The 70,749-nt window shown below is 52.8% G+C and overlaps 4 protein-coding genes across 7 annotated transcripts in view; 3 read left to right on the top strand and 1 right to left on the bottom strand.

Moving 5' to 3' along the window:
* LOC119091401 (glycine receptor subunit alpha-4) overlaps positions 1-13,502 on the bottom strand; it is a 162,803-nt gene extending 149,301 nt beyond the window's left edge. The window contains exon 1 of the mRNA XM_037214180.1: positions 13,476-13,502. The gene's annotated coding sequence lies outside the window, so the exon portion shown is untranslated. The remainder of the gene's footprint in view (positions 1-13,475) is intronic.
* A 10,349-nt stretch (positions 13,503-23,851) lies between these two features.
* LOC119091640 (guanine nucleotide exchange factor for Rab-3A) lies at positions 23,852-28,921 on the top strand (the record flags this gene model as incomplete). Its single annotated transcript, XM_037214446.1, has 7 exons — position 23,852; positions 23,902-24,068; positions 24,656-24,845; positions 25,650-25,783; positions 26,223-26,440; positions 27,466-27,580; positions 28,269-28,921. Coding segments are annotated over 7 exons (966 nt in total), but the record flags the coding sequence as incomplete, so codon positions are not given.
* Positions 28,922-35,166: 6,245 nt separating this feature from the next.
* Positions 35,167-57,933, top strand: LOC119091459 (phospholipid phosphatase 3). Of its 4 annotated transcripts, none has more exons than XM_037214257.1 (8): positions 35,167-35,297; positions 35,929-36,061; positions 46,691-46,842; positions 52,636-52,792; positions 54,070-54,211; positions 54,761-54,818; positions 56,404-56,580; positions 57,426-57,933. In XM_037214257.1, the coding sequence occupies exons 2-8, from the start codon at positions 35,998-36,000 to the stop codon at positions 57,522-57,524; spliced, it is 849 nt and encodes a 282-aa protein (XP_037070152.1). In that variant the 5' UTR covers positions 35,167-35,297; positions 35,929-35,997; the 3' UTR covers positions 57,525-57,933. The 4 variants fall into 4 exon arrangements, with proteins under 4 accessions (XP_037070152.1, XP_037070154.1, XP_037070153.1 ...); XM_037214259.1 differs by lacking the exon at positions 46,691-46,842 and adding an exon at positions 43,259-43,410; XM_037214258.1 differs by lacking the exon at positions 46,691-46,842 and adding an exon at positions 41,814-41,965.
* A 10,411-nt stretch (positions 57,934-68,344) lies between these two features.
* LOC119091751 (dynamin) overlaps positions 68,345-70,749 on the top strand; it is a gene marked incomplete at its 3' end in the record, with an annotated part of 2,799 nt that continues 394 nt past the window's right edge. Inside the window, exon 1 of the mRNA XM_037214615.1 lies at positions 68,345-70,749. This exon is cut by the window's right edge and continues 394 nt beyond it. Coding sequence (XP_037070510.1) covers positions 68,720-70,749 — 2,030 coding nt within the window.

Here is a 70,749-nt window from a genome sequence, read left to right as displayed (position 1 = left end):
CAACGATCCATGCGTGAACTGAATACTACATTTGTACTGCTTATTGTAACACCGAAGAGGTTCCGGATGGTCAGACATGATGCATACATTTAAAGACGGCGGTGTGATTGTATCTGAGTTTTGTGAACAGCATTTCTTGGCAGCATGAGTCGGGAGCTCTTATCTGACCTTTCGATCAGCCAGGAAGTGCTACTTAGCGATGTTAGCAACCAAGCATGTGCAATATTCACAAAACTCGACCTTTCAAGCTGTGCTTATGGCCACGAGCACTCGTAGCCGTAGGCACAGCTTGCTTACGCATTAACGTAACTCATAATACTTATTTTAAGTTTCAAGCATCAGAACCATTTTTAATCCATCATTTGTTGATAAACGGAAGGAGATCAGGGACGTCTTGTACACAGGCTGTCGAAGCCTTTGAAACAGTGTGCAGGCCCTGCGTGTTTACCAAAATGTGTGTTACTTGTGCTATGAATGACTAAAATTACACAGAACGCAATCTGGCATGCAATCAGGGCAGCATTCAGTCACGCGCAAGCTTAACTGCTCTCAGGCTAACACTTTTTCGGGATAACATAAACTTTGCTCAAACCATTCCAAACAAAATATTTTTCGACTGCTCTGTTTCTACTGGTTCCTCCGCCCCTCCCCACACTCGCCGAGGCGTTTCGTCCCTGCCCGCCGCCCCACGTCAGGTAGGCCGCGACCCTGGCCTGTCCGTCGCTGCGCTAATCGCCGCCTCGTTTCTTCGCCGTACTAGGCTCTTCCGCCGACCGGCTGATTGTCCCGGGACGGGACAGCGGACACCAGCGTCGCGCTGCCGACGGTATCATCCATCAGGCGGCGGACCGGCGCGCGCGCCGCGCGGGCTGCGGGTGACAGGGCGCTGGCGGGCCGCGCCGGGGCCGCCGGCAGTCACCGGAGCACGCGCCGGGCAGAGGTCACGCCCCGCAGCGGAGGGTGTGCAGAGCGGCGTCTTTGATTGGCGGGCTGCGCAAAACCTGCACGCAATTGTTTTGTTGCGTGACGTCGGAGGCGTCACGGAAGCGGAGGTTACATGGCCCGCCGCGTCTCTGGAAAAACATGACAGCAACCCAAGCGTTGCGTGCAAAGAAATGAGGCCAAAATTCGTTTGGCGCCACAACCATTTCCTTGTACGCATTCACGGGTACCATGTGACACATGCCAAACATGCGGCGGTAGCGATTTCTATAAGAGAGGGGCAGATGCGAGGGCTCTACTATGCATTGCTAGAAACTGGTGTGATGATGAATGCGCTGAATTCTGCAGGCACCAGACGACCAAAATAAAGCAGGAGGGCGATGTCGGACGCATCTTTCCAATAGATTTCGCATGAAAATGCCGGGACACATCCGCTTAGACTATCTCGTGACCTTCAGTGTTTTGACCTTAAGTGACCTCACTGTTTCCCTAGATGTGATTTTAGTCTTTTAAGTTGCAAGCGTTTCTGGCGTTGTAAACATAACAGACTAAGACGACGTTATCGTTGTAGTCCAACCCTGAACTGCCACTATCTAGTAACTCTCTTATCTTGTGCCAGCTTCACTCCACGCTCCTTTCACACTCCGCTCCGTTCCTGTGCGCCTATCGTATTCGGCTTTGCCGTTTTCATCTTGAAATGCTGCGTTCTTTAACCCTCCTGATTTACCGCCTGGCCGCGCGCCCCGGAGGAAAAAACGCCAGGTCCTGCTAGAGCCCCCCCCCCCCCCCCTCCGGCCCCCTGCGCGAGGCCGCGTACACGGGTCCGCTCAGGCCGGCCGACGCAACACCCCGCCGCCGCCGCCGCACGGACGCGTCCCGCCGCCTGATGTGATGCATGACGACATCCATCAACGTCGACTTTCGCGGCGGACACTTTCCGGGGTGTCTCCCTGCCGTCCCAGATACAGCACGGGCTATCTTCCAGAGCACACCCACGGTGTCTCCTCCCACCGCATAGGCAGCGGCATGTCCTCTCACTCCCTCAGTAGACACGGCGTCTCTGCGGGACAAATACCTCCCTGTGGGAAGGAAAACAGGCCGGCACTGAGTGTCACCGGCCAACCTCCAAACGTCTGGATTGCCGCGGCCGAAGCGATTAATGAGACATACACTACGTTGCGCTGACACATCCCAGCACGACGTAATTGTTTACCTTCAGGTATAGACAACCTCTCACCTGATATGGGAATTATGATAAGGAAAGTCCTTGCAACTACGCCATAACCAGCTGAAAAAGTGCCGGTGGCTGGAGTGTGCCGCGGACTGACTGCTAGGGGGTCGGTGGCTGGGGTGTGCCGCGGACCGGCTGGTAGGGGGCTGGTGGCTGGAGTGTGCCGTGGACCGGCTGGTAGGGCGCCGTTGGCTGGAGTGTGCCGCGGACCGGGTGCTAGGGCGCCGGTGGCAGGAGTGTGCCGCGGACCGGCTGCTAGGGGGCTGGTGGTTGGAGCGTGCCGCGGACCGGCTGCTAAGGTGCCGTTGGCTGGAGTGTGCTGCGGACCGGCTGGTAGGGCACCGGTGGTTGGAGTGTGCCGCGGACCGGGTGCTAGGGCGCCGGTGGCTGGAGTGTGCCGCGGACAGGCTGCTGGGGGGCTGGTGGTTGGAGTGTGCCGCGGACCGGCTGCTAAGGTGTCGTTGGCTGGAGTGTGCTGCGGACCGGCTGGTAGGGCACCGGTGGCTGGAGTGTGCCGCGGACCGGGTGCTAGGGCGCCGGTGGCTGGAGTGTGCCGCGGACCGGCTGGTGGGGTCCCGGCGGCTAAAGTGTGCCGCGGACCGACTGCTAGGGGGTCGGTGGCTGGAGTGTGCCGCGGACCGGCTGGTAGGGCGCCGGTGGCTGGAGTGTGCCGCGGACCGGCTGGTAGGGTGCCGGTGGCTAAAGTGTGCCGCGGACCGACTGCTAGGGAGTCGGTGGCTGGAGTGTGCCGCGGACCGGCTGGTAGAGCGCCGGTGGCTGGAGTGTGCCGGGGACCGGCTGCTAGGGCGCCGTTGGCTGGAGTGTGCCGTGGCCCGGCTGGTAGGGGGCTGGAGGCTGGAGTGTGCCACGGACCGGCTGGTAGGGCGCCAGTGGCTGGAGTGCGTCGCCAGCAGACCGACGCCGCTGCTGGATTCGCGTTCATCGACAGCCGTCACAGAGCAGCTGGCGGTGGGCAGTGATGGTGGCAGGTGACGCCGATAGAGCGCTGGTAATACTATCGGTGAACAACGTCAGATATTGTAGGCTCTCAGAGCTCTGGTGCCGCGCGAAATCGGGCGGAACGCCGCAGGTCACGCCGCATCTCAGGGGATTATACTTTATCGCAAATGGCATGAACAGGGACACTAGCCGCCAAATTGTTTCCGATAAATGTGTCGGGTTTGTTGTAAAAAAGGAACTTGTAATCAGCTTACAAATCGTACATGCTGTACGCCCATGAAGCTTCTACTACACTTGCCCTGCAAGACACCAAACGTCGTTTTAGTTATATCAGACCCGTATGGGCTACAGGATAAAGGCAGGCACATCTAGTTTTCATCTAGTACATAACTTGTCAAAACTACACTTTCTTGAAGGTGACCTTGCATTGTTTACGCTAGCACAAATTCGTCACTATAGACTCCATGGTATTTTGAAATGATGAAAAAGCGGAACCGTAGGCATTCATCTAATTTGCTGGTTCACGTTCATGTGTGCTAGGGCAGTTTTTTCAGGACACCACGTCATTCAAAACACGATAAAAAAAACAGCTGCAACGCAAAAGAAGCGCAAGATGCCAGACACACGCGAAACGATACCAAGAAAACGGACAATTTATTTTAAAGTTAAGAAAATAAGAAATAAGACAGATCAACAAAGATCGTAGCATAGGTTATCCGCAGGCGGACCACCGCCCTGAGCTCACAACCACTGGACGTGACCTGTGCCTCACCGAGCAGCCCACCCCGCTCCGACGCGGCTCGATGTACGGAGCCTCGCTGGCTCTCGGTCGGTAGATGGAGCCCCTCTGTGTACGACAGGCGTGTGTCTCGCACAGATAGCTCACATCAACGAGTAAACAACATGGCCTGAACGACGGTTGGGGCATTAACATTGCGGTGAGCGCTGTACATCTCCAGGTACTGGCACTTCGTGGCAGACTCGCCGATCTTCGAACGGTGAACCGAGAGGGTGAGATGTGATCGCGGGGCCGCACGCCGGCCACTATCCGAGCAGGTGAGATGTGATCGCGGGGCCGCATGCTGGTCACTATCCAAGCAGGTGAGATGTGATCGCGGGGCCGTGCGCCGATCACTATCCGAACAGTTGAGATATGATCGCGGGGCCGTACGCCGGTCAATATCCGAGCAGGTGAGATGTGATCGCGGGGCCGCACGCCCGTCACTACCCGAGCAGGGGCCGCGCGCCAGTTACTACCTGAGCAGGTGAGATGTGATCGCGGGGCCGCACGCCGGTCACTACCCGAGCAGATGAGATGTGATCGCGGGGCCGCACGTCGGTCACTATCCAAGCAGGTGAGATGTGATTGCGGGGCTGTGCGCTGGTCATTACCCGAGTAGCAAAGTTAGTCACTTTTTGGCTGCAGTTTAGTTGACAATCATCCGCTCCATCCCAGACGAGCAAGCAGTAAACTAAGGGAGACAAAAAGGGCCTGAATCATCACGATGGGATCTTTTGTGGTGCGTGGCGTCAAACTGCATTCAATGAGGTGAGGATGCCGTAGCATCGGCGCACAATCACGAAAACGTGCGTGTTCCAGGTCAGCGACTGGTCCACGGTCATTCCTAACATTTCGATCGTGTTCGGAGACTGAAATGATAACCCCCTCAAAAAACTAAATGAAAGCCCCCCCCAAAAAAGTTTGAATAAACGCTGGCTGCCTTTTGCAAGCACTGTTTACTGTCAAGTTAAGTCGATTTTTATCGCATTCATCGTCAGAGCTGTTTTCGAACTAGTTGTGCACTACTGACATTAACTTCTCTGACCTAACTTTGAGCTAACGGAAGCCATCGTTGTCAGGCGGGAAGCTGTCGAAGGGGTGTGTGTCACCTGCATACTACAGCAGACGGCTGTGGAAAAGAGAGCTGAAGATGTTTCGATAATGCTGGAGAAAAACGTCTGACAACAGACCCTCGTGGGACGCCACTGTCCACGGGACGGACCTCAGAACCATCCTGAGCCTTCTGCTCTCCGACATTGAGATAAAGATAGCCTGGTTTCATATGTTTATGGAATCAATAAGTTTGAGTGACACACCAAGCCAGTTTCCACAGGAGGGCGTCTTTATCCGCGCAGTCAAAAGCCTTCCCTAAATCTGTCGTCAGTATCGACGCAAACAGGTCACCATCGACTTGCCGACTGTCCACGAGACAGCGCCGAGCAAGATGTTCTCCGCTGAATGACCGAGACAATGCGCGTACTGACATCTGTTGAGCAGGAAGTTGGCTGCCAGATATCCAGCTAACTGGCCGCAAACGGAGCGCTCTGCGATTGGGGATATCACTGAGGATGGTGAGATGGATCCGGTAATTAATCGCCAGGCCGCGGTCACCGTTCTTGTACAAATAAGTCACTTTTGAGAATGCACTCAGAGAATCCATTCGGAACGCTGGATGGGTTCCTTCCCAATGGTACAACCTGTCTAACTGGGGTAAGTGGCGCCACCTGTGGTAGGCAAGATCAAGTAGTTCGTTCATGGAGTAAGCCGCATCGCACGTAATTTCAGTGTGCTATGGCATCGGGAAAAAACTTGTCTATGTTGCCTCGTATTTTGTTGTGATTGTGGTATAAGAAAATTGTGGCCTCTTTACTAATTTGGCGTTTCAGTTACTGCTACTCCGATATCGTTTCCTGATGTGGCAATTATCGACCAACGCGGGCAGCATAAACAGAAGCCTGTTGTCCGGATGACACTTATTGACACCATTTTCGGTGCATTGCATCGCTGATACAACATTCCCCACACACAGCTGCCACAGCATGTATCGCCTGACATTTTGGAAGAATGTTGCCACTGCTCCGAAATGTTTGACTGCCAGACGCGAGGTGAGCTGCGGTATATGCGGCACGCGTACTTGCTCACCGCTGTGCATATCATTCAGATCAGTCCGGTAACACTGTGAGACCTCGAACGCACATTTTCAACGACGGCAAAAGCTTACAAATGTCTGTCGTGCTCGCCCCAAGACGCACATGCGCATGCAGCCGGAACAACACTAAAACATAAAAGGTGCTAATATGTGTAACCCGAGTGATTCAAGACTGTCATTCGTCGCTTAGATTCAGGGCAAATATGCTTGATACTAGTACTTGGTTATGACATCTCAAAACGCTCTTCCATAGCCGAATGGGTCCTCGAATGAGCTTCATCCTTTTAGCCAGATCAGACCCTATCCACATGCCTCAGGTTTCATCGCAAGCACAAACGGCTTCATAATTTGTAAGCATGTCACGAGCCATCGAATCAGGCAACATACGTATGGCTATTTATACCAGAAATATATCTTTAAATTATGTCAATTCCTGGCTTCCATGCAACCCCACACTTTCGTCCAAACTAAGAATAGATCAAAGCCAGCAATTTCCTTGGGGAAAGGTCGTGGAAGGTAGGGGAAAGTTTCAGAACCTCAAGCTTCCCCAACCGTCTTGGAAAATGCTTCTGATTTTCCAAGCCTCTCCCGATCAATCCCTACCATCGGCTACCGCCTTGGAAAACTTGGGATTCGCCCGAGCCTCCTCGGCCGTCAGATGTGGGATTTGCTTAAGGAAGTCGTTTTTCGTACGCAATCCCCACAGGCAGATCGGAGAACGTTCGTGATTCCGTGACAGGCTGTTTGGGAAAGGTCGGCAGATTCCAATCCGGACTGGACATTTTTCAGTGCGTAATTGTCATCGGTAGCTCGAGGAACACCTCGGACACCCTGCTTACGGAAATATTGGGAAACGATTCGAAAAAGGATCGAAATCACAACCCGAATGCATCACTTTCTTAGTTGTTCCCAGGCATTCCCCAGCCGGAAAGTTGGCGAACGGCCTTGATATCCCGGTTGGGGTCCGACCGAAATTGCGAGCTGGGTTGGTACGATTCCAGCCGGTCTCTTGCATACACGTAAGAACAAAGCTACACTTCCTCCGCATAAAAAGGATTGCAAGAATGAAAAGGGAGTGCTTGCTCACCGTGTGAGCACTCACACGATCCGCGTGTGCTTGCTCACCAACGCAAGCCACACGCGGCACCGCTGGCCTCCCACGGTTCGGAGGTTCTTGTACACTCTGCCGTGAGTGTGATCTAGTGCCCGCTTCAGTTCTTGTGCAGCATCTGGGGTTACTCGTCGCGAGTTTCGAGATTTCCACCGACAAGAACCAGAAATGCAGGGGTGACCGGCCCGGGCTGCGAGCGGGTCATGGGTGAGGCGCAGGGCGGCTGGTGGCACGGCCGCCGGACCTCCCTGGCGGCCGGGACGGGATGAGATCGCCACCGACGGGAACCGGAAGTGCAGGGATGACCGGCCCGGGCTGCGAGACGGCACGAGACGGCACAGTCGCACCGATCGATGGAATAAGAGCTGTCGCCGTACAGTAAGCGCGCATTCCAGGCAGGAGCTCGCTCCGGAGAAACAGACGGCATGTCTGACCAGTGAACGGCTCGTCTCTGCACAGCCAGGTTATGAGTCAGTCCTCCTCAACACTGGCCCCACTCCCGGCCTTTTCCCAGCCATGAGCCCTGCATTCGGCACTGATCCGTCAGACTGGGTTGGCTGGGTCCCCAATATCGCTCATTTTGCTTGAATTGTGCTTGAAGACAGAATCCTTCATCATCAGTCCAAATTACATTCTCTTCGGATCCATCCGGGAGGCCGGGGGGCCGCTGGCAGAAAGTGACGCGGCCCGAAGAGTGGCTGGGAGGATCCATCTGGAAGGCCGGGAGGCCTCTGGCAGAAAGTGACGCGGCCCGACGAGTGGGTGGGAGGATCCATCCGGAAGGCCCGGGGGCCTCTGGCAGAAAGTGACGCGGCCTGACGAGTGGCTGGGAGGATCCATCCGGAAGGCCGGGAGGCCTCTGGCAGAAAGTGACGCGGCCCGACCAGTGGCTGGGAGTAATAGGCACGACAGTGTGTGGTTTGAACAAGAACCATCCCAGTTTCGTTTGTGGCACTCCGCACCGTTGCAATGGAGGTGTTAAGCGGCCCGGTTCTGATGACGGGGACACGTGCTCCCCTCTTTTCTGGAATGGTTTGATAAACTTCCGCACCCTGTCAGCCAAGTCAGCAGCACGCTTCACCTGCGGCCGCGTATGACATGCTGTTTCAACAAATCGGTCAAAAAGGCTTTTGAAGGCATCCAGCTTTAGCGCTTGCGTTGGAGATAATCCGTACTGTGTAAAGAATCTCCTTCGAGCAGTGGTAGCGTTTCAGAGCACACTATGCACAGGTAGTCTAGAATCATCCAGGCCTCCTGGTCGGCCTAAAAGACGGCCTTTTCGATTTTATTCTTGATTAAACTGTTTACTGCCTGCTGTTTACACAAACTGTCCTCAATCTTCGACTCCGCCGTTCCCCAACTTCGCCGAAACGCGTAGTATTCAACCGGCCACCTTAACAAGTGTTAAGGTAAGTCCATTTTCCGCCAAATACTATCCTGCAAATATCTGACATTTTAGTAATGCCAACTCCCTTGTTGGTATGCCAGTCTAATAATATGACAGATTTTCATGAGATAACCAAACTGGATGGATTAGGAAAAATTGGAAAAATTGACCGTAAGACGCAGCGGATTAAAAAAAAACAGTGTGGTTAAGATACAAAGTTAAACAGCATTTCTTTGAACAGGGGGAAAGGTATTTGTCAAAAACAAACGTTACTGTGGTGGTATCAAACGTCCGTTCAATGGCAAAACACGAGCAGCGCCAGGTGTAGTCATCAGCGATTTCACACCCGGCAAAGCCTGATGCACCGGAGGGAGCCCCAGAAGTCCAAGCTGCACAACAGCTGAACATGCTACAGGTGGTCGATTGTCGGCCAGTCTTGTCGGCGGTGATGCCTTCCCTCACAAGTCTGAAGGCGGCTTCCAGCTCTTGAAGGTCTGCTGGGTTGTCCGAGTGGACGTGGATCTTGAGCTCACCCCACACCCACAGCATGAAGCCCAGGCAGAATTTTGCGTGCGAAAGCATACCATGCCACAATGCCCGGTGCGGTGCTGAGGTCACCTGCCTTCTGAGGTCACCTGCCTTCTGAGGTCACCTGGCCGTTAGCGTGGCTGCTGTCACCGGCTTCAGGCCTTCCCAGTCAGTGACATACAGCCAGCACCTAAAGCGACTCAAACGCAACCCGCCACGGTGGGTGAATTATCGGATCTTAAATATCATGACAGTGCTGGGGATATGACGCTCTCAAGAAAGCTGTTTGTGGTGTGACATCACATTATGAAGTCACTAGAAACTGCCAACAGTAAATTGAAAAGGGTCAAAGGGAAAAGTCACATTCGTGTTCTCAGAGTGAAAGAACACAAGCTGGTGTCATTTCAGCGCATTGGGAAAGTGGGGGGCAAAAATCGCTATTCACTGGATGAGTTGACATGTTACATCCCCCGTATTGTAGTGAGCATCAGAAACAGTCGCCGCGGAGTAGCCAACATCAAAGGCATCGACGGCGAGTTTCTGCTCAGTCATGCATAGTCCATGGTCTGTCTAGACGCATTCCTGCCCAGCCAACATAGTTCACTGAGTGCGCGTGTTGCAAATTCTACGAGAAATGAAACTAATGCTCCCAAAACGCGGTCCGTACAACTGATGTGCCAACAGTGTATAGGATTCGTCCATATATTGCCTGAAATATAACAAAAAATGAAAAATAAAAAATGATGAAAAGCTGACTCTGTTACGCTTAGGAATTCAACCTCAGCGCGACAAGGAGAAGAAGGAAGGTGGTTGATGGCTTGGTAGCGAAATATAGTGGTCAGGCGTAGTTGCAAATAATGCCTCGTGTTGTCATGTTTTAACCCCTAAAGCTAGATGTCGTTGTTGATGCATATGTTGTTATTGTTGGCTTTCCCTCTTAACAAGTAATATGTTGCTTTTAAACTTTAATCCCGTCTAATCCAGACCGGCTCTCCAAAATTGAATTTTTCACTATTTTTTTCCAGCTTTGTCCGGTCCGATCCAGCCGAGTTACTAAGTATGCCTTTGTTCACAAAAATCGGTGCCAGCCAGTGTTCATTTTTGTAGTCATAAACCGACAAATATGGTACAGCTCAGACTATTTGCTTGTTTCCCTTTAACAAGTTCCATTCCATTACATAGTTCAATATAAGTAGTCTGGTTGGCTGCAGTTAATTGCTCAGTTTGAAACATTATGACTGGCTGCAATAATCGGCTGATACTTAATAATAAGCAGGTCGTGTCTCGCTCTTTGCCAATGCAATGCCTGGGGTCCTGAGGATGTTCCCAGTCGTGGGAACTGGAGGTATCTAACCCCCCACTCACACTGCCCTGCTTAAGGCATCTGAAGAGTGCTGGGCGGGCATTTGCGCGGCAGCCTGATCCGCGCAGAAGCCTTTCAAGCAGTGAGTGTCTCACCTCAGTTTGGAGGGGGAGGGGCGGCAATCGAGGACCCATTGACCTAACCTCTCCAAATGTGTGTTTCTCTTAGGGGCTAGTCGCTTCGTTTCGACGTCCACCAATATACGACAGCCATGCCATTTATATTTTGCATTTTGTGATTTTTAGAGTCGATCAAAAACCCTTCACTTGAGCGGCATAGTAGAAATTACCTGTAATTAACGTCCAAGGAAGATTGAGTTTGGATCAGTCGGCTTTTCACCTCTTTTTTTGTTCCTGTAATATTACAGTCACCAATCTTGGGAGAGCCCGGGCGAACATGGGAAGCAATTATACATTGGAGGGCCAGCGCTCTCACAAAAAAACACAACTCGACATCCCTGATAACGCCTGCAAAATACATGGCATTCGCGGTTCATGTGCAAAGCACATCAGTGAGTTCCCATACTTCAGCGCGCATGGGTCACTGAAGAAGTGGCGCTACATTTGAACCCTGATTGCCAGATTCATCTAGGTTCTCCCTACCAGCGTACTTATCATAGACACACGTAGGTAGCCGAGTATCTATAACACTTCGGTGCATCTATAATGCTTTGCGCATTTTATTCGTTTTGGCAATATTGCTGAATTGCATTATTACTAAAATTAATACAATAAAAACTCTTTGCCCTTCCACAAAATAACGCAGGCTTTGTGCTATATCCTTGCCACCCTGAACAAACTTGCGATTTTGGAACGTGTCAGGGAGCAAACAGAAGAACTGGACTGGTAGCAACTCTTGAATCGAACAATCTTGAGCTACTCGTGGTCTCCACCAGCAAAAAAAAAAATTATTTAATATGTCAATTCACATCCCTTCAGCAACATAATACTATCCTACCAAATCGCTCTCGTTCTTAGCTCACTGCATTCACCGTAAGACCAGTAACGACTATCGTCGCACCGAATTTTTGTTATCGGCGTTGTTGGATTTACTGGGGGCTCCAACAAAATAGATTATCCATCATAACATGGGTGTAGATCATCCCACCTTTCAGAGCTCATCCGTCAACGGTAGAAAAGCAGTGCGACGAGAGACGAAAGTAGCTCTCTCCCGATCGCTGTGTTTTAAGATAACGCTCCAGGTAAGTATTCCACGTATTTATCGCCACAATGAGACCTTGGCACGCATCTTGGTGCGAGTTTTGTCGAGGACGGTATCAGATAAATTTATATAACGGCATTAATAGGACGTGCGCTCGGAAAATGCTACCGCACATGACATGCCTATACCTCTGTGACAGGCCTACGCTTCTGAGTATACACCTCTGATTACGTGACATGCATACACCTCTGTGATATGCCTACACTTCTGAGGATACACCTCTGAGTACGTAACATGCCTACACATCTGGGGCGTTAAAAAGCTCGAGGTTTTTTGCAGTTCTGAGGTGGGGGTAGCCTGCACGTATTTTAATTTTTCTTCATGTCTTGCATAGCATCCAATTGAAGCTACTCAACAGTATCGAAAAATATCATGGATATCATCTTTCATATTTATTTTGTCTTTTACGCTATGTGTTTTAGGTACCTGGATAGCAGTCAGCTTTGGTTTACCCCGGCAGCGTAGGCTCTGCAAACGGTTTTACAACTAAAACCCAGGGTTCCAGTATTGTCTGAATTGGGTCCGTAATATGTTTCTGCATATCTTCGTAACAACATATTATCAACTCCATGCAAGCTGCATAACTGAGACAATCCTGGTCACAATGCCGAATATTGCGGCTTGATGCAACCCAACATACAATTGTAGCTGGTACGCGTTGCGTTTTGTGTGTGTGTGTGTGTGTGTGTGTGTGTGTGTGTGTGTGTGTGTATGTGTGTGTGTGTGTGTGTGTGTGTGTGTGTGTGTGTGTGTGTGTGTGTGTGTGTGTGTGTGTGTGTGTGTGTGTGTGTGTGTGTGTGTGTGTGTGTGTGTGTGTGTGTGTGTGTGTGTGTGTGTGTGTGTGTGTGTGTGTGTGTGTGTGTGTGTGTGTGTGTGTGTGCTCAGTGCTGTCAGACGACCCGTCCAGTTAACAAACAGCTCCCTCCTGAGCTTCCCGATCCGGTCCGTGGCCTCGCACCTTCAGAGGGTGTAAATGGTGGCTCTATCCCACCAACGCGAACAGCCCGATCCCTAGAGACGCGCTAAGCACTGTATACTGCCCTTCCTAGACGAGCCGAGGCTGCTTCTGGTTGGCATATTCGGCCGCCATCGATTGCTATAACGTTTCCGGAAGCGCAAGGTACAATCCGAGGCGTATTCACTGACACCAGGGTCGGTGTGCCTGAGCAACAGCAGTGCCCCAAATGAGCGGAACCGTTAACTCGGGCCGGTACCAATGCCATGTAAAGAAGGCATTGCGGCGTTGGTCATGGCGGGGATATGGGGCATCAATATTTGTTGCAGTGCAGATTAAATCGTAAAGGAACATCTGCCACCCAGTTTTTGATGGCTTACGCCGATAAGCAGCGGCAGGACGCGGCAACGCGTTCGCGAACGCGCACACAGATGTCACACGATACGAGGCACGTCACTCCCAGTCACGCTCGTCGATACTCACTGGCTTAGTCAGAGGGAGCTACGCAGACGCTTAATTTCGATCACATCCAAAAATACGCTCGCAATAAAGATGTCAGGTTTGGGACAACTGTGCCCGCACAGCTTGGTGAATCAGCACCTCCGAATGTGTGCAGTCGGTATCGGAGCACTGTTGACTTGAACTGAATACATGGAGAGCCTGTAGCAGTGATGATACCAGCCGGATCCTGCCGAGTCTACCGCGACGCCCATGAATCTGGAATGCCGTCGGCGCGCGCGGTACAATATTTCCAAAAAAACATTCCCTCTCTTTTGAGCGATCCTCGGCCGCAGCCCCAGTTTCGCCCGCCTGGCGTTTGTCGGGGGTGCCCTGGCCACAGCCTCACCTGTGGCCGACCCACCGCCGCCGAGCGCGTGGCCGCGGCGCGCGCCGCGCCGTCGTCCCGGCGTCGCTCGAGCGCCCGCTCCAACTCCCTCCAGCCGCACCTCGCTCGCAAGACTGGAGCGCGCGCGTCGGCGGCGGCGCGCCGTCGGCACCGCGTGACGGCGTCGGTGCGCCGTCGGCGTCGCCGTTTAGCGCGTGGGTGGGGCCGGACCCGGGGGAGCGGCGGCGCCAGCACTGAAAGCCGCGGGCTGGAGAGGCAGAGTGGCTGGCGGACACACGGCATCCGCGGCGTCTCCGTCACCAGGTGGTGCGGCTCGATGCGAACGACGGGCGTCATGCGTGCTTAGATTACATGTTGTGGCTGGGGTACCGTCATGCGATTTTAATAGCCTGTCTTTTTTGTATGCCGCCATTGCAGTGTAATATTTGCTTTGTAGCCGAGGCCTCTTTTTCATTCCAGCTACCTTTGCTTTGGTGTTGAGTTAACGAGCGCTCGTCAGATAAACCCAAACGCTCATGTCAAGCGAATGAAAGGCTAATCATTCGCCGCGATGCATAGTTTGACTATGGGTGCCTGAGGTACTGACCACGTGATGTTCCTACAATGTGCGCGGACGAGTGAGAAACGCCACAGTGGAAATGTGTTGCTAGCGCAATTGAATGCCGTACGCGCAGCGTATTTCCTTGCCCAAGTCACGACATCGGCATGGATTACGTTGTGGGGGCGTAGTCCCACCTACGAACAACGTGCATGAGACTTGACGAAGCCAAAATGGGGTGTGTTCGTCGTCATTATGGTGTGCTGCGTTATTTGGGCTCCTCACTTCTTAAGGTCCCGATTAGATTCCATACTTTTGGAACTCCAGAAATTCCCCAAAGTCAGGCTGGAAATTGGCCGGACAAGAAATACGGTCTTGAATTTGTTTAGAAAGCCCATGTTATTCTGTCGTGTCGCGAACTGGCATGCACCTCCACATATTCAATGCTGTTCATTTTCAAAATAACTTGATTCTGAAGCATGAACAAATCGATAACAGAGCACACTAGAAATCACTGTCTATTGAAGCATGAAACAGGACCCTCATCATGTGCGCCGTCATATATGCCTCAGGCCGTACTTATCAGCCGAGATGGGAAGGCGAGCACTAATTATCACAACATTTACAGTTCGCACAACTGCTAGATCCCCGTTTTACAGCAGCCGCCTTTGCCGCCATATTCTCATTGAGCAGCTTCAGTCTGAAATGCACTCTAAAATTGTGTTCCCGGAAGAACGTGATGCACATTGTTTAACCACGATTATTTTCTTTCTTACTCTCGATTCGAATGAGGGAATCCAGCGACGCGAGCAGTGACCAGGATGATCGGCTATAGGAAGTAGTTATTTGATAGAACTTTCAGAAATTGTCCTCTCTGGTCACCACCAGTTTTATTTGAGGTATGCTTTCCCACACATGTGCCTGATAACCAAGAAAAGAAGCAGAATCCCAGAATCCGTTGGTGCCTTGGTTGTCTGTTTCCTACCACGCACTTTGGGCGGATATTTCGCCCCGTCCTGTCCTCACTATGACACGTTTCGCGAGCCACTCGGCCATGCAGATGTGATTTCATTGGCCTCCGGTTTTCCAGCCTGTTTCGGTGGCTTTCGCCTTCCATTACAGCACAAATTTTGTATGGTCATGCCAGCAGGCCTTGGCGTGATTCATACACATTAGTTTCTGATTGTGCGTAAACGCGAGGCCTAATCACGCAAGTACACTCGTAATGACTTTGCACTGGCGCACACCATATCACATTGCCCTATATTGCGACTGCGATGGCAAAATGGGCAGCAATATGGATATATATATATATATATATATATATATATATATATATATATGTGTGTGTGTGTGTGTGTGTATATGTAGCGGCGTGCAACAGCAAGCTGCGTGATACCTATCCTTGAAAAAACAAGCACGCAATCGTGAACGTACCTGCGATAATCGAAAGAGAGGGAGTCAGACGGCAAAATCCCCTTTTGGAAAGAAAATGCGTAGGTAACCATTTTGTTTTTGTACGGAGACGTGCAAAAAGAGAATTTTGCCGTCTGATTCATCTCCTCTTTCATCTCTGATTCCTCCTCGATGCTTACTGTTCAAGAAATAAATGCGTTGAGCAGCGTGACACCTGGCATTAAAAAGAAACTAATTGTCATCATACATGTGATAAAGGGAAGGAGGCGGCAAAATTCCGTTTTTAGCCGTCTCGTACGCAAGGAAGGTGGTCGCCTACACACGTCAGCACACCGAACGTCTGTGGTCTGGGCACGATTTAGTTCATTTTGGGTGCCGACAGTGTCATCGTTAACTCGTCTGCGTTAACCACTGCGCGTCTGGGAAACCAAGGCACGAGGTTCGATTTCCCGCGGTGCCTGCTCTTCCTGCCAGGGTGAGAAGCAAGCGGCGCCGTGCGGCCCAGCAGCTGAGCGGATCGTGAAGCCCCAATGACGACGGCGACGAGCTATTTCAGTTTTATTTCAGAATCACCCATGCTTTGTGCCTTTGGACGGAGATTCGTAGAGCATCGGCACCATCTCGGCTCCATTTATCAATTCTTTCATGCTGAGCCTAGAGGCCTGAAAAGGCATTTCGGAAGCAGTGGCTTGCCATTAGGAGTTGTCTTTTTCTTCATTTAGAGGTGACTTCACTCTATGTATCTGCCGTTGTCCAGGCCCTTAGAAGTGACGAACTTCAAAAAGTATTTGGCTCTGCCGCATTTTAGCTCAGTCACTGAGAGTCTAACTTTGCATAGCTGTGGAAAATTAAATAGCGGAGCTTTATATGCAGAGAAATTGATGTACCTTGTAAGGTCGCTGGCCTATCGCAGACCAAAGTCAGGCCATGGCTGATAGCAAAAGACATTCCTAAGGAATCGCTCAATGTGATGCAACAATGGAGTTTTGGCCAAAGGCATACATACATGCATGTATATATATATATATATATATATATATATATATATATGTATATATATATCCGAGATAGATGGATGGATAGATCAGTTAAAACTGGATGTGGTCAATTCAACACTCATCATTAATATTATACTGAACTATGGCAAAATCATCTGCATCCGATTTCTACTAACATGGCACAGGTATTTGCCATTTGCCATGGTCTATACATTCCCAACCAGCTTGGGTGATAGGCGGGAGCTCAAGGCGGTACATAAGCCATTTAACCATTCCCGCCAGGGCAAAAACTCAACCGAAGGCTTGCAGTCTACCTTTATAGGGAGTGTCCCACCTTTGGAACATATTCTATATATATATATATATATATATATATATATATATATATATATATATATACATATAATATATATACATAGATTTTAGCGTAACCTCAAGACTATAATTTTAATGTCTAATAATGACACTGGGCAGTACCACTACAGCGCCGTCAAGACATGATAGGGAAATCAGTTTAGATTATTTTCAAGTTCAAATTACGCTGTCGACGGTTTATAACAGCATTACACCTCTTCCCTGAAGGCACGGCCACCGTCGTCGTGACAGCGACCGTGCGCACCCCTACTGGTGCGAATAAAAGAGTTAAAAATTGACACAGCGGACATCGGCCTGTGGACCGAAAAGCGCAATTGTTAAATTTGGAACCAGTGCGCCACTTTGGACCATCTGATATTCCCATTCCCAAAGACAAAGTGCGCCTCGACAAGAACCAGTGTGGTTAACGTCACCGGGGAGAAATCAAGGCCATAGCATAACGTTTCGTTGAACTCGTGGAATAATAGTTTCATGTTTGCCTAGCTTTATGTATGGAGTGTTTCAAGCCTACGTAGCATTTATTGCACGAACATTTTCATACATTGGAGTGTTGCAAACAGTACCGAAGACATACGTTGGAAAAAGCAAGGCAAATGAAATGCATTACTTTCATAGTGCCAAGCATCGAGTCGCATGAAATGTGTCCCGCAGGGTCGCCTACTTCAAATCGAAATGCTGTGCTATTCAGAAAGGTCTCGAAAAAAGCTGGCATTCCTGATCAAATCGTGCGCGTCTGATGTAACCATAATTGAGAAGTACAAAAAGGCGGGATGCTCCATTTTAGTAAGTTGATTGACATGTTTCCAATCATACTTTCCCCTGCCCCGACCCTTGTCACGGTCTTTGTTCGCCACACAGTGGGGAGTCGGTCCTGCACAGTCGGTACTAACGTGACTTTTCTCGGCATTTTCCACCATGATTTTACTAATTGCCATTACACTATGGCGATTAGTAAAATCATGACGACTCAACACATCGATATATTGGATCACCACATCTCACCTTTCCAACCACCTCCATTCCTGATTTTCGCCCGGTCATGACAAGTTAGTGTCCGGTCACGGTCCGACATATCAGTGCTTACATAAACGGGCGCGCGCGCGCACGTGTGTGTGTGTGTGTGTGTGTGTGTGTGTGTGTGTGTGTGTGTGTGTGTGTGTGTGTGTGTGTGTGTGTGTGTGTGCGTGTGTGTGTGTGTGTGTGTGTGTGTGTGTGTGTGTGTGTGCGTGTGCATTCGCGTGTACGCGACATGTGCACGTGTGCTCGAATGCACAGGTGTGTTTTGTACCTCACTGTTATACATTGCTCACACTTTGTAACAATTTGTCTAGATCGAGCAGTACTGATATGTTTGAAAGTATCAGTGATAAAAGTGCGTATGTATGGTGGCAAAAGCTTCGCAGGGTGATATTTCAAGTACGTTTACCCCGCAGCTATACTATGGGGTGAACGCCCGGAGCGTGTTTTGTTTGCTTTTGAAAAACCGAAAGCAGAGTAAATCTGGACATTTATGACGGTGCTGATCACAGATTCCCAACGAAACTCTGCTCGAGGATCGCAGAGTGCACATACTCCTTACAAGTTCGCATCAGCAACGTCCATGGTGCGGCCCTAAGCACAGCCAACGTTCTCTAACGTGAGGCATTTAACCTGATGAAGGCGACTGCGGTATGATCTAGATCCACTCGATCCAGACGAAGGCCGTGCACGTGACACACTTCTGTTGATTTGATCCTCATCTGCGTCACTATTAAACAAAGCAAGTTTTCAGTTCCCGCCGTGCGCTGAAACTGCATTCACCTATGCCTGAACTGGCATGCTGGTCATGAGAACATCAAGTTTGATGACGTCTAGGATGGGCTACTGCGCGTTGTAAAATCTGTGAAACGTAAAAATATAAAAATCTGCAGTGTGAAATGTAAAATCTCCTCCGAAATCCTGCGAGTTTGGGCCAAACGTTGTTTTGTTTTTATGTTCATACTTTTGTTAATAAAATTGATATAATTGTTTCTATTTCAATACCTTCGATGTAAGGACCGTCCCAATAGCTCTCTTGATTACAGCCAGGGTGGCAGCCAAGGGAAGGCCTGGGCCTCCCTTGGACCTGGATTTTTCGTTTTTCACCATGCACGGCTCCCGACAGGTTTAAAAGCAGTAAACTAGAATACAGACCTCGTTCGGGTCACGTGCGCTGCCTGAGCGAATGCGGACCTCGTGACCCATCGACCGGGACGTGACGTGACACCCCCACAGTGGCAACGGCGATTTCACTTTACCAATCCAATCCAGGCAACAGGCAATCCAATTACCAATTAGGCAACGACTCAAACACTCAACAACGTCAACAACGACTCAAACACTCACACGCACCTAACCAAGCGCTTCGCCACGTTCAGACAGGTACAGATCTTCGTCTCCGTTGGTCTTATTGCACGTGGACGAAAACAGAGCGCCGACATAACGAAGACATCGACAGTAGCAAGGGGCCCGCCCATACTCAGTCGCGCTCTGCCTGTCGCACCAGCTACAGCATGGTGTCGGCGTCCTCGGTTGCAGCATGGTCCACTTTGCTGGCTTCTTCTAGTTCGTCTCTGCAGACAACGACGGAGCCCTGCTGACGGCAACGGGATTGGACGCGATGAAGTGGAAGATGGTGCCGAACACCAAATCCAACGTCGACATCAACGTAGACGGCGATCATGGGACCATCAGCACCGCTAGCGCCATTCATACAAGAGGCGTGAGTTTTACTGGGTCAGCCACATCAGTTCACCAGGCAAGGTGGCAAGGCGGTGACGGGAACGGTCACCAATGAGGGTAACAAGCTGCTCGAGACGCGGAAACACGAGCAAGACGCAAACCTGGAGATCACGCGCAAGTTCACCGACTCGCAGATGATCATCACCAACAAGGTCGGCGACGTCGTGTCCGTGAGGATGAATGAGAGGAAGTGAGTGGGCAGCGGCAGCCGTCGCTACCGATGCCAGTTGGGCGCAGCAGCGGAGAAGACCGCCTGTAACCACAGCAATACATCATGCAAAATGGACAGCACCCGTTATGAGCGCCATATAACTATCGTAGTCGGTGCGTCCGAAAAGCCCAAATCATCATCATCGGACAGCACCCGTTATCTATAGTTTCATTCCGAATGAATCTATGTCTGTTAAACTCCCAATCTGCCATTTCTCTTTTTGGCCCAGGAACTTCCTTGGTTTTGACTGTGCTATTGTTATGCCTGTTTCATCAACATTGAATGTTCTGTGCGGATCGGTGATGCCACCGCGTTCCTGTCCCATCAAATGGAAGAACTTGTGAAGGGCACCATGCTCAATCCGCGCACACGTGCCGCAGACGTAGCTGTCGTTGTTTGTGATACTCCACAATGAAGGTGCTGTGGCGCTTCTTTTGTGAGGGGGGGTCTATCCAGAATTTGGTCAGTATGAAAAGCAAAGAAATCGTGGTGTCCCTTAAGATGAAGGTTTCGGGGCCTTTTCAGTAGGCGGCACTGGACTTATTGCCTCTAGTGTATAGATGTTTTGATGGTGCGAAATGAGGTTTTGGTGTCCCTTAGCCAAATGGGTCGCCCTGAAATTTGTTGTCATCGAATATACAGGTCTAGGAACGTTTCAGGTACCCCTGGAATTAAGCGTCTGGAGAAAATGCAGGTTACGGATCCCCAAAATTAGAAATTCACATTGGTGACAATTTACCGAACTTCGAAGAACGGGCCGATCAGGAATTTTGTCGCAGTGAAGCGTACAAAGATCCTCTTGAAAATGAAGGTCATGGCGCCCAAAAATAGAAGTTTTGCTGAACATCGCGCTCAGAAAATATTCCAGGATTTGTTTCGGCGTGTAAGGCACAACATTGTAGCGTTTCTTGATAATGGAGGCTTGCGGCCCTTCGGGATGTTCTCCGGAATTTAGTGCCTGTTGAAAATAAAGATTATAGTGTGGAGATATTGGTTTTAGTACTTTTTTACCGAATGCACCAATCCAGGATTTTGTCAAACGGACAACGCACATATCTTGTATTGCCCCTGGAATTCGATACCTCCCGCAAATGAAAATTCGGGATCTTTTGCGGTGTTCCAGGAACTTGGTGCCTCTTTGAAATAAAGGCTATGTGGTTCCGGAATAAAGGTCTTGGTATTCCTTCACCATGAGTTTTGAGTGGTTTAAGGGGTCGGGTACCATAGCTCATGCCTTCTCCCACCCATCCTCAGGATACGCTCCTATCTGTATTTTCGATTACAAGCAGAATGGGACCATCGCATTTAGACAGCCCTGGAGCATTGCCATCACGTCATTCAATGCAGGATCTTCTTTAGCACTAGTGACTGATAATGCCGGCAGGAGCCCAGCAGTCATTTAAAATCACAAGGCTCCACACAGCACACAGCACAAAAAAATCACAAACCGGTACCTCCTTATACATCGAAGGTCGTTTACCCAACGCGAGGACTTTGAGCTCATAATGCCGAAAAACCAGAAGCTAAAGGGCTTTCTTTATGGCCGCAGAGTAAGTGAACAAAACTCGCGGAGATATGTGTCTCGGATACAGAATGGTCAATCTTTATGGATTCGCCCCCGCCCCTCATGTAAAACGCAAAGCACCACCTCCGGCTGAGACATCAGAAAAGTAAAAAAAGATGTTCCAACCAGCTCTTGCATTGTTGACTGGTCCTAATGCGCTTGATCTAATTCCCCCACTGGAGTCGATCTCTTTACCTTCTGGCTCGTTGCCTTCCGTAAATGTTACAGGGGCTTCCGGAACATCAAATTCGTTACATCTTAGGCACGTTTCGGTATATTTCTGAACATACATGTGCCTGGATCCACAATGGATCCTGGGTCCTATAGGATTTTATAATTCCGGAATCTTGGATCAGATACCGATATTTTTCACGTCCAGACATGCACATTCTAGGCACAGACAATAACCCCTCATTACATGGGCCAGGCCGAAGTTGGAAGTCGAGAATTTCTATTCCTCTTATGGCGCCGCTAGAATTATCTCTGGATTAAGAGGTAATAGTGAAATATAACGCAAATATCTCTAGGGTCGTATTACCTGGCATCACTTTCTGGGGCGAAAGTGACGCGCACACTCGCGTGAACCAAAACAATAGATACGCCTCGATCGGCATTGAGTATCACGGTCCGATGGATATCGTGGTTTCCGGGGACTTGTCGTTCAAGGGCAAGGGGAAACACGGCCCACCGTCGGCTAACTAGGTAGGTTGGTGTCTTCTACGATCGTCGTGTGACTGCCCTGTGACCTAGACAACGAAGTGAGCACTCACATCGCGTGCAGCGTCAAAAGTCTGCTCTGTGCGAACAAGGACGCGTGATCAGTTGTATGGCTTGCGTAGACAACGTAGGCTGTTGCCTTCGTCCCCCCCCCCCCGAAAAAAATGTTGTTTCGCTTGAGTATGTCCAGGGAAGATGATAGTTGGTCCTGAAAAGCTGTTGGAGGTTGGTTTAGATTGATATGGCCAGGTCATATGGGCTTTCACTAAAGTGAAAGCTTAGTGCAAACATATGTATGTTGTCCTAAGAGAAGTTAATGGAAGTTTTGATGCTTTTTCTTGAATACCCAATTATGGATGCTGATCCTGGATTTAGGCATAGTTATTTAAAGTTTATTTTCATTGTAGACCCACATGATAAGGATGATCACCTGGTGCTCAAACCATGTAAGGATCATTCCCTGCGCCCCTAGCTTCTCAGAAGGGGGGGGGGGTGCTTAGTTGTTTTTCCATGGTCACTAGTCCTGGGGGACATTGTGTCTCATATTTAAAATCGCATTGATATTTTTAACCACATACATTTTTCAGCCTGGGCTTTGTTGTTATTGTGATTAGCCATAAAAGGGTACTTATGTCTGATTATTACTATGCAAGCACTTAAATGATAAGTTTGTTTGTTTAGCCTCTTGCACTTAAGATATCATGTGAATTTTTAACATAATGCCATTTGATTTGCTTTGTTTTGAAAACTGGGTTGTTTCTCAATAGTTGTGGGTCCCGATTTTGCTCAAGGAAATAACCATCCCAGGCTCTGGTCAAGGGATAGACATTTTTTAATGAAGTGGAAACTCCTTACAGTCAAAACATTTCTGATGTGAGCAAAGTCTGTTGAGTCTTAAGTCAAAGTCCATGTGACTTCATTATTCATTGATTGTATTACTCTTTACTGGGGATTTAGGTATTTGGTCTTCAATCATGTTTGTATGAAAAATAAGCTGTATTTAAAGCAATATGAAGACTGGACTACTGTGACAGTGGATTTAGAGGGATTGGGCATGCCCTAAATAGTCTTAACCAACGTTCTAGAGAAATGAAGTAATGAAGGTTATGACTGTAAAAGATAACTTCAATTCCAAGAAGCATAAAACAACATGATTAGGCCACTCTTGTGCTTTCTTGTGCCTTTGATCATGGGCAAAGCACTGCTCAGCAGGAACTCTGGAAAATCATGCATGCAAAAGACATGGTCATATCTCCCATTGTCAGGGGTTAAGGTCTGTTCAAAGCAGTCTAAGTTGTTTGTCATAGCACACAACCAAACTTCTTGCCAAAGAAACAGGTTTTCACCTACCAACAATAAATGCAAAACAATATATTTATTGTCACTGTTACACATCTGTAAGTGCAATATATTCATTGAATTGGAATGTGTCTCCCACATTGCATGTGGTTTAGGCATAAACATTATATTTTGCAAGAACTCTGGTTCTGAGCCATGCATCTTAAACATATGACCATGGGAATTATTTTTCAAAACTTGTTTCATGCTGGCAAGGTACCAGAGTCTCCCAACCAAAACTTTAATGTGTGTGTACCTCTGCCCACAGGCCATGCCAGGCCCTGAGGACGTGGCGCCGCCGCCGTCGGCGCACGCGGTGGCCGAGCTGGGTGAGGGCGCGTGCGACGCCGACTGGTCGGACGAGGCGGACGGCCGGCGCGGTCGTGTGGCGCCGCTGACGCTGGCCGCCTGCCACGTCTCACTGCTCGAGCTCAGCCTGGAGGAGCCGGAGCGGCGCGCGGCTAGCGGCGGCGGCGATGGCGGCGCGCCGCCCGACGCGCCGTCGCCGCGCGAGCCGCCGCGCGTGCGCGGCCTCGACAAGCTGGAGCAGCTGGAGAAGGAGCTGGGCGCCGCGCAGCAGGAGCTCAAGCTCAAGGACGAGGAGGTGGCCAAGCTGAACCGCATCCGGAACGAGATCGAGGCCGAGATGGAAGAGCTGACGGCCAGTCTTTTCCAGGTGGGCTGGAGCTGCCATGGTGGGCTGTGGGGGGAGGGGGTGTGGGCCATTTGTGGATGGGGTATATCAGACCATTTGCAAAGGTTGGAGTGTCGCCCGTGATGTCACTCAGACAAATAGTTGGCAATCAGAGATTTTCATCTGGGGAAATAGTTGTAGAAGTGTATGCTACTGGACTTTGTGCCTGCTAAATTATGTACTGTTTATGTTACAGCACCACTTTGTGTGTGCATCTATTGGAAGTGTAGGCAGTACCTTGACTGCTGCAAGGTTCATCATAATAGCCCTGATGTCATCATACTGAGTGTCAAGCATCAATGTTGCTGCAATCCTCACTGCCCTGCTAAGCTTCCTTGGTGTGTTTGCTCGCTGTCTCCACCTCTGTGATTGGAAATAACCATACATGTTTTAGTGATTTCAGTCTATTTCATTCAGTGTTTCTACTTTGGCTTCCACTCTCCCAGAATTGTGTCAGATGAGGTTTGACCCTGTCCACGTCCGTCCACTGTTTTACATGGATGGAGACACTCAAAGTGCTGTGAAGGGTGTGGCATTGTCCGTGACTAACCATCCGCCTCCGTCGGCAGGAAGCACACAAGATGGTGCTGGCGGCGAACGAGAAGCAGGCCGCGGCCGAGAAGGCGCTTCAGGAGGCCACCATGAAAATCGACGTGCTGCAGGCTGAGGTGGCCGCGCTCAAGACGCTGGTCATTACGTCCACGCCCAGCCGACCCAACGCCCACCTGCATCCACAGATTGACCTGGGCAAGTCAAATGGTAAGGCTGGAGCCGACCCTGGCCTGGCGGCAGCCACGGCCAGCCGGGCGTGCCGACGTTGGACTAGTGTTTTATTGTTTGTGAAGGTTCATGGTCTGGCATGATTCAGATTCAGATCCCAATACTCAAATTTTGCAATGATTAACTCAATCATGTTTCAAGACATCGCGTACCGAAACCTTCCCTGGTGAGGATGCCATCTGCACTCATCCACCATTGTGGCTGAGCTGCCAATGTAACGCCCCCCCCCCCCCCCCCCCTCCCCCGTCAATGTGGCTAGACTCCCCACCATTGTGGCTGAGCTCACCACCACTAGACATGAGATTCCCACCATTGTGACTGAGCTCCCCACCATGGTGGCTGAGCTCGCCATCATTGTACCTGAGATTCCCGCTATTGTGGCTGAGCTCCCCACCATTATGGCTGTGCTCCCCTCATTGTAACTGAGCTCTGCACCATGGTGACTGAGTTCCCCACCATTGTGACTGAGCTCCCCACCATTATGGTTGTGCACCACCCATTGTGACTGAGCTCCGCAACATTGTGGCTGAGCTTCCCACCACGGTGACTGGGTGCTGCGAGTCTGCTCTCCGGGCGCGCTGGAGGTGTAAAGTCTTCAGCAAGACCGGCCGGTATCTCTGCCGTTGCTGGCGTGCTGCCCGCACTCATCTGCTCATCACGGCTCATCTGCCCATCATGGCGCATCTGCCCATCATGGCGCACATTATCACCCATCATAGCGCTGCCCGCCATTGTCACCGGCCGTCGCGTGTCCGTCGCTCACTCTCGGCGGCTGCTCCACAGGCATCAAGATATTCAAGAAGGGCCACCACCGTTCGCCGTCGAACCAGGAGCTGACGCGGCCGGACGCGTCGCCGCCCGACTCGCCGGCCCGCTCGCCGCCACACCACCCGGCCGCACCCGAACACATTGACGAGGTCAGCGACCGGCCCGGGGTTGTGTCACGCCCGTCTGCCGCCGCCTGCGGCCAGTGCTGCCACCTGGGGGTCCCGTACCACAATTTGTTACGGGAGCCAGTCTACGGATGGAGCTCCGTCTGCCTTGTCGCTGATTCAGTCAGCCGCAAAGCCGAGGGATGTCGCCCTTGTCTTGGTTGTCTGCGGACGGTGAGCCGTGCGCGTCACGTTCCGGAGCGTGTTTGGTACGACACTGATCCCGCCGCTCATTTGCTGTCTGCGTCCTGGCAGTTAGCGGAGCACTTCTCGTGCGTGTCATGCTGTCACACCTGGAACTAGTGCTCTGTCTGTAACTGGTGAACACGTGTCACTGATGGTCGCGGCGCGGTGCTGAGCGATGCAGCACGTCTGTGACCGGAGCCGGTGCGGCGCTGAGGCTGCTGCGTGCTGCGTGCGCCAGGTGGACCCGCGCCTCCTCTCTGACGTGTCGGCGTGGCGCGAGAGGCCTTCGCTGGAGCTGACGGCGCCCTTCCTCTCGGACGTCTACCGCGAGGACATCGAGCCGTGCCTGCGGTTCGCCAGCGACCTGCTGACCGAGCAGGTCACCAGCGCTGTCCTCCAGAACTCGGTGTGCATCGAGGACGTATCCACGGGCATCCGCGGGCCCAACTTTCCCAGGTAGGCACGGCGCGCTTCTGGCCTGGGGGCGCGCTCCGCGTGGCGGGTACGAAACGCTCAGCCATCTCATGACATGCCACACCAGAATACCGTACTACCGGAGCGAGCTTGGGATGAATGGCCCGTCATGCTGTGTGGTAAGGATAACTTGTGCAGCAGCCTATGATGGAAGCATGGCATAGCGCATGTTTCATTGTTGCTGCGTTTCGCTGGGCTGCCTGCTTTTCTCGGACCTGTGCTCTACGCCATGTTGAGTTCTGGTATATTCTTGGGTTGTATCCTCCAAAAATGACGGAACCGTTATTCATGGGGAGCGTCAGCATGGAATAATTTCGTGCTGAACGAAATATGAATGCTATAAATGATACGATATGGTTGGTACGCTCGCAGTTATGCGTTCGTTCGTTTACGCGTAAGTAATCCGTTCGTTTTACGTGCATTTATTTTTTTCATGACGCATGCTGCAATCGGCCCGCAATCGGGAGTTAGTTCCGCTGAGTTCTACTCTGCGAAGTTTCGTGATCAGCACTCTTAAGAAGATAATCTATGCTAGCATGATATCGTAGGACTGATTCGGGACGGGAATTACTTGACTCTGCTTCCATGTGAGGGGTCTAGGGCGTGCCTAAGTGTTCGCCTTTCCGAGGCATGACTCCTCCGCAATTCACAGCGGGGCACAGCAGCGCCGAAGCACGCCGCTTTGTACCGCCGCACGTGCATCCGTGCGCCCGTTCGGGCCGTGTCACCGCCTGAACGTCTCAGATGTTGATGTTTTCACCGCGACTGGCAGTTTGATTGTTGTGAACGTGCCACGCCGGCTGCCGCTGCCGAGCGTCGGCGGCGCCGCCGCCCGTGTGCTGCTGCGTGTTCGTGCCTGATGAGTGTTCGCGCCTGCCTGGGCATGGCGCCGGCCCGGCTCCCGTCGCTGCGAGCGTCGGCGTCGCCTCGGTGTCGAGCTCGGCTGCCGGGCCGGCCGGCCGCCGCGATGCGCCGCTCCCGGCGGTGACGCCCGCCTCTGTGCTCAGCAGTGACGATTCCAGGCGGTGCGCCCTGCTCAACGTGCACAGGACGTGCCGCTACCGCATGAAGCTGCCGTGCCGGCCCGACTGGATGGACATCTCGCAGATCTGCCGCAACCGGGTCAGTGGTGGAACGGTCCGAACCTATGGCAGAGACTGGCGGATGGAGTAACCCGAGAGAAAATTGTGGACAAGACGTGAACGAGCTGCATGTGAAGTTTAACCTACATGACCTTGACATATGAAGGGTTGAATATCAGTAATCTCTTTGCTGCACAAATTGTATTTTCAATATGTTAACTATGCCGTGGGCTGTCAAAAAAGGCATGTTGTAAACCCTTGATGCTGCCAACTTGCCTTGGTGTTGGCAGGTTCATACTATACATGATTTGACGTGCCGTTAGCGGGAAAGATTTGCACCAAAACAAGAAAAGATCTGAAACAGCTATGAGCTTAGTGATATGTCCCGGCTATCTTTTTGTGCCACGTTCTGCCCTAGCGTCTGTGTGCCAAAACCATTTGGTGGCACTTGATGCTGCTGAGACCTGTCACATTGCTGCGATCCCTGCGTCTTGTGAAATGTAGCCCAGCCAGCTAGGCCTCATTCTGAGAGCAGTTGTGGTGCTGCGAAGCATTGGAGTTTTCACTCCCAGCCTCAGCCCGCGAGATCCCTGTATGTGTTTTCATGAATGTTTGCGCCGACGTGTGGCTCTCCGGCACGAGGCTGCTGCCCGGCCGGCGGCATGGCGACGCCCGAATGTCGGCGCCGCCGCCGCCGCCTGCCGCTGATATTTCTCATCCTCGGGCAGATCACGGCCGTGTGCGACTTCCTCAACTACCTGCGCTACATCCAGCAGGGCATGGTCAAAGGCTCCGTGATAGACATCTACCGCGAGATCATGCGTCTGCGTCGCAACATGGCCGTGGCGCGGCTCGGCTTCACCACCTGAGCGCCGCCCGCTCCGGGGCACGCTCGGGCGCGACCTGACCTGGCTCGCGGCCCTCCCGGCCCTCCCGGCCGGGCCCCGCAGTGTGACCCGGCCTCGACGCACTGCTTGACCTTGCCCGCCTCGCCGTCGTTTGCCGCCGGCGCCGCGTGAGACCGCACTGCGTGACCGCGGCTGCCGGCGTCCGCTAGGTGTAACTTGCAAGAGGGCGGCTGTCGACGGCTGGTGACGGACAGACGGGTGGCGTCGCTCGCCAGCGCTGCGAGCAGTGGAGGCGGGGTGGCCGGCGTGCTCGGGTCTGGCAGCGGCGGGCGGCGGAGGCGGGATGGCCGGCGTACCCAGGCCTGGCAGCGGCGGGCGGCCCGGCGTGCCCAGGCCTGGCAGCGGCGGACGGTGCTGTTACCCCTCTAGGGTCGTCAGGAGGCTGTCGCTCAGTCGTATCGAGCCACGCTTGGTCACCCGGCGCGTTTCCTCTTGGCCTGCTGGGGCGTGTGCGGCGGGACTCATGCCTCTGGCGCCTAACGGACGTCAGTCGCGCAGTCTCCCGACACGTGGCGGGCCGCGGCAGGGTCGCTCTCGGCTGGCCTCCTTCTCCCGCCGGCTGGTCCGACGCCGGTGGGCGGCCGACGCCGTCTGCGATCGCTGCTCGCAGCTTCCCCGCAAGAGGTCGTGGGGTCCAGCGAGTCTCCACCCGTGCGGAGAATCTCAGACCCCAGCTCCTGCCGCGCGTGGGGGAGAGGTCGTTCCACGGCGCTACCAACCGGTGGTCGTGGGTCCGGGCTAGGGGCGGATGCACAGCCGACCTCTCCCGAGGTCAGAGCATGCAGAATGGCTGTTCACTTTCGGTCACAATGGCCGTGGTGCTTGGTGGTGTATGGTGCAGTAGCTGGTGATAGAGGACGTGGCCACACACGTCCATTCGGTTGATTGTACTATGATGTTATAACGAACGCCGCTTTAAGATGTCTCGCAGCGGTCTATTTTTGGTGTTGCCTTGTACGATGTGCGGGGCAGCAGACGTCACGTAACGGCCGTATTGCGCCTGAGGCTGGTGTTCTCCGCCTGTTCAGAGGAAACAAAACCGGCTGGTCGTTCAGGCGGCCGGCGTACGCCACTCGCGGGTTGTTGGCGTTATCTGCGGCCTGTTTTGACCGGTCCAGACCCGTCGCAGCCGGTGGAGGTCTCGGGTGACTGGATAGTGGACCACTGACACGGTCACAGTCACCGGCCGAGGCTCCGTTCCCTCGTCTCATTCCTGCAGCGGCCGAGGAGCGCGGCGCGCTTCCCTATACTCAGGCGCTGTTGTTCCGGAGCGTGGCCACTCATTCGCGAGGCGCCACTGAAGCCCTGCATTGTTGGTTTGTTGCCCGGGCCGGACTCAGTTGCAGTTCAACTGTGAATCCATATGATTTTGCCGACAGGTTTGGCGTTGTTTATTGCATTTGTGTTTTCCCCACGGTACCTGCGGAACTGCGAGACGGCCGAGACGACGCCCCAGAAAGCGGATGGGACGAGCGCCGATAGGTCAATGATTGACGGCATGTAGTGGTCAGGCGTAGTAGAATCTAGTGGTTTATCTGATGTCTATGCTCATTCGATGGTCGTGGGGTGTTTGGGATGTACGTATCAGGGGTGCATAGGCGCGCTGCCCCGTTTGATCTGAATGTCGAATTGGCTTTATTCCGAAACGGCGTTTCAGTTTTCGGTCTTGCCTGGAACACCTGTGAAAGAGATTGTGCCAAAGCCAAACCGAACTTGCCAGCCGAGTCTTCCAAAACAAACTGCGTTCGTTGATCGTGGTGGAGTCGGTGAGGTCTATTGGTTTTTGCGTACGCCATGTTCGATTGGAGCGCAATCTCTTATGATATTTGTTATTTGCCTATGCTATTACGATCGTAGAGCACATTAGAGCTGTCACGCGATGATACACCATGTATAGCGTAAGTAATGCACCGTTCAATCCACACTGATAACGTCGTGTGAACGAGCTACATTCGGTGAATAAACGAGTCACTCAGCAGAATTTTTGTGTCGCCTCCAGCGTGTACAGCCTGATCGCTCACAGTCAGTCCTACATTTTACCAGCGTCGTTCCACTGCAGCCGCCGCATTGCATTGATATACTGCGACGTTCTCTGGCTCAAGGAATTTGTTTGCTTTCCAACTTTCCATATAAAAGCTCATTTCAGAGGTAAATCTCGGAATAAACTACGCCAAGCTGAGGCTGAGGTCGCCATTTCACGGGCGTCCTCCACCGGGCGCCCGTAAGATGGCGTGCTGAATTTCGCAAAAATGTCATGAATTTTGCTCCTATGTCGGCGAAGCATCCTTCCATCCTCCCCGTGGCAGAACCAATGGTTGGAGCCGCGGCCGTAGGAACGGGGTGTCCGTGGGTACCATCGCATCCCCATTTTCCGTGTATGCTGAACATTTATCCTGGCGATATGACAAAAATCCACATCGAAACTCGATTTGGCACCTCTTTCTTCTGAGACATTCCTTCGCTGATGACTGGAGCTCTAATAGACACGAATGTCTGGTTGGTTTGCAGCTTGCGCTTCAAAGTATCAGAAGGTGATGACACACGCCCTGGACATCGGGAATGAGGTCCGAGGCTCTCTAGACATCCAACAGATGCCATTCTAAGAGGGTGTTCTACGGAAATGGGCGATATCTTCAAGAGTCGTCTGGGGTGTACTTGATGAAATGCTACACCTTTTCATCATCTACAACAAGGACTGGAAAATGCAAGTGGTTTGGTACAACCAGGCACGCAGCCAGTCTTGGCAAGGGAGAGGCGCATGACTGACAAAGAGCTCTTGTCAGTAAGAGCCCCTCGCCTACTCCCAAAAAAGAAGCCAAATTGCCGAATATGGCCCATTTGTTAATGAGACAATGGTTTTCTTTTATATTTCTTTTCATTTTTATCTTCTAAAACTGGAACAGAAGTCATGAGTTGCCGTGCGATCGATTCTGCCTGAATTTTATAGCCAATCAACTGAAGAAATCGTGCGTTAAACAACTGCATGAAATAAATCACCAGCGCTCTTCGTTTTATGATGGTCTAGTGGATTTTTCTCCAAACTGATAAAGCTCAGAAGCTTTACCAGATTCTTACCTGGGCTTTACATAGACTCCAACAACCCCGCAAATGCAGATCGGAATGGGTTAGCGATTTGTATCGACATGGCCAAGCCATGCTTGCCTGGAGACGTTCAACATTCGGTCAGAAATGATTTAGTGATACGAATTATGTAACGTAGTTCTAAGCATGCGTCGTCGCTTTGCAACAAAAACCTAGGTGTCAGGCGCTGTAGCCTCGGCAGGTCCCGCAGGTCGGCCCAGCTGCTAACACTGAGATGAGGCCATAGGGTGGACGGAAATGATGGCGCATCTGGCAGATATACCTTTGAACATCAAACCGTTCTTTTAAAGGTAGTTGATGTACGTTTCACCTGTGTGATTTCAGATCGATGAAATGACGAATTAGCCTTTACAGCACCGCGAAGCGATGCTGCAATATGGTGGTAGAACTGGGGAACAAAAGAAGAGCCTCTATTTTTGGTGTTGCTGCAGCTGTTGATCGGCCCAGAGCACAACCTCAAAGTTGAAAAAGATATGCCCAGCCTAATTCTGAATGGTACGAATTGAACTTTAAGATATTGGGAAGCATTATTCCACGACGGTCGTTGACACGCACACGGCACCTGCCGCCTCACGTTACTTGCAGTGGCCGACGTCGTTCGGTTTTACGGAAACTGCGACTCAGGCCATCGCTGTCCTTGCTTCCGAGATGCAGTCGCGCAGGCTCAGACCCTTCGATTTCTTGTTTGGCTAGTTGATTCTGTGACAAAAGTTATCGGACAAACATGGGATGGCCTCGTGCGTGTCTGCATTAATTTCGACTCACTCAGATCCTTTATTTATTTCCAGGGAAGAGCCCCCTTGAGTAGGACACTAGGGGACACATTGTTGCTTCCTGCCAAGGGCTGAAGAGCCGTTAGGAAGATACCCACCACGGAGTGTCTTCCGGTTGTCATTCTGACGACACGAGGCGGGATCCCCTGGTCGATCCGGAGGCCCCCAGAGGAATGCATCATATCACATTGATCCTCCCTGACGTGGGAAGCATTTTGATCCGTGCAGATTGCGGTAGACATTGGATCGATGCAGGAAGCCTCTTAAGAGTGCCAATAGTGCAGTGGTGAACGCGCCTGTAGTAACCATTGCACGTCTGGGAAATCAGAGGGTTTGATTCTCGCGGTGCCCGCCCTTCCCGCTAGGGCAATAGGCAAGCGACGCCATATAACCCCAGCAGCTGAGTGCGTCGTTAAGACCCAATGACCAGGTACCCTCATTGACGCAACAACATTCCTGCTCGCCGCAGGTGGTCCAATAATCGGTACATATACTCTAGTTCGACTTAAAGGGCCCATGCCGGAATTGGGTTGGAGGGCCACCTTTCGGCACAGGGAGCCCTGATTGGCATATAACCCTTCCACGGCATCAATGTGAGCAATCATCGTAACCTGTCAAGTTTCCTTTCATAGTCAGAGCCCCGACCAACGCGAGAGACCCTCTGTCACTCGGGGTCCCGTCCACATCCCTCATGAACAAATTTCCCCTGACTGACTCGAGGCCCCTTGTTGACAACGAATACTGTTAGGCATTGTGGACCCCTGAACGATTCAGGGACCCCGCATTGTTGGAGGGGCCCGACCAATGTCAACCGCGGGCCCGGCCGCGACCCTGCTTGAGAAATGGGGCCCCAGAGCCCAGACCGACAGCGAGCCAACTGTTCCATGTTGGTGATCTCTGGCCGAAACAGAGGAGCGCGCTGTCTCAGGGGTTCCCCATCGGTGCGAGAAACGCTCCAACTGACATTTGAGATCATGAGATCCTGACATACGAGGGGGATTCCTAAAGGTAACCTACAGGCTTCCAATCTGGTCTTTGATCTTTAGTGTCAAGAGACCCTTGAGCACCTCTTCGGACCCCCTCAAACACCGCTCCTGGCCGACTCGAACCATTCACCGCCACAAGACCCCTGTTAGGCACTGGGGCCCCTGGGCGACACAGAGGCCCCTCATTGTGTTAGGGACCCCAAACATTGCAAATCACGGGCCCCAGCCCCTTTTCTTCTCGGTAAATGGGTCTCAAAGGCTCAGACGGACATGGAGCCGACTGTCTGGCTCACTGTCGAGGCCCTGTGTGAAATGGATATACCCATAATAAGAGGGCCGTGATAGAAGCACTCAGACTGACATTTCAGGTCACAGTACTGCGCGTGGGAGGCCGGACCCGAGTCTAATCGGGCCATTGATCTGAAGTCCCGAGAGGCTCTTCGACCTCTCTTCGTACCTCCTCAAAAAAGCCCGCGACCTACTGGGGGTCACTAGCCGAGATATGACCCTCTGTCATGCACTGTAGGCCTCTGACCGACACAGGGACGTCAACCACTGTTCCAAATACCCGGACCAATGCAAATCGTAACCCCCGGCCTCCGCCTGGCCCTTGCTTGGCAAATGAGCCCCCAGGGGTCAGACTGGCAGGGAGCCAACTGTTCAGTGTTTGTGGGCTTTGACCGACTTGAATACCCGCGTTGTCTCAGTGGTCCTCAAATGATAAAGAAGGGCTTCTCAATGATACTTTAGGTCACGAACCTACGGGCCGTGATTCTATATGTGACCTACAGCCGGTCCTTCAATCTGCGTTCCAACGGGTCCTCTGATAATCGGTACCGTTGGGCCGCACGGGCCACTCTTCGGGCCTCACTGAACACTGCCGTTGGTCGGCTCGGGACCTCTTGCGAGCACAACCGTCTGTAAGGCGCTGTGGGCCCCTGAAAGATACAGGGGCCTGAACAGCGCAAAACGCTGGCCCCTGCTGTGTCGCTGATTTGGAAGTGGGCCCTTAGGCCCATGTCCATGCGGAGCGGACTGTGCGGCACTGGTGGTGCTTGACCGACATATACATCCGTATCGGCTCGGTGGGCTCTGATTGGCGCAAAGGGCTCTCTGACTGTTTTTTTAGCTTCATTCCCCGCGGACCAGGCCCCTGAATAAGAATCCGACCAGCCCTTCGTGCTCGTAGACCCTCCAATCGAGCCCTTGATCGTCGGACATGGTGAGCCCTCCAATCTCTTCGGGTCTCCTCAAACACTGCCTCTAGCCAACTTGGTACCCTTTACCCAGACAGGGCCCATGTTAGGCGTTGTGTTGCCCCGACTAGTGTAAACCGCTGGCTCCGGCTTTGTCCTTGCTTGAGAAGTGGGCCCTCGGGGCCATGCCGCTGAGGAGCCGACTGTGCGTTATTGGTGGCGTCTGGCCGAAATAAAGGCACTTGTCGACTCAGGGGCCCCTGATCAGTGCATAGGGCCCTCTGGCTGGCATTGGATTACCCGCTCCTACGGGCCGGACCCTCGAATACGACCTCTGGCCGGCCTTTCGAGCCCCCAAATCGGGCCCCAAATCGTAGGTCCCGAGCGACCCTTTGGGTCCCTCTGAGCCTAAGGGGCACGTGTCCCCTGTGCCCCTTCCCCCTGCCTGCACTACGAAGTGCGATATATGAGGGATGAGTTGAAGGTGGACAGGATAGAGAATGGGAACAGGCCTGGGAATTGAACCTCTTATGACGTCATATTCTATCATCGGCTGATATCCTATCTGAGTTACGTATCGTGGCGCACCAGGCACAGTTGAAGCCTGAGATGGACGCGATTGAGCGCTGCGAGTCCGTGCATTTTTGGGTGGAGGCTGCTGGATTGTGGGCTGGGTTCGGCGGGGTCCCGATTCCCGCTTCATGTGCCAGGGATTGTTGGCCTCGGTCCATTTATTTGCCTGCGTTGAGCGAGTGGTCGCAGCAGGAGTTTTCAGCATCATCTGGTGACCAGGTAAAGGAACGTGGGCATTATTCGTGGTTGCCTCTAGACTCTGTGTATTGAATCGGTGCAATGTGTTTGCCGCCCGCGCCCATCTGAAAGGGAAGTAAAACCTGTCTTGACACCTATCGGGTTAAAGGGTCATGATGTGAACTCCGTGGTGAACTACAACCACAACAGGGTCAACCCTGTTGTAGTTCATCTCATGTTGACATTCAGTTCAGGCATGTTAGACATTTACATCTGCTATGGGATGTGACTAAATAGGAATAAATTGGGATGTGTTCCCTGCTGTTGAAACCCTTTCACCAGAGAGAGTTTGTTTAAATTCATGCTTTATTTCCTCATGAATATGGCATCATAATTGCTTATGCTGGCCAATTTATATGGCAGTTGACTAAGGCCCAGTTTATTTTGGTGCCTGCATTGCATCTTATCAAAGAGTTCAGTTGCAAGATAAGAATAAGTGCCTAGAACTGCAGGGGCTTTTAACATTAGTAAGTTATAGCTTTAAATATGCAAGGTCAATGAGGTCAATCAAACCTTGAAATACAAATAGCACTTAGACCATGGTTTCACTGACTGTGCAATGGCATGTTTTTTTAGCAGTTTGAATTGAAAATTTGCTTGTATGTATTTTCAGGTTCAGTAACCAGGTGCTCTTGAACCAAGAGTCCAAGACAGTCCATCAAGACTAGCCCTAGCAGAAGACATGCCAAAGAGCAATAAGGAATGGGCATGGCGCATCACTTTTGATGTTGCATGTCTGCTCATAGGTAAGTACTTGAGATAAGATAGCAGATTAATATCTTCAGTTTGCACAGTGTTATAAGGTTTACTTAGACACTATGTCAGGGTTGTCCTGATTGTGTTGTGACCATGCATATACTTGTGAAGAAGCTGTGCCAAGTTTTGAAGACATGTCATGCCATTTGTTGTCTAGAGGTAGAAGCCAGCTGTTTTCAGTTTACTTATTCTGGTTGTGTTATGGATTGCATAATGTGAGTCCTGTATTGATGTGAGCTATTAAGTGTCAGTAGTGCCATAGGAAGAGCAACACAAACCGTATTTAGTCTATATTATGAGTTGCATCATGTGGGTTTGGCATTGATGTGTTGATCATCATGAGCAAGATCATAGGTTGCATTAGTTAATGCCCAAACATTGAGAAAATGCTCAAATATGGCTTCTCATCACAAGTTACACTCACCACTGATCACAGATTTGTGAGGTCTTAAGTGCCAGGAAGTGTGGTTCTTTTAAAGTTGTGATGTATAAGTTAAGAGTTATTTGCATTCAAACATTTGTACCACACGTGATCTCATTGCGCCACTACAATGCAGATTAATAAAGTCTCGATTAGTTGATTTAGATTGAAATTGTACCATGTGTTGGTTCTGACCAGGCTGTGCAACATGGTCTGAACTGGACACAGATATGACTTGGATACCAGAGCAGCACAAGGCAAACACCATTTGGTGGATGGGGAAATGGGAGGGGGGGGGGGGGCTGTTGCTGGCAAAAGTGCACAGGTGTGCAGCTGGTGTATGTGTGTGTGCAATCCATAGATCCACCATTTTGTTGTTTCTGTGTTTTCAATGGGTGATGTCAGATCTCAACCAGGACAGGTGCAGATGTAAGGCACAAAACATGACACTGTGTAGGTGAGTGCACCACATACAAATCACTGGTGGATCTCAGTGCTGCCCAACATAAACAGTTGCATGAATTGGGAAGTGGCTGGTGTCATCTGTCTGGAAACTGGTCCTGATTGCAATGTGGTGTGGCCCAAACAGCAACAAACAGGGCCATGCAAACTACGCAGGCATGGACAGTCACACATGATCAGTGGGCAGAAATTCTTGATCCACTGTAACTGGGGGATGTTACAGAGCATTGCAGATGACAGATTTAATTTTTGGCCATGGTGCCAAGATCAATGGTCATCTGATGCAATCAGTGACAGAAATGCTCAGGTGGTTCCTGAAGCAATCAACAAACAGCAAAGCAGCCAGAAGGCTCGGAGCATGCTGTGTAAAGCTCTAAGTTGATACTAGTGACTGGAGGAAGTCGAGATCGAGAAACGCCCGATGTGGTGTGAAGGAAACCAGATCCATTCGGACCATGAAGCCCGAATGAATCATAGATTACAAGATGACCGAGAGGTCACGAACACGGGGTGGGAACACGAACACGAACAAGTCCCGATGTGGATATCAGTAGGCTTGCAACGAGAAACCATCTTCGGAGATGATCGGTGGTAGGGGTGAGACGGTCTGCGGTGCCGAGAAAGACTCGCAGGGCTGATGAGATGCGGTGAGATGAGCTCTTAGCACGAGAAGGTCGAAAGGTCGATGTTCCCAGCCAGTTAGGGCCGTTCATGATCATCGGGAGAGAGACCGAGACGGTCACGGGTGGTCCAGAAGGACCTCGCTTAGCGTTGGCTAGAGGCTAGAGTAATCCAGTAATAGAAACGTCGACGGTCCTTCGATTCTTGCCAACTGCAAAAACCTTCATGAGTCATAGAACGGCCAACTCTGGTGGTTCGTGGGACCCCGAATGAGCTTGGTATGGTATGTCGGTTTAATGTTACAAATTGAGCACAGTTAGCTTTGTTGTAAGCGTAATTTTGAGCATTGAATGCCAGTGGCCGTGATCCCAAGCAGCGAAATATATAAATAAGGGAGGTGTTTCGTATGGAGTGTTCATTGTTAAGTGGAAACTAAGTGCAAAGAGCATCATGCGGTTATAAACTTATGTAAAGGGATCTCTCGGAACTAGTGAGCATGATCTCGTGTGGGATTAGAACGGACTTGAACGGATAATTACCAGTGGATGCCGGTCACGGATGGGAGTCCCGCATGCCGAGGTGGGCCATCCTGTCAACCATATTGCGGGACATTACATTTTGTAGTATCCCTTCGTGTGGGCATGCCGTCATAAGAACATGTTGAAATCGGAGGACGTGCTTTTTGCTGTCGTGCGTCTCGTCATCGTCTGACAGATTATTTACATTCTGGTTGTGTGGTTATGTGATTCGCGGTGCTCAATGGCGAAGGCCTACGCTGAGCTTCGGAACCGACGACCGCTGCCGCGTGGCGCGGACAGCTGCAATGCAGGCGCCCTTGGGATGACGCGGACTCGAGGCGTCCGCTCGATATATCGAATGGCGCTATCCCCCACCGTCTGGCCGCCAGCCTCGCGGTGCCAGCCCGACGCAGAGTACGCCACGAACGTGATCGGCCGCCGCCCGAGGGAGGGGATGGGAGGGGGAGGGGGGGGGGGGGGGCTGAACGATCACGGACGTGCGGTGGGTGGCCCACTGACCGCCTGCACGGCCGTGTCATGTGCGCGTCACCAGCGCCGTTCCGGCGCGCGTGCTGAGTCGGACCGAGGCGTGACCGGCACACTCCCTGTGTCGGTCGAGAGCCATGCCCGCGGTACCCGGTCGTGTCCCTCCTGTACAGTGGGCAGGCTCGGTGCGGTCGGTCGTCCGTGTCCGACAGACGCGATCCTGCGATCTCGTCAAAGATCGGAGAAAAGAGCACACCCATTGCAGTGTACTGTTATTATTTCAGCTCGTCACAGCGCATCGTTACAGCTAGTGGATGCCACTTTTCTTCCCATTTTACTCCGTTTTGTTGTTAGTATGGACACTGTGAAGCATTACACCATATTAGCAGGATGCGCTTAGTCGAACCCAAATAAAAGCACATGAGCCGCCATTCACCAAAATGTACCGTGGACGAAATTGCCGTGACGTTTGCTACAATAACGACACGGATCAAAGGAACTGAGACTTTTGACCAAGCTGAGATTACCGCCACAAGACCCCCAACTTCGAAAAACTCACCAGCATCCTGGCGTTTTGGGCAGAACACTTGTTGTTTCGTCGCATCGTGGCATTGGACAGCGAAAACATGATGGGATGGTATGTTACATTTTTGTGACGCTGGTTATCTCGAGACTAATACTTCTATTGATCATTGAACGTGCTCCCTGTGGACAAGTGCCTGAAAAATGCGTTCAAAATTTTGAATCCCAAACGACACGGCTCTAACCGACATGTCGAGGTGCCCCAGCATGAGCTCTGTGTCGGGCCATCGCAGAACGTCTGGCCCGACTGTGCAGCTTTTGTCGCACCCCTGTGGGAGTCCTGTCGTGCTGTTAGTGCCTGTCTCGACTGCGCAGCCTCTGTCGCGTCGCTCGGGTAGTCCTGTCGTGCTGTTAGTGCCTGACCCGACTACGCAGCCTCTGTCGCGTCGCTCTGGGAGTCCTGTCGTGCTGTTAGTGCCTGTCCCGACTGCGCAGCCTCTGTCGCGTCGCTCTGGGAGTCCTGTCGTGCTGTTATGCCTGTCCCGACTGCGCAACGTCTGTTGCATCGCTCGGGTAGTCCTGTCGTGCTGTTAGTGCCTGTCCCGACTACGCAGCCTCTGTCGCGTCGCTCTGGGAGTCCTGTCGTGATGTTAGTGCACCGCATGAGATGAGACATCTAGAAGGCTCACTGTGTACGCCGCACTTGTATGTCAATCCGGCGATGTCGATGTCCTAACTGACCTCTTTCAGCACGTGCTCGTTTTAGCTAGCTGGAGTAGCCTGGTTGTTCCGTGTCCTGCTGACCCTGCCACACCTCTATAGTAACCAGCGCATGCTCTGACTTGGTTTTAGTGCGATTTGAGAGCTATTTTGAAAGTGTTGGTGCGGCCCTTACGTTATATCTGGACGGACCCATTTGAGACAGCATATGGTGGGCATTCGTGTTTATCGTGTGCGTGGCTGTAGACAGCTAGGATGGGTTGGCAAAATGCATGATGGCCCGTATTTTGCGCGCCACAGGTGTAGAAACGGGTCCGGGAGGCTAAAATCTCTCAGACTATTCGTGAAAGCTTAATATTAATAATCGGTCATGCATCCAGAGTTGTTTTTTTATAAATTGTTTGACAATGTAATTGTTTGAGTGCTCTGAAATGTGGCTGTTGCACGTTTTTCAAGGATTCAAATGCCACCCAGAGATGGAAATCTGTGCTATATTCGTTTGCCATCGACGGTAGTCATTTTTGTCGAAATTCAACATATGTTTGTAGAAACGAATCCATCAAATAAATGACCTCACCACTTATAAAGTTTAATTAATAAGCCTCCATAAAATAACACAGTGGGCAAATAATGTTTCTGCGCGATGTGCATTTGTTCGGTCGGTGGATGTCATCGGACTCGACAAAAAAATGTTCTTACGGCGCTGAAAACGATTGAGCTTATGTCACCGTTCTCATTGCTGCATCTCTGCCCGATGTCCGGTGAAAAGGAGCTCAATGCTTACATTGTTTGGGTCCTTGACAGGGGTGGTCGCCCACCGCTTCTTCCTCCTAAGCAGATTCCATCGGACGCCTGTGTTTCAGCCACCGTCTGTTAGCTGAGAACTCAAATGGAACGTAAGCAGATATTTGTGCTAATAAAAAAGGTGAACATAAAGTCCGCGGGAATGAACGAGGTCCTGCACCAGAAATTCAGGGGTGTTTTTTTCTTAAAAAAAGAAGTTTATTACGCGTTCTGCTGGTCGCAATATAGTTTAAGCGTGCTTTCCACGTAATATCTGCAGCGATGTAAAACAACCAGCTCGTTTGATATCTTCGTGTTTTTGGGAAATGTAGCTGAGTATGTTCACGATTAAGTCTAAATCAGTGCCCCAATGATGGACGCGTATGCTCCCCAGAACTAGGGTGTTGAATGCCCTTAGATGTCATGGCGCAGCTGCCAAACCGTATCGTTTTGCTATGCTGAAACATGCGGTGATGTTGCAAAAGCTTAACATGGAGCTGGTAACGTGACACAATAGCAACGCTATATATTTTAGTCTCTGCAGATAAGGCAAAACGAATCCGACTGACCCCTCCCCGAACTGCTCCTCTCCTAGACCGTTTTGCGTCGCGTTTCACATATGCGTGTAGTTCCTGTTCCTGTTCCTGTTTAAGGAAGAAGGACGGTGTACATCCAACAGTTGGGCGCACAATGCACATAGAGGTTCAACACTAATAGTTTTTTGTATGCGTTACACTGCCACTCCGAGCAATACGCGTGAAGCGCCGTGAGACCATGGGACACTGACCAAGACCAAGGTGGTCATAGTCATGATCACTTGATATTTGAGCTCTTGCTGGGGTGTGGCTCGCGTCTTTGGCACGAAATTTTCCGCAGTTTTGCGTGTTCAGTCAGTTGAGCCTTTCTCATAAAAGAACCATGTCAAGAAGTAAGAGAACTTGAAGTCCTTCTGGGCTATTTGTGCAATCACTCGGGCAATAGCAATGGAAGAGACAGTCATCCTACACCGCGCTATCCTCGCCGCATGTCCCCTCTCGGTCTTGGTTTGCGTTTCTCCAGGCTGTGTTCCAACCGCTGCCAGCCTTCTTTAACACCCTGGTTTTGGCACGATGCTGTTTCGTTTGGCGCGTTCTCCTCGTCTCGTCTCGTCTCGTTTTGTTTTGTTCGCCGTGTTCTGCTTTGGTGTCATGCGTGCTGTTTCGTTTCCAGTATTCGGTGCCATCGGACTATGCAGCAAAGCACCTCTTCCAAAGGCGGGATTCTTTTGCAATGATGCTTCGATTAATTATCCCTTTCACGAAAAAGATACGGTGACAGATGCGTCGTTGTACGTAGTGGGGGCTATTCTTCCCATAATCTTGGTAAGTTACAGCCGACAGTGTTAAAGCAGACGTGTACATAACAGCTTGAACCCAGTATTGAAATGAGCAACTCGGCATGCACCAGTGCTTCTTGCATCTTTGTGCTCACACACTAACACAAACATGTCTTGGCAGTGCTTTCATCTCCTCGAAAACTGTTGGGATGTGTGCTTGGTTACACTCTTTTTTTCAATCGAAACACGGTGGACATTGCCGTCCTTCAGGGTACATTCAGGCGATACGGGTGCTTGCTGCCTTCCGTAACTGACGTCGGCTGACTGACGGGCCCGCGGCGCCGGTCAACATCCGGCTGGAGCGAGCTGTTGCGCGACAGGGCGGCTCAGTTTGGGCGGCCGTGTGGCGAGCCCAGCGCACGTGCGACGGTCTCCGTCGGAGGGGCGTGTCCGCGGCGTCGCGTCTGGTCGGGGTTTTCGGGGCTGTCCGTGCGTCCACGGCGGCCGGGGGTCGTGCCGGACACATCAAGTCATCCTGCCTGGGGCGCCCCCCCCCCCCCCCCCCCGTTGCCGGCGGGGCGGCGCTCAGCGTCAAGGCCAGGACATGGCGCCGACGCCCCGGGATGAGTGTGGCATGGGCGCGACGATCGGGTCACCCGCACTGGCTCGAGCCGTGGCCGGGATGTGTGGAGGGCATGTGAACAAAGGGCTACGCAAGGAATGCAGTCTGGCGGAAAGTGGTAATGCATTGCTGCCATCCATGTGCATGTGGCGTAAAACTGGGAAATCGTTCACTTACTAAACTACATAGAGTGAAAATAGGAAAAACGATAAGTAGCAAAGTGATATCGTGATCGATTTTCAAAAGCCTTTGAAACGCTTCAGTGCGAGATGTAATCAAAAAATGAAAATAGTTTTGCTTCGAAATTTGCGAAGTTTGCCGTCTGGCCTCCTTTATGCTTGCGTCACCTTGCCACGTGATCGTGGTTTTGGTTCATACATTACCGAGACTGACCTTCGCTATAATAGCTTCCAGTGGATTTTATATCAGAGGGAGGGCGAGGGTAGGGGGCACGGGGAAGGCCATCTGGAGCTCTGTTGGGGTATTTGGGGAGTTATGCGGTCTGGTCTGCACGGAAGCATGCCTTGCGGGCTCGCCTGCGGGCCTGCACCAGACCGCTGGCGCTGCTGGTCGGGCTGACCTCGAGTACCTGGCCACATCGGCCTACCGTCTTTGACACTGTGTAAAGCCCAGCCTGAGGCGTTTGTTCCGGGAGGCGCCATGGTCGTGTTCAGAGCATCGTCCGGGACATGACGGGCGGCGTCCTCTGTTTTTCAGTGGGCTTCTCTGTCCTAGCCTTTTACCTTGCCGGCCGGCCGTACGAACGGGGCTTCTTCTGTGACGATGAGACAATTCGGCACCCGTACCGACACGGTACGGTCTCCTCGACCGTGCTCTACTCTCTCGGTTTTGCGCTGAACATTGGAGTGGTGAGTGCATGCCCCCCACCCCAACCCCCGCCCCTTCGTGAACGTCGCCGGGGAGGGGCGCTGGAAGCACCAGCGCTCTGCTGACGTCACCTGGAAATCCCGAGGCAGCTGTCGAGTGGCCGATCCCGATGGCCGCGGGACGTATTTCTGATCCAGCCGTTGGAGCTCCTGAGCCGGACGTTCGGGTTTGGACCGTTGGGATGGATGGAGCTCGCTGGCGTTTGAGTTGTGATCTTAGGCGGGCGCCCCACGATCCGCTGAAGCCTGCCGCTCTACCAGACCTGGTTCGAGCTCCTTGAGACCTTCGTTCGAGCTGTGGGCCCCGGTGGGCGCCCAGACCGCCCACTGATATACAGACCTCGCTCGGTGCGGGTGGGGCGACATGAGCAGGTCCGGGCTGAGGATCGTGACGGGCGCAGATCAGACCCCCTCCCCCGAGCGTCCCCGGCGTGCTCTCCAGCTGCCGGTCGCGCTGGTCTGAGTTGTCCCCGGCCGGTCGGCTGTGCTGCGGCGGCGCGCGTGGCAAGCGCTCGTAACGGGTGGCGGTGACCGAAGGTCGGCGTCGCACCTCGCCGCCGCCGCCGCTGCTGCCACTGCCGAGACGCCAGAGCGACCTGGCCGGCCTCGAACCCACGTCCGGTGGTCTATCGCCAGAGATGGGGTCATGCAATGCTTGATCCCGCGCTCTCTTGCATGACTGTGTCAAATGCCGCTGTCAGTGCAGGGCATTGATGTGTACATGTGTTTGTTGCGCCAGCGGTGCATGCGCATGTCGTGTTGGCTATTAACTTGGCCTTGGGAAGGGGCGAAAATGGAAGCCGAGAGACATGTGAGAAGTGGCTGGGCGGCCTGGTTGGGTCCAGACAGGATGCGTGGCATGGATAAACGGAGAGGATTCTGCAGTCTAGCTCGTCAGACATTTGAGGGAGCCAGACCCAGCCGTCTGCGCATAGTGGTATGCCGTTGCGTGTGTCGCACCGGCTCCAACACGCCGCGGGGGAACTGGGATGGAGGCACCGACTGAAAGCAATGCCCTGCAATATGGATTCGGCTATTCCCATTTCCCAGAAATGTGCAGCACGAGTCTGGAAATAATTCCAATAAGGTGCTGGTCCGACGTACTAAAAGTTGCCCCGCACCCTTTTATGGAGCGCCTGCAGCTACCGCGGCTATGGTAGCTCCCAGAGGTGGGGCACGTGCTGGAAATCGAACCTGGACTTCCAACAGCGAAACCGGCATCGTTAGACACGACTATAGGCACCGTGAAATGTGATATCTACTTGGAGACCCTCGTATCTGCCTAAATGTGCGTAATTCTATTCTTGATTCGACGTCATGATGACTTATCACGACGCATGATTATCCTTTTTGATGTTACTAACAACACGTTCGGTCGATCGGGCTACGCCACGCTTTTCTTATCAGTAGTGTTACCCCCCCCCCCCCCCCGTAATAACGCCTTGCAGACGGGTTCAAAGTTCCTGTTGACTCGCACCCCTGAACGGCATTCATGTGACAGGCGTCAGTGTTTCATACCTGCGTCGGTTTTAGCACTCAGTGTCATGACATAGTCAGTCTGCACATAGAATGCCGGTAGTGTAGTGATTAACGCGTCTGCGTTAACCGCTGCGCGTCTGGGAAACCAGAGGTATGGGGTTCGATTCCCCGCGGTGCCCGCCCTCCCCGCCAGGGTGAGAGGCAGGCGACGCCATATAGCCTCAGCAGCTGAGTGCGTCGTAAAGCCCCCATGACGCACAAATAGTCGGGCCACCAAGTGGCTGGTTCATCTTGAGTTGCATTTTAGGATCCGATTAAGGCTAACGGCATTGAGTAGAGGCAACCAGGAACTTGCAGGCGTTATTATTTTTGAAGTACAGCTGGGTATGAACTATTGGTACTGTGACAAGCCAGGTTGTGAAGGTTGGGGCGCGAAGCATACCGTAGGGTTTGTGTACTGTGCTATCCTCCTGACGTTGTATGGGTACAACGCCAGGGGATGGTATTGTAGGGCCGCCGCCCTGAGCACCATCCTCCCGTCGTTGTACTGATCAGCAGCTCCCCGCACTCTGCCACCGGCCAACCCGCCCTCATCCCGCCGACCACCCGCTGGCCTTCTGCTGTGTAAATACACGAGTTCGTGGTCCCACGGCCACGACGCGGGCCGTCCGCTGATTTGCTGGCACGTTGCCAGGGAAGGGGGCTGTCCGGAAGTCGTAGAGCTGTCGTTAGTTTCGTTAGCCCCTGTCTGAGAGCATGGGGGGAATCTCTCACTGATTTGACGAAGGTGCACTGGCAAGCGATGTGCGGTTCGCGGGCGAAACGTATTCCCTTGTCAATGCACGTGTCCGTTCAGTGTTAAGACTGGCGGACGTACGGTATGAAACCTTGTGACCGGCCTTTGGGGGCGAGGAATCCAATGGAAGGACTGTATTCTGTGTTAGGGTATTGCTTTTTTGCAATATAGTTTTTAGAAGGTTTAATCCGAAACTTTTGAATGGATCGATTTTTTTGGGATCGGAGCTCACGCTATGCATTGCTTGTTGTGTGAGGCCTGACCCCCACCAGCCAATCGCGCAATTCCATGTCAGCGGCAGAATTTGGTGGCGAAAGCGTAACGTGCGGCAGTGCTCGGCACGGTCCGTGCTGGAAATTTATGTTTGGATGCTTTCGAAAGGAACGTTCCGTCTTTCCGTTTAATGCAGAAACATGCCAGTTAGCGAATAACGTGTTTTTCAATTTGGAAAGTACGTGTTGGATAAGAATTGTCGATTTTGATTCACACACGAAACAAGAAAGAGACACAAGCAACCACAACATTACAAAACGCAATTTATTTTCGCAGCCATATCCGCAGTCTAGAAAATTGCACCATTAGTATATGATTATATATATATATATATTTATTTATTTATATATATATTTATTTATTTATTTATATATACATATATATATATATATATATATATATATGCAGTACATGCTCAGCTTGCTGCTTGCGCGGAGCACGCCACGGCATTAGCGGCTTGTGAGCACGGTGTTTAACATCCCGAGGTGGCATGCTCAGCTCGGTAAACCCAAAACCTGCCTGCGTGTCCGCTAGCAAACTCAAGCCGGCGCCCTGAGTCCTGCGGTGGTCAGGTGGCCGTCGGCGCGCCGCCGCCAGCGGCGGGTCGGGGCGCTGGACGCGAGGCAGACCGCCCGCCCGTCCGCCCGCCGGCCCGCCCGCCAGCCTGAGCCAGCCGGAGCCAGCCGCCGCCACCGCCTCTGCTCTCCGTTGCAGTGGCCGCCCCCCTCCTGGTCTTCTACTATGCCGTCGAGCCGTTCCAGCGCGGCTTTTTCTGTGACGACGAGTCGATTAGGCACCCGTACAAAGCGGACACGGTGTCCACTGTGGCATGCTATATCGTGGCTGTTACGCTGTCGGTGATCATGGTGAGTGAGGCGCTCTCGTGGCGCCCATCCCTCTCCGTTTTCCCGGTTCCTCGACCCCAGCTCCGATTGTCTTTCGTTCATACTAGTATCCTTCAGTGATGTGCGCCCTTTGTCATTTTGCTTCGTGGTGGGCTTGTTATGGTCTTGCGTTATAAACCTAAAGATCCCGCAACAACCCCGCTGTGCGTTCGTGCTCTTTCGCATTTCATTTCGATCGCAGCCTGTGGCACGTTGTATTTTTTTCTATAGACCTCTAGAGCTTTTGAAAGCCGACATATCATTGGCACGGGCAACCGCATTAGCTTCTTTGTAGCTCTTCCTTTGTGGCGGAGAGGGCCGTGGCCAGGTCGCTTGGATCGGTCTGGCCCACCGGGGGGGGGGGGGGGGGGGCGGGAGACACCCCGGATACACGCGCACGGAGCGCGCTGGTGGTAGTTTTCCCTTACACCATTGACTGGTGTTGCGATCACTGCGATGGGAGAAACGGGGCTTGTCTCATCGGTGCCCCTCGCCCCCTGTCCATGCCGCCTGAACAGCTTAGGAATAAGAGTTTCTTGCTGATCGGCTGAGGACTTGTTGTGTATGTGCGTCCTCAGCGGGCGGTCATCACCAAGCGAGGTCCTAACTTGATTTAAAATATTCACAATACAGACGATTCTCGAATACCAAAAATGCGTCAATCCCCAAAATGACGTCCCACCAAGATGTCACCTTCATGTGCTTACCCAGCCTGGAGCCTTTGAAACTCCCCAGTCGGAAGACACCAGCTTCCTTCCAACTTTTTTGTCGTTTAGTATAGTGCATTTATGGGTGGTCATCAGGTTCCTCAAGCGAAGGACATAATGGGGTTGGATCGATGACATAGCTAGGAACATTTTGAGTCGTCCCGGAGCATGCGCGGGCAGCGATCGTTGATGCGCCGTACCTGCATTATTTTAGCCGAGATTGGGCCCGCTTCCAATACGACATGGATGACGTAGGAAAAGCCTCTCATTAGTATTTAGGAAATGGCCTGAGCGACAGAACATGACGCAGCCGCTGCCCGACTTGAGTGCGTCGCCGCCGCTGACCGACCAGGCTGGCGTGGGTTAGTCGCCATCCGGTAAGCTCGGCTGCGGCGAGACCCTCCGCCTCGGCGGCGCTCCCCCGGGCGTTCGGTCCGGCTGACCGGCGGCGCGCGGGGAAACCAGAGGTACGGGGTTCGATTCCCCGCGGTGCCAGCCCTTCCTGTCAGGGTGAGAGGCAGGTGGGGCCATATGGCCATGTAGCCTTAGCAGCTGAGTATGTCGTGAAATCCCCAATGACATGACACATGACCGCCGGCGCGGCGTACCCGTGCCGCGTCGGCCGGCGGCACGCCCGCGCGCCACGCCGTCGACGGCGCTGTGTGCTCGGGTCGCGCGAGATATTGATACAAGATACGCGCTGAGTCACTTCCTGACCAGGCGCGGGTCTGAGCGCGTCCGCACTCGGACGTGTGGCGTGATGGGACCGGACTCATGACAACTCTGGACTCGGGCTAAGGCGATTGCCATCATCTCAGAACTCGTGTCTCGGGACTCGGACCTTGCTTCAATGTCCTTGGATCCGGGACCCAGGTTTATGTTCAAGAAATTCGTGGACGTGCCTCATGCCCATACTCCACAACTGGGGCTCGGAGACTCTTCTGACTCTTTTTTAATCTGACTCATACTATTGCCTGAGCTAGCAGGTGAACACCGCGTCAGGTATTTCCGGGGAGGCTAGCCCAACTTTCGAGAGATCGCTCCAATTCTCCGCAGGTTTTTGTGCCACCGCACACCCGCCGCCGCGCCTCCCACAGCCGGTCCGCCGTTTTGACCCAGTTTGCTGCGCTGCATGTGTATGAGCCGACCACCAGCTGTGCGCTCACGCCCCTGTCTGGTGGGTTCGGTCCCGTCCGTCAGGGTCCGGTCCTGTCTGGTGGGGTCCGGTCGTATCTGGTGAGGGCCGGTCTTACCCGGCTGGGTCTGGTCCTGTCCGGCGGGGCCTGGTCTGACCGGCTCAGAGTCCAGTCCTGTCCGGCAGGGTCTGGTCTGACCGGCTCAGAGTCCGGTCCTGTCCGGCGGGGTCTGACCTGACCGGCTCAGAGTCCGGTCCTGTCCGGCGGGGTCTGGTCTGACCGGCTCAGAGTCCGGTCCTGTCCGGTTGGACCTGACCTGACCGGCTCAGAGTCCGGTCCTGTCCGGCGGGGTCTGGTCTGACCGGTTCAGAGTCCGGTCCTGTCCGGCGCGGTCCGGCTCGGGCCGGCCCCAGGTCCGCACGTCAGCCTCGGGCGGCGCCGAGTGACGCCGATCGGCCACAGGTGCGGCGGCCGCGCTGTGCGCCAGAGTGCCACGCCGTGCCGGTCCGCCCACTCTCTCCCGCGGGCTGTGGCTGCCGCGGTTGGGGAGGGGAGGGGGATTGACAGCATAGGGCCGTGTGGGCGATGGGCTGGATTTCCTGTGTCCGGGCCGGGCTGCCCTGGGTTAGGAGCACGGCCGCCTAGCCGGCTGGGGTAAACGTCACACCCTCTCCGGGAAAGACGGTGGCGTCCAGAGGTGGGCGGCCGGCTCATTTAGCGGCTGGGCTTAGCGGGAATGTTCCTGGTCGGTATGAAGCAGCGTTCGCTGATCCATACACAGCCATGGCCATTATTACTTTAAGTTGACGGTTGTTAGTTACCGCGAAGCGTTTTTGCTGAAGAAAAAGCCGTTTTCGAACCTCAGCCATATGTGCGGCCTTAAACGTAACTGGCGCGTTTAGGAATACTGCTAATGATATGTTTATGTTGACCACATTGACAATATAGGCGGAACCTTGATTTTTGTCTCATATTAACTCGGTTTTACCAACTAAGTTAGCATACCATCACTGTACAGCTTGTTAACATCGGGGTGATATCGTTGCACTAATTGTCGCACGGCCATCTTATGCAGTTAAACCCGTCATTGACCGAGGGGATTGTCAAATCTCCCCCGTCGAAGGTTTGTGATGCTTCAGAAGCGCGTTGAGGTATTCGTGCACAGATTTCACTTGCTATCAATCTTTAAGTTTTATGCCTTGCGCCAAAATGGCAACTATGAGGCTAAGCTAGGCTAGAATTATTTCATTATTCACCTGCGTTGTCGTATTGTTTCAATGTTCCACATTGAAATATTTGCATGTCGAATAGCAAAGATAGTGATGAAAGTATGTTGCAAATTGTCGATGTTTGATCCAACTTATAAAGTACCTGAAACACCGTGCACAATGAAGAATACTTACAAAGTTCCAAGCGGCTGTCTGTAACAGTGACTAAGTTCTGACTTGAAATGCGTAGTGGCGTGTGTTGGCAGCGCCGATGTGGGCTCGGACCCACGGCAGGGGACGGCGGGGCTCCGGCCGGCCGCGGCGGCGTCGTGACCAGACGGCGAAAGCCTCTCTTGTGGTGTGGTCCGAGACCATGCGCCACGTTCCTATCGTTAGCCATTTGAATTTTTGAATTCGGCTCGACCGTTCTTGAGATAAGCAGAGGGGAGGGGTGCCAAATTTGCCCTCCTCCCCCCCCCCCCCCCCACCTCCTCTCCTCCGATCATTGATGCGCTGCTCTGAAGCCAGGTCGATGCTAGGTTAAAAATCGATCTGATTAGCTCAGCCCATGAAAGGGGCTCTTCCTTTTGTGTTTTCCGTAGGGGTGAGCTCTGCTTGTCTTGAACCTGGACTGTGAGGAATAGTATAAGGGCCCGCTGTTTTATAAGGGCCAGAGGCAATACGTTTGTTTGACGTTGTTTGTATTCGTTCCATTGCTGTTTTTTGTAAGTGGTAGACGAGCAGCACGTCACGGGTCTGAAGAGAATCAAGAACATTCAGATAGAGCAAACTGGTGTCATGGCAGTTCCATTTTGACAAATGGATTCAAATCGCCGGGGGACGTACCTGGGTTCCGAACGTATTGTGCTTTTGGTGCGATAAATGACGGCTATGGGAATGGTTGGTACGGGCACTGGGTCGCGGCGGTCGTTGCGGCTGTGTTCCAGCCTTTGAATTGAGTCACGAACGCCAGCCGAACAATGGAAGCCGCCCGGCGCCGGACATGTCCACGCGCCCCCGCGCGTGAGCGTGACGCTCCGAGTGTTAACTCACTGATAGCGGCGGCGGCGGCGTGGGCGACCGGCACGCTGGCTAATCATGTCGGCCAGTCCGGACCGGAACGGCGGACCGGTCGGGCCAAAACAGCGGACTGGAACAGCGGACTGATTCTGACCGGCTCTGATCGGATCGGCTCGGCAGTTCGCTGCGGACCGGGGCGGACCAGCACGCACTGGTGTACGTCGGAGCGTTCCGTCACCAGACCGGGCTGAGGGTGGCCCCCGTCCTCTGAGGAGCCACCGGCAGGCGGCTCCCCTGTACTCCCGATCTGGCCGGACAGTGCCGCGTCCGTCGGCCTCACAGAGCCGGCGCCACTGTGCCGCTCCGCGGCGTCTGGCTGGGGCGCGGCTGTCGTCGGCTCCCTGCCCGGGCCGTGGCCGCAGAGATCGCGCAGCGAACCGTGGCTCGGATCAGACGAGCTCAATCGCCGACAGCGGGTCGCGGGGTCCATCCTCGCGGGCGGTTGCGGCCCGTCGGGACTAGGACGTGGGCGCGGTGGCTCGTGACGCTCCCTCCCCCTGCCCTTTCATCCCCCTCCCCCGGGTGATAGCTGACTATGTGCCGACTTCGCCTCTCTGTCTTCGCATGACCCTGTCTCGGCCGCGTGCAACCGGTCAGTCGGTGCATGCCGTCTGTATCTGCGTGTAAGCCTTGGATTCCCGCTGCGCGCATTGTGGCTCACTTTGTCTTTCTCCGTGTGCGCTGCTGGACTGCTTTTGTGTTATCGAGCTTTTCTTACGGTTTGTCGGTACGGTTTATCGTGTGATGTGTTTTCAAGTGGGTGAAGTGTCTAAAGCTTTGTCATTGTTGCAGTTACGGTTTATGGTTAGCAGGCGACGTTCTTGTAACCTCAGGTCACCGTTGTGGCTTTTGAAAATACATTGTTTTTATGGTGTTTTGCACTACGAATGAGATCATTTTTCGGGCTGTCGTTATTGCCTGGTGTGGTGCTTTGTACACAACGGTTGGCCGAGTTAATTCTCTGACCGTCTCCCGGTATTTCTGAGACCTCAGGACTAACTCTCTGACCGTCTCCCGGTATTACTGAGACCTCAGGACTAACTCGCTGACCGTCTCCCGGTATTACTGAGACCTCAGGACTAACTCTCTGACCGTCTCCCGGTATTACTGAGACCTCAGGATTAACTCTCTGACCGTCTCCTGGTATTACTGAGACCTCAGGATTACGTGGTGTTCGGTTGTCAGCCATGTTCGGTCATTTTTCGAATCCCTGCCTTGGAATTGCCGGGACTCGAACCGGGGTCGCCTGGTCGTGATTCCAGCGCTCTACCAACTTAGATAACCGGGAAGGGCTCGGCTCAGTTTGATAGAGTGCTGGCTCACCATCAGATACTTTGTTTCAAAGCGCAGCAATTCCAAGGAGAAATTTTAGATGGTGGCGCAGGCATAGCCGAAAATCAAACGCCATTCAGACCTTCTCAGGACTAATAACACCTGACGACGGGTGGAGAACAAACCGGCGAGAACTTTGTGCACATACCAACGCACCACATGAAGGCCCGAACAATGATTCCATTCGTGCTCTAAATGCCTTGCTGCAATCTCTCCGCAAACCTCCGAGTTAATTTGTTGCTGTATGTCAAGCGGTTCCGCTTGCTTCGCCGTCACATGTCTCGGCTCACTGGGACGCCCGTGTGCGCGCAGATGTCTATCGTTGAGTACTTCCATTGCAAGCACTGCCACCGCCAGAAGACCATGCAGGTGTGCTGCCTGCACGTGCACCCCTGGTTCTGGGCCATCTACTCGATGGTGGGCGTGTTCGCGTTCGGCGCCGCCTGCTCCCAGCTGGCGACAGACATCGGTGAGGCCACAGTCGAGCGCTGCCGCCGGTGGCACCCGCCGGCTAGTGGCGGCACGGTGACGGGTCCCGCGGGCAGCGGCTGGCCGTGACGGGGCTGGGAGCTGCCGACGCCGCGCCCGTGACCCGGCGCCGCGCTAGCCGGGGCCGCGGGAGCGAGCGGCTGCCCTGCGCCGGCCGCGTCGAGCTGGCGCCGTGCTGCTGACCCGACGCCGTCGGGCAGCGCCCCCAGGTGGTCAGCGTGCTGCCGCCGCGCCACTGGCGCCGCCGTCAGACGGCGCTGGCATGACCCGAGGTCGAATGCTGGACGGGAGAGCATTGGTGCTCGCCAGTTGGACGGAGCTATCGAAGTGCTCTGGACTTGCACGGCCCGCGCGACCTCAGTTGTTGTTTTAAGTGGTGACCGTTGTTTGTTAAGAAATACTGTCTGTAGCGCGTCTATGCTGTTGTGCCTAGTCATGCGATCTGGTTACATTTGTTGTTGCTAAGCGTCGCATTTGGTAGATACCGAGTGTTTGCATCGGTATTGCCTTTCAGGCAACGGTGTATGAGCCTGATAACGACGTTGCGTGCATAGGAACATTGCGTGCGTTAGCGTGCATTAAAACCCCCATTTATCATCGTCTTCAGCTAATGAACATCCTTCCAGTCGCATACGTTTGAAGCCTGATTTTGTTTAGTGAATCATATCCCGCGTTGTGCATGTCTTATCCTCAGTCTCTCCAGCACGTGTCTAGTGGTGCATGCCCAACAGGTTCTTGATCTGCCTCGATCTGTTTTCCGCTCGTCAGGTGGGTCGCTAGCGATGGGTCCGCTACTGCTGACACCGCTGTCCGGCCCCGCGGCCGATCCGTCTGACGCGTCTGACACCTGCCCCTGACCCGTCTGACGCGTCTGGCACCTGCCCCTGATCCGTCTGACGCGTTTGACACCTGCTCCTGACCCATCTGACGCGTCTTACACCTGCCTGTGACCAGTCTGCCGCGTCTGACACCTGCCCCCGATCCGTCTGACGCGTCTGACACTTGCCCCTGGTCCGTCTGACGCGTCTGACACGTGAACCCGACCCGTCTGACGCCTGCGTGTGACCCGTCTGACGCACCTGACACCTGTCCCTGACCCGTCTGACGCACCTGACACCTGTCCCTGACCCGTCTGACGCACCTGACACCTGTCCCTGACCCATCGGACGCGTCTGACGCCTGCCTCTGACCCGTCTGGCGCGTCTGACACCTGCCCCTGACCCGTTCGACACCTGACCCCGACCCGTCTGACCTCAGGGAAGTACACGATCGGGCGGCTGCGCCCGCACTTCATCACCGTCTGCCAGCCGGACTTCAACAAGATCAACTGTTCGGGACACGCGTTCATAGAGGACTTCGAGTGTTTGGGAGACAACGTGAAGGCGATCAGGGAGGCAAGGTGGGTGGAGGCGTCCCAGCCGTGGCCGTCGGGCCGGGGTCAGTCTCCGGGGCGGAGACGGGCGCTGTCCCTGACGGAAGGGAATGTGGGTGGCGGCGTCCCAGCCGTGGCCGTCGGGCCGGGGTCAGTCTCCGGGGCGGAGACGGGCGCTGTCCCTGACGGAAGGGAATGTGGGTGGCGGCGTCCCAGCCGTGGCCGTCGGGCCGGGGTCAGTCTCCGGGGCGGAGACGGGCGCTGTCCCTGACGGAAGGGAATGTGGGTGGCGGCGTCCCAGCCGTGGCCGTCGGGCCGGGGTCAGTCTCCGGGGCGGAGACGGGCGCTGTCCCTGACGGTGGGTGACCTCTGACGTTGCAACCCGACGCCGCCCGACCTGAAGTGTCCAACCTGAGACGAATCCGGCTATGAGGCTTGCTTGCTACGTTGATCGGGGAGGGGGGGAGGGGGGCTTTGACCGGTACGGCAGGTGGTGTCCCTGGGTTGGATCTGTTCTCCCCCGAGCCGTCACAGGCTGGACGGCTCGGCTGGGCCTGACTCATGCGCTTGTTGCAGGCTTTCGTTCCCGTCCGGCCACGCTTCGTTCTCGTTCTACACCATGGTGTACCTGGCGGTGAGTAGTATGGCGGCGGCGGCGGCGGCGGCGGGACGCTCCCGGTCGCGTCGCTCCCGTCGTGTGTGGCGTCCGCGGGATCTGGGGGTCGGCCGCTTCCCCGGTGCCGTTGAACGGCCTGGTGGCACGTCATCCCCGACACGTTTCAGTTCGGCGCCTCTATCGGGGGCTGGGCTGGTCGACGCGACTAAGGCTCGGTGTTCCATGGCAAGTCCCATTGGGAGGGCATCCCGCCGGCATTGTCAGTAAACTTGACAATGCCAGCAGGATAATAAACGATGTTCCCAGACCTCCTGCAACGTATTCCTGGTCCCTGTTCCTTTGTTCTCAGTCTCCCGTTGGCTACGCGGGCGTGGACATAGCATTGCTGACATGGGTAAGGCTGCCTGCAGTCAGCATCCGGGACGGAAAGCCAGCTGTTTTCCCCGCGGCCCAACGTGCTGATGAACGCAACCGTGGCCTTGCACTGACATCGTACTGGGTTGCAACTGTGCCTGCCGAGGAGGGCGGGGGGGCGGGGGTCCCGTCGTACTGTCGCGCTGTGTACCGCACACTTGTGATGATGTGGCATGCACCACATACGCCTCTGGCGTGCTGGCGTGTTGTGTCCCACATACGTCTGTCGTGCTGGTGTACTGTGTCCCACACACGTCTGTCGTGCTGGTGCACTGTGCCACACACGCCTGTCGTGCTGGTGCACTGTGCCACACACGTCTGTCGTGCTGGTGCACTGTACCACACACGTCTCGTGCTGGTGTACTGTGTCCCACACACGTCTCGTGCTGACTAACGGCACCCTCTCTCGACGGTACGTACGGCAACCGTACGTACCGTCAGGGGTGTAAGTCGGCCGGTGACATGCGCGCCACGTCCCTGCTCATCATGCTCCACATGTCACGGACGTGACGCTCGGTTCTGAAAAGTTCTTGTTCCATGCCTGGCTAGAAGATGAGTGATTTCATCTTGTGTTCATTTACTCATATAGCATCGGGTGCTGCTCTAGTTCCGAGCATTCTGTTCTAAAAACATTCGAGCGTTTGATTTTTTGTTCAAAACTGCAATCAACACGCGCTTGCAACCACTCTCGCAAGGACAGTTGACCGAGGACGCAAGGACAGTTGACCGAGGTGCTGCGCCCCCGCGAAAGGACACACACTATATGGAGCGAGAACGGGTGTGTGGAGACCATGGTGTCCGCCGCTCAAGCGGAGGCATGAGTTGACCAGCAATGTTTGTCGAGCTCGCATCCGGCGCATGATAGGTGATCTGGCCCTGCATCAGGTGCCGGTTTCCGGTCACGTATGCAGACTCCGCGTGACCGCACCGGCACACTGATCAGCAGCAGCCAGTGTTCGGCGTCCCCTGTCCCCCCCCCCCCCCCCCCTCCTCCCGGTGCCGCACGGGCACCGCCAGCGTGCGTATAGGAGAGATCTGGTGTGCCAAAAGACCAACGTCCGAAAAACGCGCAGCGTTGCTGAGCACAGACGGCGTCGTTTCACGCACTGGCCCGTTGCAGCGCAGCTGACGAAATGCTTGCGCGGGGCGGCAGGCACCTGTCTCACTGACGTCGCCCCCGTTCCTGCAGCTGTACCTGCAGGCGCGCCTCACGTGGCGCGCCACCAAGCTGCTGCGGCCGTTCCTGCAGTTCATCTGCGTGATGCTGTGCTGGTACACGGCGCTCAGCCGCGTCTCCGACTACAAGCACCACCCGACCGACGTGCTGGGCGGCGCCGTGCTCGGCACCGTCGTCGCCGTGGTCGTGGTACGTGCCGCCGGCGAGGCGACCGCCCGTTCGGTTGCGCTGAGGGCGGGGTGGGGCAGTGCGGAGGATGCCCCTCCGGAATCGCGGTGTAACGGCGTTGTCGGCGTGTCCGTGGCCCGGCAAACGAGGAAGCTCAAGACCGCTCAGCTTGTTCGATGTTTTAAAGTATGAGGTGCGGACATGAAATTTTCAAATTAAAAGCAGTAGTGTTACCGTGTGCGGGCGCGAAAGCGACGATCGTATTCCACACCCCTAGAACACCAAGCCGCAGCGCAAATAGTCACAAGTTGTCTGGCGCACGTGAGCCAGCAGACTTCACCCATGTCGTTTCCCATTAATTGGGTTTTCTGGTTGTAGGTTTGTACCCAGGTTATCTCGATGTACTCCCTCCAGCTTGTCCAGCCTTTTTTATTGCGTCAACATCCTGAATTACGAAGGTTTTCACGACGAATGCGCGTCCCCAACTACGTACATCAATAGTTATCTTTAAAAAAACATTGCAAATCATCATGTTGACAATAGGAAACGTGATAAATGTTTTGCGTGACTGTGGAGATGATCTCCGTTTTTATGTGACACTGCGATCTGGCTCCGCCCGCCGCCGCTCACCAGTTGCCGCCCGCCGCCGCTCACCAGCTGCCGCCCGCCGCCGCTCACCAGTTGCCGCCCGCCGCCGCTTACCAGTTGCCGCCCGCCGCCGCTCACCAGTTGCCGCCCGCCGCCGCTCACCAGCTGCCGCCCGCCGCCGCTCACCCCGCCGGTGGTCCGGCGCCGCCCCGACGCGGCACGAGCAAACGGCTGACCGTCCCTGGCCTCCAGAGCTGACCGCCCTCCCCCGCCCACAGGCCGTCTACGTGTCCGGCATGTTCAAGAAGCGCTGCGCGGCGGCCGACGTCCAGCCTCCTTCCCGGCAGAACACTATCGACAACACCGACATACCGTAGCGACCGGGCCGGGCCGGGCCGGGCCGTGTCGGGTCGGGTCGGCCCAGGCCCGTGTCCCCAGACGCTCTGCTTGTTATCTTCCGCGGCGGAGGCGCTCGTGGGCCGCGGCTCTCATTGGATTGGCGTGATGGCGAAATGGTGCTCGTATTGGGCGGTTTTGTGTGACGAGGCGTGAACAGCGATGTTGGGCTGCCGCTAAAGAAATAAGTAGACTATCATCTAGTTCAAACAAGCGGCGTCATGCATGAAAGCGCTCATGCCTTGTTTCATGCAAACGCACGGCAGGAGATAGTGGATTGTGCCTCACGTTTTTCTCCGTAGGTCTGCCATCTAGAATTTGTCTTGATATGGGTTCGTCGCTTGCGGTGCGAATGCTCATACGAGTGGAACTAAAAGCGTGCATCGTTTTTTTTTTGGGGGGGGGGGTGGGAGGTTGATCCAAATCTTTCGAATGGATGGACAACTGGGATTAGAGTTCACGTTAAGCAGTGCTTGTGTGAGGCTTGACCCCTACCGTCAGATCGCGAAAATTCCAGGTAAACGGCAGGATTTGGTAGCGCAAGTTAAGCTAGCTGCAGCGCCCGGCAAGGTTCGTGCTGCCCTCTGACGTCACCCGACCGGCCGCCGCAGCGGCCTTCGTTCACACTTTTTTTTGTGATGAAGCTAGGTCCATGTTGTGTATCCGTCATGCGATGAACTGGCAAGATATTTGCGAGCAGTCGTCGGTAGTGTTTTTTTATGATCGGCAGTCCGGTGATGTTATGTGTAAAAAGGTCTACCGCACATATTAACTAGTATGTTCATCCGATACATTCTGCATTTCAGCGTGCAGTCCAATTCTGATAGCATGGAATGAATTATGTGTGGATGCATTGCTAAAACATGAGCGCTGCATGATTTTGTCCAAAGCTGAAGGGATTTGTTTTTAATTATTCCAATATCGTACAAAGCGACATGTCACGGCTGCGATGCGTCTTATCTACCCCCAAAACGGTGCACTGTCTCCTAACCAAACAGTGTTTTGCGTAGTTGAAGTTCAAGCCCAAAAACGACAGCCGGCATCTTGCTTATGACATCTTGTCGAAATACCTCGCCATTCCTCGGAATGTATGTCTGTGGCGTAAATGCGGGAGACGAAAAAATGTTCTAGCCCGTGGGAGCCGAATTTTGGACACGCGTCATGAGCAGTGGTGAGAACCACGACCGTACTTGTTTGTGCTGGTGGCCGTATCAGTCACAAGCGGCCGATACTGCGCCACGTCACAGGCTCGGTCGGCCTGACCACCGTGACGTCACGGGTAGACCCGTAGTACCGTGGTGCGCGCGTGGCGAACTGCGGTGACGTTTACGTATACTGTAGAGGTGGCGGCTGGTCACGGGTTCCGAGTGCCGGGCACGTCGAAGTCCATGTGCGACTGTCCGACCGGCTGACCTCCGCCGCAGCCGCCGTTGCGGAAGGGAGCGGTGCTCTGCCCGTGTTAACGTCGCGTATTTGCAGCTCGTATGAATGCTCTCTGTCGCCTCGTTCCCAGTAAGCTGTGGCCCAGCCGTGGCAGGCAGTTGTACGTAGTGTTGCAAAAGTCAGCTATGGTTTGGTGATTTCCGTTAGTGGTGCTTTTTGTGTTGTTAACTTTCTGTGGGGGGTATCTAGCTCTTCCCTCAGGGAGGTGTGACGTATGGCGTACCATGAACGGCTTGAAAATGTGTGCCCGACATCATCGACGCCCGACAACGTAACGTTAAAATATGTGGTCGCAATGCGCTTTTAGATCATTTTGTTTCAACGCTGTCAGAACCGGGAACCGGTCCGCGGCGTCACTTTGTTCAGAGACCTTAAAGTCTCTCAGTTATTGGTCCCTGGATGTGACACCTTTCAGTCGACCTACATTGTAACGCATAGCAGGAGAGTTGGAGAACGAATTTCTGAGCCAATGTTTGAGGGCTTTGGCCGTATTGGAGTGTGTTGAGATTGTGTTGTTTGCTCTAAACAATCTAAGATACTTGCATACTAACCTTCGTGCAATGTGGCAGGCTGCTGTTTGGTAGCTCTTCAGGTGGCTCAAACCTCTATCTTTTTTAGTTACTAATTCATTTAGTGCACGGTCCGTATACTTTGTGGTTGTAAGATTATATTGTAAGTGTTCATTCACATGATGTGTTTGATTATATCCTCGCTGGAATATCGCGCAATACATATAGTGCACCTGTAGCGATTCTTCGACCTCATTTTATGGAGGTGCGTGTTAGGTCCTCGTCTACACTGGGTTCTCCCTCTTGCTGAAAGCCTTGCAAGAATGAGTGACTGACATGGCTGGATCAAATTGGACCTACTGAAAGTTGGTTTTTCAGTGTTCAATGCACGAACGTACGTGACTTCATGACGCGTTCCCAAGGTGTGCGTTGATCTGTGTTAAGGTCCATTTCCATCGGAGGCCTGCTACTTAGAAACTAAATTGTGCTCAGTCGATTTAGCGCTGCCTCAATTAACGTGATGCATCGAGAATGATATGATTGGAATCCCACATGTTAGCTGCCCAGGTATTTTGGCTTAATGACGCATGTTTACACGGACTCGTAATCGCATCAAGCGTTGAACCCAACCCTGCGACGCGATGGTTGCAAGACGTGGCATTCCGCAGGATATGCAGAGAAGGGGCTATGCTCAGGGGTGGGACCTCACGAGAATTGATGCCCTGATGATCCAACTAGTGATCGGAGGTAGGGGAAAGCGGGGCAAAATGATGCACCCTGGTAAAACGGGCACCCCGCGATTTCGGCTGTTAGAGGTCGCGTCATCGGAAATCAATGGCTTAAGCTAAAGCCTCTCTGACGGGACGGAAATGACGTGCACCAGGCCTTTCTGTCGGCGGCCGTGGTTGGAGGAGGATGTGAGTTTTGGCTTTCCCTTTTTTGTTATTGTTTTTATGGTGATTTGAACGCTGTTTATTGTACGAGTATAATGAATCGTGAATTCAAAGTTGCTGCGCTTTGGTGGTGTATGCATGCAGATTCCTTGTGAGCAATTGTGAATTTTTCGGGCCAATTTTCGTTGCGTGTCGAATCATGTTGTGTTGTTGGCGTCCATGGGGCAGAATGGTTGGGGCAAAATGGGCACTCGGGGGGGGGGGGGGGGAAATAGCACACAAAAGCTCCCGTTTGTCCCACCTGAAATATGACTATTGCAAGGAAAGCTTGGCTTAAATAAGCCATGAACACTGTTCCAATGGTAGTAGCAGGTACATGAGTAGGGCCCGAAACAAGTGAATCGATTCTGTTTCATTTCCATGATTAAATGGTGGTCGAACTACTACGTCAAACTGGGAATGTGCGGCCTTGCGATTTGTCGTTTATAAGTGATTGAGGGCGCGCACGTGATGGCTCTATATTTATCGTTCCTTTTAAGCCTAATTTATTGTAATTATGTTGTTTAACAAAGCTTATTTGTGAACATAAGGTTTGTAAGTACCTACCTGTGATGACTTGATTCAGTATCACGCATTTGCCCACCTCTTTGATAGTCTCTATAACTTACTTGTTAATCAGCAAACAAGCAACAACGACTTTCGACCGACCCGTTATGAAAAACGTATCCTAAAAGGTAGCTTAGGCTACGAAAAAGGTGAAAAGTTCATACATTTTTGGTCATTATTGCATAAAGCTCACAGTACGTTTCGTACTTTTCCGTACATTTAAATGGTGTGTTTCTCTGCATGCACAGACACTGGCGTAAGTACTAACGCATAGGTATTCTCTCTGATAGACCTGGGGTGAAAAAATAAATTTAAGTTTTCTTTTCTCTGCTTACGGGCAAGACCCAGCAAATTGCAATAAGTTGTAATGCTTATTTACCATGTTGTGCCCAGAAACGGTGCCAACTCCAATAAAGTGGGAGAAAGCCTTGCATTCCCTTAAAAAATATACGATTCAGTGTTTTGTTTTTAAATTATTTAATAGTTCAACGTTTTCTTGTTCCTTAAACATTAAGACTGACTTATTGTATAGTATTACATAGAAGGTGTTTTATCACATCGTCCTTAATATTAAACGTAGCTAATTTAACACAAGGACTGAAATGCCCTATAACCAACTAGTTATAGGCATGCAGTTGGGTATTTTGCTTTGATAATTGTACTTAATTTTCCGTGGCGGGTAAACGTTTCCCTTGTTTATTAAAATAAATATAGGTAAACTGGTGGGTCCAGGGAGGGGTGGGAAGGGGAGGGGGGCTTAAGGGGCAAATGACCGAAGAGAAAAACCGATCGGCAATCCTGGAAGCGGGGTACGATGGCGAAGGCCATCAAAGCAGTCGAGGTGGGAAAAAGGTCCACCAAAGAAGCGGCTGGCCGCTTTCTGGTCCCGAAGTCGACTCTTGACAGGCGGCTGAAAAAGGCACGGGCATTGTCAATAACAGAGGCCACAGAGAAGGTCCTGGGTCGACACGAACCTGTTTTCACGGAAGCTCAGTAGCGAGATTTGGTACAGCACATAATGGAGCTCCAAAACCGGAGGTTCGGAATAGCGCTGACTGACCTCAAGAAGCTCGCATATGAGTTCGCGGACAGGAACAAAATCACCCACCCATTCAACACGGTGACGAAGATGGCAGGGGAGGCGTGGATGCGATGCTTCTGCAAGAGGAACCCCGCGGTCTCACTAAGGATACCAGAGGCCAAAAGCGCTGCTCGCGCGCGGCGTTCAACTCAGTCAGTGTCAACGCGTTCCTCGACAACCTTGAGTCGCAGACGGATTCTGCCCAGTTCGGTCCTACACGCATCTACAACATGGATGGAACGGGATTCAACACGGTCGCAACAAAGCAAGAGAAGGTGCTGGCGAGGAAAGGGTGCAAGCAGGTCGGCCAACTGACATCTGCGGAACGAGGCACGCTGGTTACCGGGGTGATGTGTATCAACGCTGTAGGGAGCTACATACCTCCAGGTGTGATATTCCAAAGAAAGAGAGCCCACCAGCAGCTGGAGAATGGTCTTCCCCTAGGTAGCCTGGTGCTGTACCATGAGTCTGGTTGTATGCAGAAGGAGCTGTTCGTGAAATGGCTTGACCATTTCATACCGCACGCGAAGCCCTCGAAACAGGATCCAGTCCTTCTCATATTGGATGGACATGCCAGCCACACCAAGAGCCTCGCAGTCATCCTGCTGTGCAGGGAAGCAGGTGTGGTGATGCTCACCATTCCTCCGCACACCTCACACCGCCTTCAACCACTGGACTGGACGTTCATGCCTCCCGTCAGCACCTTCTTCTTCCAAGGTCAGAGAACGTGCTCCGAAACAACCCTGGTAAAGTCGCCACACTGTTTGAGATGGGGGAGCTGATCGGGTCAGCCTACGTGCAGGCGGCAACAGTGAAGACGGCGTTGAAGGGCTTCGAAGTCATGGGGATCTTCCCACAAACCGCCATGTGTTTGGCGAAGAAGTCTACGCAGCGGCAGAAACAACGAACATCTCGCTGGCCGGCATCGCAGACGCACCAGTGGGTCTCAACTCAGCAGCAGCTCCTCTGCCCATGCCTCGGCCCTCTGACATTGATGTCTCTTGAGTCTAAAGGACGAAAAAGGAAGAGTGTAGAAACTCAGAAACCGCAGCGTAAACAAAAGAAGCGTACACCACGAACGCTTACCTTTGAAGAGTCCTTGGACGAAGAAGGTGTAGCTTATCTGTACTGCGGGTCTCTCTTCTCCATGTCCAAATCGAGCGAGTCTTGGTCGAGGTGTGCTCTCTGTGATAAATGGGCGCACGATGCCTGTGCAGGGATTGATGAAGAGGACGAGTGCGTGTTCGTGTGCAAACTGTGCCGGGATGAGTGGGCAGGCTGGTGTCTTGTCTAGTTTCGCCACTGGTCGTACCTGCCGACGGGTCCACTAGGCTGTGCTCCTCTCGTGTTTTGCGTTTACAGTGACTAAGAAGTGGATTGACGAGAAGAGCGAGTGAGTGTTCCTGAGCGAACTTTGCTCGATGACTTGTGTGCTCGAGACTCGATCGTTTTCGTCTCATTGTGAAACCATCACGCTGTGGTCCTCTAATTCTGTGTCTAAGCCATGCAGCAGTGGCTGTCGCTTCATACTAAGCTGTGATTCCCATTTACTGGCCGTTATAACTTCCATTCGTGGGATCATACTGAGGAAAGAAATATGGGTTGGGATGGTTCGAACAAAATATGAGAGCCCAAACTTAAGCAATATAGCTATTGGATGTCCAGATAAATACCTACTCACCGAGCAATGCATTTATTGATGAGTTTTCATTAAAAAATGATAACTTTGAAAATATTTATTTCGCTTATTCAATCTCATCACTTGTCCGTTTTGCCCGGAATACTGCTTCGTTTCGCCCCAAGCCAGGGGCAAAATGAGGAAAAAACATTGCCTGATATTTAGGAGGATCACACTTTAACATGAAGAGATATCAAGCCAGAGCTTTTATAAGAGATAGACAATTGATCAGCCTTCCATATCCACCTGCTAAAGACTTTCTGGACAGACTTATGAGCTTGCCATATTAAAAAAGTTAAGGTGTCCGTCTTGCCCCGCTTTCCCCTACTCAACCTTCTGTTCAAAGCGGGCAAACGGCGTATGTTCAGATTCAGATCGTCAAAACAGCCGGCTCGGTGCCATTATCAGGGAAGGGGCAACGGATGTTCGCCACACAGTGGCGCCATGCACAAAGACTCGCTTAAGTTGCTAGTAGATAGGAGCGGCTTGCATCTTTTTTTGAGCAATAACTTGCGAAAGCTGTGGATTCGCTGACCGCAAAGCTTTGTAGGAATGTAAGGGCGTGATCAATTAGTTTCTTCCCATCCCTACGTTCGTTTGACGCTGGCGTGGAAAGGCGGTGCGTATACACCCTCCAAAACGGAGGGCGGTTACGCACCGGGCTTATACACCCTCAAAAAAATTCAGATGGTTGTACGTGTGAAGCATACGCAGATTGGCAATCTTGGAGGGAAGCGAGTGCAAAAATGCAGAATCCCGTGCGAAAAGTCGACTCCGTGTGTGATAGACGTCAAACGATCACGAAATCCACCAACTTACTCCGAACCAGTTTTACTCTGACCACCAATTTTCGGCCGCCGGGCCCGCATCTTCAGTGGATGGATGGCTAGCGTGCTGGTCTCGCACACGGGAAGCCCGGGTTCAAACCTCGACGACGGCCGCTGTTAAATGAGTGGCTTCATGGTCTATCGGCTTGGCGTGGTGATGTCAACTCGCTTCAATTCTAAGCGGGATGAATTATAACTTGGGCTTTTCATATCGACGAGTACCGTAGTTTCTAATGCCAGGGGAAGGGAGTCTGCACCCTACAAAGATATTGAAGATCCGGTGAAGTTTGACCGTAAATCTAAATGAGTGTGACACACTCAATAGCCAGTGGAAATGACGCATACAACGGCGCCGGCATGTAGAATTACGTTCGGCAATTGCGCGTAAAAATTCATCAGCGCGTATTCGATTGCTCTCAAAGGTGGAGGCACCAAGGCCAATAGGGACGGAACCTGAACGGTCATGGGTGCCGCAGGAGACCAACAAAGGGGCTCCCGTCAACAAGTATAGGGTCCTCAGAGCAAACAAAAAGAACTCAAGGCCCACGTGGTGGGCCCCTAAACGATCGGTAGCGCTTCGACAGGATGACATGTGAAGCCCGGTCATAACACAGAACCCTGCAAAGGGGAATTATTCAAGACCGTAACTTAATACCCTTGTGCAATCAAGAGTGCACGGGCAGATTAACAACACGAGTCTCGATAGGAGTGAAAAGTCAGCCGCAAATGAGACCAAAGGAAGAGAGCCCTTGATCAAAAGTAGGGGGCCCCTGAGCATCGAGTGTCTTCGTGCCTTGCCTTATTAGAGCCCTAGCAACAGCACAAAGCCCTTCAAACCAGTAGAAAGACCCTGAAATTTATATGAAGGGCTCCTGAGCAACTGAGTGTACTCTGGCATATGCGGCCCCGGAAAAGTGTATGTAGCCTTTCGAACGAATGAGAAGAACCCGTGGAGGAAAACCCGATCGAACAACAGTGCTCAGGCATGGAGGCGAATAGCGTCCCAACAGCACATTGGGCCCTACGAAAAAATGGGAAGCGATCGAGGGTAACGTGGAAAGCTCCTTAGCGATCAGATTGACGCGGCAAGTGGGCATATAGGGACAGGCAGCCATCAGCGTAATGCCTCTAGACAGCGTAATGAGCCCCAATATTTCCCCCAAGCAACATTTTCTCAGTCAGCGAAGAATGAACTTCGTTTTCTTATGAACTCTTTATTTTTGCTAGCAATGGTTCTTGGTCATATGTAGGCCCAAAGGCATCCAATTTTGTTGTGCTTTTGTTGTAAGGAAATTGCGTCCGTGCGGCCGATTATAATCCACTTCGGAGCATTTAGGTTCCCTCGACATGGTCCATGAAACCTGGTCCTGTGACTCCCTCCACCCTCTCCAGCCGCCACCGGCCCGAGCAGCTGAATAAATGGGGCCCGCTGAGAACATAAGGTCATCCATTCAAATAAGAAACACTCCCGACGCAATGTGTAGGACTCTGAACGACCGAGTGCGCCGGAACAGGTTGACATATAAGGCCCCCGTCAAGAGGAAGTATTCAAGACCCAATGTAAGGAGCCCCTGGATGATCGAGTGTGCCCGAGCAGGTTAACAGACAAGGCTCCCAAAAAGAGCGTAGGATCCTCCATTCAAATAGGAAGTTATCAAGACCCAATGCAGAGGACCCTCGAATGATCCAGTGTATCAGAGCAAACCAACATGTAGGGTCCGGTCAAAAGCGTAAGGCCCTCCATTCAAATAGGAAATACGCAAGACCCGAGGTAGGGGGCCCCTGAACGATCGAGTGTACCCGAGCAGGTTAACAAATAGGGCTCCCAACAAGAGCGTAAGGCCCTCTATCTGAATGGGAAGCACTGAAGATCCTAAATGAATAGCCCCAGAATGATGCAATGTGCCCAAGTAGCGTATCAGGAGGAGCCCGACAAGAGCGCGGGGGCCCTTCAATCAAATAAGGAGTACCCAAAACCCAGTGCGAAGGGCCCCGAAAGATGGAGTATACCCGAGCAGATTGTCATGTGACCCAGGCGGGAGAGAAGGGCCCCAAATTTAAACACCAAGACCCAATATATAGGGCCCGAACAAACCAGTGTGGCCGAAGCGGCGAACAGATGGGGTCCAAGACAAGTGCGTAGGTCCCTCCATTCAGATGGGAAGTACCCAAGACATAGCGTGGAGGGCGCCGGATATTCGGGTGTGCCCGAGCAGGTTAACAGATGGAGCTCCGGCAAGAGCGTAGGGCCCTCCATTAAGATATGAATTACCCACGGCACGATGTAGAGGGCCCCGAATAACCAAGTGCGCCAGAGCATGTTAACAGATAGGGTCTCTTAAAAGAGCGGAGGACACTCCATTAGAAAAGGAAATACCCAAAACCAGACGTAGAGGTCCCCCACGATCGAATGGGCCAGAGCATCTTATCAGATGGGGGCCCCGACAGGAGCTTAAGGTCCTCCATTCAATTAAGAAGTACCTCAAACCCCGTGCGGAGGGCCCTGAAAGATGGAGCATATCTGAACAGGTTATCAGATGACCCCGGGGTGGGGGGGGGGGGGGGCAGAGGGCCCTAAATTCAAACACCAAGAAGCAATGTGCAGGACCCACCAGCAATCCAGTGTGGCCGAAGAAGCGAACAGAGGGGGCCCCCGACAAGTGCGTAGGACCAATTCAAATAGCACGTGTCCAAGGCTCAATGTAGGCCCCCTCCCCCCCCCGAACGATCCAATGTGCTCGAGCAGGTTATCAGGCAGCCCCCCCCCCCTCACAGAAGCGTAGGGCCACCATTCAAAACATAAATATCAAAAAAACCCAGTGTAGACGGTCCCCGAACGACTGAGTCTGCCCAAGCAGGCCATCAGATGGACCCCCGATTAGAGTGTAGGGCCCTAAGCAAGTGACAGAGAATTGGAAACGCGCTAGACCAATGTAGAGGATCCATGGGCATATCGCAAGTATGTTGGTAGATTAACCGATACCCACGTAGAGGGGCCCTGAGCAACTATTGATCAGAATATGGCTGGTTCATAGTGAGCTGATGGATTTCGTGATCGTTTGATGCCTATCACGCATAGAGTCGACTTTTCACACGGTATTCTGCTTGTTTGCACTTGCTTCCCTCTAAGGCTGGCATTCGTGTATGTTTGACACGTACAACCATCTGAAAGATTTTTGGAGGGTGTGTAAGCCCGGTGCGCAACCGCCCTCTGTTTTGGTGGGTGTATATGCCCCGTCCGTAACCGCCCTCCGTTTTGGAGGGTGTATACGCGCAGCCGCATGGAAATCGTCGAATGTTTGTGGCGCTGGTGTAATTCACCTCTTAGCTGGGGGGGGGGGGGGGGGGGGGGGTTAGGGCGCATTGGCTGCTGTAGGCCATGCGGCCACTGCTCAGTTAAAAGAATCAATTAATTTGATTAGTTGCTGCAGTCGAGCATCACTTTAATGCGTGCACCGATATCCAAACTCTGATATAACTGGTAGCAAATGTGAAATGATTGATACACGTTAAGTAACTCACGCGGGAGCCTTTAAGGTTCTTGAAATATGCAGATATAACATACATATTTCATCGGAAAAATGCTTTGTCATCATTTACAAACATCTACGGTGTTTTGCTAAGTTTGCTTGCATTTCTGCTCAATTTGCCGCGTAAGATTGAAGAAAGGAGGTGACTGGGAAAAATCGCAGCGTTTCAGCGTTGTCATTTAGTGTGGACCTGGAGCGCTGCGCTTGTTGCGCGAGAATCGGAAAGCGGGCAAGAGCGGTGTGCGCTGTGGCGGGCGCGGAGTATCTCGGTGTGTGGTGCGCGATGGGCGGGTTTTGTGTTGGTTGCGGCTGGGGAGGCTGAGTTGGTTACGTCGCTGAGGCTTCTTGCAATCGATTTCGCGGATCTGAACATCTGCAGCCGTTGCTGTGTGCAGTAGCGTGGCTTTTTCGAGACGGGATCACAGCGAGCGACTTCAGGAGTGTTCGTACAGCGCAGCTGCGCGCTGTGCAGGATTTCGCCAAAGTGGTATCGGGAGCCCTGGTCATTTTGCATGTTGATCAACAGCTCTGCAAGTTCATTTTGATAGGGTTGCATCTGGCACATCACTTTTGCATTGTGCAGAAGGTGCTCAGCAAGTGGCCTGCAAAATGGCTGGAAATGTGGGGATGGAAAGCCTGATTGGCATAGTGAATCAGTTGCAGGATGCATTCACACAGATGGGTGTTAGCATGCAGCTGGACCTGCCCCAGATAGCCGTTGTTGGTGGTCAGAGTGCTGGGAAGTCCTCGGTATTGGAGAATTTTGTGGGGCAAGATTTCCTACCCCGTGGCTCTGGCATTGTCACAAGACGTCCATTGGTTCTGCAGCTGATCAACAATCCTACTGAATATGGAGAATTCTTGCACTGTAAAGGGCAACACTTCACAGATTTTGATGACATCAGAAGAGAGATCGAGGCAGAGACTGACCGTGTTACAGGTGCAAACAAAGGGATCAGCCCAATTCCAATCAACCTCAGGGTGTATTCACCTCATGTTCTGAATTTGACCCTGGTGGATTTACCTGGCATGACAAGAGTGCCTGTGGGAGATCAGCCCAAAGACATTGAGGAGCAAATCCGAAACATGATCATGCAGTTCATCACAAAGCCCAACTGCCTGGTGCTTGCTGTCACACCTGCCAATCAAGACATTGCAATCAGTGATGCTCTGAAGCTGGCAAGGGAAGTTGATCCTGATGGAATGAGGACCATCGGTGTCATCACCAAGCTTGACCTGATGGATGATGGGACTGATGCTAAGGACATCTTGGAAAACAAAACTTTGCCTCTGCGTCGAGGTTTTGTCGGAGTGGTGAACCGTAGTCAGCGGGACATTGAGGGTCGCAAAGACATCAGAGCAGCACTTGCTGCAGAAAGGAAGTTCTTCCTAAGCCATCCGGCTTACCGATCAATGGCAGATCGCATGGGAACACCCCACCTGCAGCGGGTGTTGAACCAGCAGTTGTCCAACCACATCAGAGAAACCTTGCCTTCACTCAGAGACAAGTTGCAAAAGCAGCTTCTAAGCATGGAGAAGGAGGTGGAGGAGTATAGGCACTTCAGACCTGATGACCCAAGCATCAAGACCAAGGCTATGCTGCAGATGATCCAGCAGTTGCAGGCTGACTTCGACCGCTCCATTGAAGGCTCTGGGAAAGGTGACGGCCGCATCAACACCAACGAGCTGTCCGGCGGTGCCAAGATCAACCGGCTTTTCCACGAACGGTTCCCGTTTGAGATCGTTAAGATGGAGTTCGACGAGAAGGCACTGCGCAAGGAGATCGCATTCGCCATTCAGAACATCCACGGCATTCGCGTCGGTCTCTTCACGCCCGACATGGCCTTCGACGCTATCGTGAAGAAGCAGATCGAGCGACTGAAGGAGCCCAGCTTGAAGTGCGTGGACCTGGTGGTGCAGGAGCTCACCAACGTGGTGCGTGCGTGTACCGAAAAGCTGGCACGCTACCCCCGGCTGCGAGACGAGGCTGAACGCATCGTCTGCACGTTCATTCGCGAGCGCGAGGCTGAGGTCAAGAAGCAGATCATTCTGCTGATCAACTGCGAGCTGGCATACATGAACACAAACCACGAGGACTTCATCGGCTTCGCCAACGCGCAGTCGCAGACGGAGAACGCCAACAAGACGGGTCGCAAGCTGGGCAACCAGGTGATCCGCAAAGGCTGGCTGTCCATCGGCAACCTGGGCATCATGCGCGGCGGCTCGCGCGACTACTGGTTCGTGCTGACGTCAGAGAGCCTTAACTGGTTCAAGGACGACGAGGAGCGTGATAAGAAGTACATGCTGCCGCTGGACAACCTGAAGCTGCGCGATGTGGAGAGCGGCTTTATAGCGCGCCGCCCGGCATTCGCCCTCTTCTCGCCGGACGGCCGCAACGTCTACAGAGACCACAAGCAGCTGGAGCTCAGCAGCGAGACGTCGGAGGAGATGGATTCTTGGAAGGCGTCTTTTCTGCGCGCCGGCGTCTACCCAGAGAAGGTGTCCTCTGTCAACGGGAGTCGCGACGACGACGACGACCAGGCTGCGTCGCTGGACCCCATGTTGGAGCGCCAGGTGGAGACCATCCGTAACCTAGTCGATAGCTACATGAAGATCGTGACCAAGACGACGCGCGACCT

The sequence above is a fragment of the Pollicipes pollicipes genome, unplaced genomic scaffold (genome assembly GCF_011947565.3).
Source record: "Pollicipes pollicipes isolate AB1234 unplaced genomic scaffold, Ppol_2.1 Scaffold_3447;HRSCAF=4054_pilon_pilon_pilon, whole genome shotgun sequence".
NCBI lineage: Eukaryota > Metazoa > Arthropoda > Thecostraca > Pollicipedomorpha > Pollicipedidae > Pollicipes > Pollicipes pollicipes.
This window is presented reverse-complemented; position numbering and strand designations above follow the sequence as displayed.

Excerpts from the sequence above, each read along its gene's own strand:
- LOC119091459 (XM_037214257.1), top strand. The coding sequence starts at position 35,998 with ATGCCAAAGAGCAATAAGGAATGGGCATGGCGCATCACTTTTGATGTT. Across the intron at positions 36,062-46,690 it reads TGTTGCATGTCTGCTCATAG|TGGCCGCCCCCCTCCTGGTC; the intron begins GTAAGTACTTGA and ends TCTCCGTTGCAG. Across the intron at positions 54,819-56,403 it reads ACACCATGGTGTACCTGGCG|CTGTACCTGCAGGCGCGCCT; the intron begins GTGAGTAGTATG and ends CCGTTCCTGCAG.